The sequence below is a fragment of the Tamandua tetradactyla genome, chromosome 16 (assembly GCF_023851605.1).
Source record: "Tamandua tetradactyla isolate mTamTet1 chromosome 16, mTamTet1.pri, whole genome shotgun sequence".
Classification (NCBI taxonomy): Eukaryota; Metazoa; Chordata; class Mammalia; order Pilosa; family Myrmecophagidae; genus Tamandua; species Tamandua tetradactyla.
The window spans coordinates 15,486,458-15,555,154 of NC_135342.1; the positions used below are offsets into that span (position 1 = coordinate 15,486,458).

General features: G+C 51.9%; 4 protein-coding genes, 1 non-coding gene and 1 pseudogene across 10 annotated transcripts; 3 read left to right on the plus strand and 3 right to left on the minus strand.

The window, feature by feature from the left end:
• Positions 1-4,826: 4,826 nt before the first annotated feature.
• On the plus strand, positions 4,827-14,303 carry LOC143658963 (optic atrophy 3 protein homolog; annotated as a pseudogene).
• Positions 13,359-26,518, minus strand: VASP (vasodilator stimulated phosphoprotein). 4 transcript variants are annotated; one of them, XM_077131424.1, is made up of 13 exons: positions 26,163-26,518; positions 19,229-19,400; positions 18,982-19,147; positions 17,812-17,896; positions 17,231-17,286; positions 16,862-17,103; positions 16,650-16,747; positions 15,980-16,031; positions 15,784-15,820; positions 15,532-15,580; positions 15,300-15,390; positions 14,699-14,756; positions 13,359-14,576 (listed from the first exon to the last, which is right to left on the minus strand). In XM_077131424.1, exons 1-13 carry the CDS (start codon positions 26,165-26,167, stop codon positions 14,539-14,541), a joined length of 1,149 nt encoding a protein of 382 aa, XP_076987539.1. In that variant the 5' UTR covers positions 26,168-26,518; the 3' UTR covers positions 13,359-14,538. The 4 variants fall into 4 exon arrangements, with proteins under 4 accessions (XP_076987539.1, XP_076987540.1, XP_076987538.1 ...); XM_077131425.1 differs by having other exon boundaries at positions 15,784-15,817; positions 16,650-16,750; XM_077131423.1 differs by having other exon boundaries at positions 16,650-16,750; positions 26,163-26,517.
• A 2,535-nt stretch (positions 26,519-29,053) lies between these two features.
• PPM1N (protein phosphatase, Mg2+/Mn2+ dependent 1N (putative)) lies at positions 29,054-32,425 on the minus strand. The gene is given in 10 exon segments (XM_077133597.1): positions 29,054-29,388; positions 30,436-30,493; positions 30,579-30,604; positions 30,606-30,685; positions 30,764-30,881; positions 31,457-31,473; positions 31,476-31,522; positions 31,524-31,968; positions 31,971-32,066; positions 32,069-32,425. Coding segments are annotated over 10 exon segments (1,365 nt in total). The 5' UTR covers positions 32,331-32,425; the 3' UTR covers positions 29,054-29,172.
• Positions 32,426-33,687: 1,262 nt separating this feature from the next.
• RTN2 (reticulon 2) lies at positions 33,688-41,506 on the plus strand. Of its 2 annotated transcripts, XM_077133598.1 has the most exons (10): positions 33,688-33,762; positions 35,364-35,408; positions 35,531-36,001; positions 36,094-36,348; positions 38,507-38,714; positions 39,209-39,347; positions 39,483-39,552; positions 39,682-39,728; positions 40,698-40,756; positions 40,999-41,506. In XM_077133598.1, exons 1-10 carry the CDS (start codon positions 33,729-33,731, stop codon positions 41,081-41,083), a joined length of 1,413 nt encoding a protein of 470 aa, XP_076989713.1. In that variant the 5' UTR covers positions 33,688-33,728; the 3' UTR covers positions 41,084-41,506. The 2 variants fall into 2 exon arrangements, with proteins under 2 accessions (XP_076989713.1, XP_076989714.1); XM_077133599.1 differs by lacking the exons at positions 33,688-33,762; positions 35,364-35,408; positions 35,531-36,001; positions 36,094-36,348 and adding an exon at positions 36,859-36,957.
• Positions 41,507-49,080: 7,574 nt separating this feature from the next.
• On the plus strand, positions 49,081-49,167 carry TRNASTOP-UCA (transfer RNA opal suppressor (anticodon UCA)). The gene has a single exon. It is a non-coding gene; the product is annotated as a tRNA-Sec (tRNA).
• A 4,237-nt stretch (positions 49,168-53,404) lies between these two features.
• Positions 53,405-58,471, minus strand: FOSB (FosB proto-oncogene, AP-1 transcription factor subunit). Of its 2 annotated transcripts, XM_077131429.1 has the most exons (5): positions 57,762-58,470; positions 55,541-55,861; positions 55,205-55,312; positions 54,132-54,287; positions 53,878-53,991 (listed from the first exon to the last, which is right to left on the minus strand). In XM_077131429.1, the coding sequence occupies exons 1-5, from the start codon at positions 57,885-57,887 to the stop codon at positions 53,989-53,991; spliced, it is 714 nt and encodes a 237-aa protein (XP_076987544.1). In that variant the 5' UTR covers positions 57,888-58,470; the 3' UTR covers positions 53,878-53,988. The 2 variants fall into 2 exon arrangements, with proteins under 2 accessions (XP_076987543.1, XP_076987544.1); XM_077131428.1 differs by having other exon boundaries at positions 53,405-54,287; positions 57,762-58,471.
• Between the last annotated feature and the right edge of the window lie 10,226 nt (positions 58,472-68,697).

The window sequence follows — 68,697 nt, forward strand, 5'->3', positions numbered from 1 at the left end:
TGAGAGGATGGTATGGGAGCTCATGACAAACTCTGGGACCTGCCCTGTAACTACTTGTTGAAGAGTGCTTTGAAAATTTTGCTTTTTTCTTTCTTTGCTTTGTATATATGTTATATTACACAATTTAAAAAGTTAAAAGAAAAAAGATTAAATATATATATAATCAGCCAGTTGGAAAGGAATAAAGAAGAAAGCTCCCCAATTTTTAGCTTACTAATAATATGATTTTCTTTTCCTCGAAAAACAAATGATATTTTGCAGAAATGAAAAAACTGATCCTCAAATTCATATGCAATCACTAGAGGCCCCAAATAGCCAAAACAACCTAGAAAAAGAACAAAGTTGGAGAATTCACACTTCCTGCTTTTAAATCTTACTACAGAGCTACAGTGTGGCACTGGCATAAGGCCAGACTGTGCTGGTTTGAACCCCTTATGCACCCCAGAAAAGCCTATGCTCACTGAATCCAATTTTGTGGGGGGAGAGCTATTGTTGGTTGGCACCTTTTGATTAGGTTGTTTCCATGGAGATGTGACCCCGCCCATTCAAGGTGGGTCTTAATCCACTTGCTGGAGTCTTTTAAGGGGGAGACATTTCAGAGAGAGCTCAGAGCAGAGAGAAACTAAGAGAGTAAGAAAAGGCCCACAGCGACATTTTGGAGAGAAGGACCAGCAGACATTGCCATGTCCCTACCCCTGTGACAGAGAAACCCCAGTGCCAGCAGCCTTTCCTCTAAGAGGGTATCCTCTTGTTGGTGCCTTAATTTGGACGTTTTCATGGCCTTAGAATTCTAACTTGTAGTTTAATAATCCCCTTTGTAAAAGTCAATCTGTTTCTGGTATATTACATTCTGGCAGCTTTAGCAAACCAAAACATAGATATGTGGGCCAAAGAAACAGAATTGAGTGTCCAGAGATAAATCCAAACATACATGGCCAGTTGATTTGATTTTTGACAAAGGTGCCAAGTCCATTCAGTGGGGAAAGAATAGTCTCTTCAGCCAGTGGTGCTGGGACATCTGAAATCCACATGCAAAAGAGTGAAAGTGGACCCTTCCCTCTCATCAGACACAAAAATCAATTCAAAGTGGATCAAAGATGTAAATGTAATAGCTAATATTAGAAAACTCTTACAATAAACATAGGGCAATATTTTCAGGATCTTTAGTAGTCATTGGATCTTTAGATTTTATACCAAAAGCACAAGCAACAAAAGAAAAAATAGATAACTGGGACTTCATCTAAATGAGAAACTTTTGTGCATCAAAGGACATTATCAAAAAACAACCTATGCAATGGGAGAAAATATTTGGAAACCATTTATCGGATAAGGGTTTAATAGGAAATACTTAGAATAAGCAAATTCATAGAGACAGAAAGCAGAATAGTGGTTACCAGGGGTGAGGGGAAGGGGGAATGGGGAGTTATTACTAAAGGAGTGTGAGTTTTGGTTTGGGATGGTGAAAATAGTCTGGAAAGTGGTGAAGGTGACATCCACTTAAAATAGTTAAAATGATTTTTATGTTATATCTAGTTTACCACAACTAAAAATAAATAAATTATTTTTAAAAGAAACAGACCATGACATGCGCCCTTTAGTGGCTTATTCCATCAAGGACACGTGTGCATGTGAACTCACACAAGTCGGCACAATCCATTTTTGTTCTATTTATAATACGTAAAGAAGGGCGCCCAAACCCATGCAGACCAGAGCCTCTGTCACCAGCCCAGGCTCAGGGACAGGGCGTCGCCTGACCTTGGGAGTACCTTTGAGACCCTCTGAAGGCCAATGACCCTCAGATGATTTCCACGTGGTCGTGGTTTGAACAACCGTGAGATTAGCCTCCTTGCCGTCCCCCCCACCCCCGCCATGGATGTGCAGAGTCTGAGGTTCTTGTGGGACACCCAGGGAACTTTCCATCAAACCGTATGGGGTCTGGGACTTGCTCAGAAGCAGGGTAAGCTGATGACTTACAAACACAGAGTCACCCCCGCCTCCAAGATTTGACATTGTGGGAGCTGTGGGAAGGGACCCTGAGAGCCTCATCCCCTTCTCTTTGGAAGAGAAATTCCTCTGGCCAGCTCTCACCTGGTCACAGGTAGACTCAGCCCAGAGAGGGCAGGACATCTGTCCAGTGTCACACACTGGGAAGCCAGGTCCCAGCTCCTCTGAATCATTTGGACAGATGGAGCCATCACTGACTCCCCACCCCCACCCCACCCCCACTGCCAGATCCCATGTCCAGTAGCCAAGAGGACCCTCCATGGAGGGCAGCACCCTGAATTAGGAGGAGGAGAAGGAAGGGTCCCCGTGGGCCCAGAGGGCAGGGACCTTGGAAGGGAAGGCTGCCAGCTGTCTGGACCAGCCTGAAGTTCCCAGATCTCCATCCTGCAGTCTGCAGCCTCTGACTTCTTTGGGTGCTTGGGGATGACACTGGTCTTCCTCTGGGTTTGGCAGCACCTCTGCGAGGGGTGATGGGTGGGGTAGAGAGTTCTGCAGCAGCTCCAATGGAGGTCCCGGGTTCCAGGGCCATGGTGCCCCACAGTCGCCACCTCTCATTTCTGACCTCATTGAAAACAGCCAGAAACAGCTCAGCCTGCGGCAGGACTCCCAGGTTCAGGGCCTCTGCCCCTCCCCAACTCCTTATTTCTCTTGCATCCATTCATCTTCTCTTTTATTGTAACAGCTTTATTGAGATATAATTCTCATACGGTACAATTCACTCATTTGACGTGTACAACCCAGTGGTTTTCAGGGTATCCACAGAGTTGTGCAACCATCACCACAATTTTAGAACATTTTCTTCACCCCCAAAAGAAATCCTGCAGCCCTTAGCCATCGCCTCCTCACCCCACCCCCAGCCCTAAGCAACCAACCACTCATCTTCTTTTTGTCTCCATAGATTTGCCTCTCCTGGGATCATAGAATATGTAGCTTATGTGTTTGGCTTCCTTCATTTAGCCTCATGTTTTCAAGGTTCATCTTTGTCCTAGCATGCATCAGAACTGCATTCCTTTTCATGACCAAACACTCTTCCATTGTATGGATATGCTGCATTTTGTCCATTTGTTCACCCCTTGATGGGCATTTGGGTTGTCTCCATCTGTGGCTGCTAGGAATAATGCTGCTGTGATCGGTTGTGTACAAGTTTTTGTGTAAACAGGTGTTTTCATTTCTCTTGGGGAGAGATTCAGGAGTGGAGTGGCTTGGCCATGTGGCCACTCAATGTTTAACCTTTTGAGGGACCTGCTGGGCTGTTTTCCTAAGCGGCTGTCCCTAGGACTTCCCCACCAGCAGTGTATGAGGGTCCCGATGATTGCAGCCATCCTAGTGGGTGTGAGGTGATATCTCAGTGTGGTTTTGAGTTGCACTTCCTCGCACCCATTCATCTTATATCCAGCACCACGTCTCCTGTCTCCAGTGCAGTCTGGTCCCCTTTTCCTCTGGCTGCCTCCTCTCTCACCCTTCTTCTTCCTAAGGGGTGGGGCTCAATCTTTTGACTGAGCTGCGATCTTGGGCTCTCAGTGGACCCCTAGCCTCAGGGGCACAGCCTCTGACCCCTTGAGTGTATGCCCAGGTCACAGCAAAGGAAGTGCAAATAGCCAGCAGATGTACAAAGGACGCTCGACCTCCCTCAGATTCATGAAAATGGGGCAGCGAGGTGGCCCTGTCCACCCATGAGACAGTCCCCAAATGACCAAGTTGATGCCGGGCTTGGGAAACCAGCATTCCCAGTCACCGTTGGAGGGAGGGCCAGCAGGTGATGTCAGCAGCTCAGCAGGCAAAACCCATGGCCGCCTTGGGGCTGGCCAGCGAGCTCCAGGTGCAGGGGGAAGCTGGCCCCTGCCCCGCTCTCCCTTCCCCACACCCTATCCCCGGGAGGTTCGGCGTCATCCGGTCCCCACCCGAGAGTCCTGGGGTTTGGGGCTGGTTGCACCACCAATGGCTGCTGCAGCCGGGTGTCCCGAGGTCCGGCTGCCGCCCTCACCTCTCAGTTGTCTCCCACACATTCCTTCCGTCCCTCACCCCTCACTTCTAACAGGAGATCACTTTTAGTTTTTTTGTGCTTTTGTGACACCTGTTCACCCCCTCACTGCACAGACCTAGGACTGCTGTATGCGCAAGAAAGAGACTCTTTTCCTTTGGCACCATCACCCACTTGTGGTCTCCTGGTTACAGCGTAGGGCCCCCCAACTGTAGACCTTTGGCCATAAAGGGCTCACTCAGCGGGCTCTGGTTGCTCAACCCCTGCATGTCCCCAAGCTGGGGCTTCTTAGGAAAATGGTGCAAGAAGACCCGGCTGTGGCTGGGGGTCAGCCTCGCCAGAAGTCAGGCCCAGTTCTCCCCCTTCTTGCTGTGCGGCCTCATGCAATTGATGTCACCTCTCTGAGCCATATCTTTCCTATCTCTGATTTGGGTTTTTTGCCTCAAGGTGTGGCTCAGACTAAAAGTAGCTATGGGGCAGTGGGTGCCAGGAGGGGTTGAAATAAGCAAATTTTAGTAGAAAGGCTGTATCAGCTGGACATCCTCAGAAGCCCTCCCTGTCCCCACGACCCTGCTTCAGCAGGAAGGGTGGGAGATGGTCAGAGTCTGGCAGAGGCTGAATTTCCCCTGGGCATGGGGGTGGAGGTTCCACTCCCCCTGCTGGAAGGCACCCCTACCCTGCACCTTCCCTTTTTCGGCTCTGAACAGCTCTCCCCACACCTCACCCCTGCCACAATGCTGCAGCCCAGAACTCAGCCCAAACCCTCCAGGGTCAGCTGCCCTCACTGTACTGGCCCCAGGGGTGCCATCCCCAAAACATCAGCTCTCAGCTCTGCCCCAGGGACTCCCTGCCTTGGTGGTTTCTCTTTTAGGCATATGAAATCCCCTTGGGTCTAACCCTGTCACCTGCCATTCTGTGACTCCCACTGCTGGCATTTGCTGCCCTGAGAGCTTGCAAGCTTTGCTCACCGGGATTTTTATCTGTGGTGAGGGGGCCTCTGTGGGTCTGTCTTTCCTCTGGAGACGATGGCCTGTGCCTGTACTTCTGGCAGCCAGATCTGTCTGACCCCTTCCCAGGGTTCCCAGCTCCTGGGGAAATGACTCCATTGCACTGTAGGATGTGTGGCATTTGCCTCTCTGACTCTTATCCTCCACCTCTCACTGCTGCCCGGCCACCCCCACGCCCAAGGCTTACCTTTGTGCAGGGGAGAGGGATGTGAGGTGGAGCTGGGTCCCCGGGTGCAGGAGGGGGTCATGGGAGGCCCCTACCTGAGAAATTGAGGAGTCGGCGGGACCCCCAGCTGGTGCTGGTGCTGGTGCTGGCGCTGGTGCTGCACCGGCGCTGGCCCCCCGGCCTGCATCTATCTGCCCCTGGGAGTGCCCATTACCCCGTGCAAAGCTCAGGGTCTGTTTGGGGACACGTCACGGCGGCCACAGCAACTAAGGAAGCCCACTCTGTGCATGCTAAATGGTGCCTGCCCCTCCCGGGGCCCAGCCTACCAGACATAGGCGCCTTCCTTAGCACCTTGAGCCAGTTTGAATTTATCATGTACCCCAGGAAAGCCACGTCCTTTAATCCTCATTCAGTATTGGTGGGTGGGACCTTTTTGATTATTTCCATGGAGATTTGACCCACCCAATTGTGCGTGGTAACTTTTGATTAGATGGTTTCCATGGAGATGTGTCTCCACCCATTCAAGGTGGGGTTGCTTACTGTAGCCCTTTAAGAGGGAACCATTTTGCAAATGCAAATAGTTCTAAAGCTCTAGCTTTAGAGCCACCAGAGCAAAAAGAGCCAACAGATCTGACAGAGCCCTGGGGAGACCTTTGACAATTTCTGGAGAGAAGGTAGCAGACGTCACCATGTGCCTTTCCAGCTGAGAGAGAAACCCTGAACATCATCGACCATCTTGAACCAACCTGTCTTTCTCTGGATGCCTTAATTTGGACATTTTCACAGCCTTAGAACTGTAAACTTGCAACTTAATAAATTCCTGTTTTAAAAGCCATTTTGTTTCTGGTCTATCACATTCCGGCAGTTTGCAAACTAAAACACACATTAACTAATTTTTCTTGTTACCAGGTCACCTACCGTTGCTGCCAATACAGGCCCTGTCATCTTCAGAAGTCATTACAAAGAGAGCAAATTACTGCTATCTGTACTCTTTGGCCAGTATGTCTGTGTGTGGATTTCTTTTTTCTTTCAACTTTACATTTTGAGAGAATTTCAATCTCACAGGACAGTTGCAAAAATAATACAAACCCCATACAGGAAACTCCAACTACACCCCATCCAGATCCACCAACTTTGTGCATTTTGCCACATTTGCCATATCAATCTATTTGTCTGTTTAGCTGCGTCTGTTTATTAATCAATTTGAGAGAAGGTCGTACACAAGTTTCTCCTTGAATGTGTTTCCATGTACATTTCCTAAGGCCGACCACCCCAGAAACCCCATCGTACCCTTTCTTCCCTCTGTCATTCCCTTCCAAGGGTAAGTACCATCCTGACTTCTAATCCTATGGGTTGTGTTTTCTGTTTGGGGACTTTACATAAATGGAATCACACAGCATGCACTCTTTTATGTCTGGCTTCTTTCACTCAACATTATGTTGGTGAGATTAGTGAGATGTATACTAGTTGAGTGTAATTGTTGTTCATTTGTTCTCCTGGTTCTAGAGGGTTCCATTGTGTGCATCTTTATCCATCCTGCAATGGTGGGCATTGGTTTGCCTCCAGTCTTTAATGCATTTTATGGCTGTGAAGTTCTGGTGTGAGCCTTTAGGAGAACATATGTACATATTTCCGTTGGCTTTATACCTAGGAGTGGAATTGCTGGGTCATAGGGTGTTTCAATGTTGAGTTTGAGAAGATGCTGCCAACCAGTCTTCCAGAGTACAGTGGGTTCCAGGCTTGATTGCATATATCCCTGCTAGCACTTGGTATGTCTGGGTTTTTTCATTTTGGCCAGTCTGGTGGGTATATAGTACTTTCCATTCATGTTTTCCCGATGTGTGATAGAGTTCAGCATCTGGACATTGACCATTTATGTAGCCTTTTTTGTGTGATTCGAGCCCTACTGTATAAGATTGTCTGCCTTTCTCTTACTGATTTGTAGGAGATCTTTGCATCTCCTGAACCTGATTGGTCAGACAGGTTTTCTCCCAGTCTGTGACTTGCCTTTTCACTCTCTTAATGGTCAACCAAAGGACCATTTGAGGAACAGAAGTTCTTCATTTTAATGTAGTTCAGTGCATCTTTTTCTTCATCATCAGTGTTTTTAATGTCCTCTTTAACAAACAGTGACAAATTTTGCTCAACCCCAAGTTATGAAGATCATTTTCTATGGTTTTTCAAAAATATTGTTTCTGTGCCTTTCATGTTTTGATCTTCGATCCCTATGAAATTGGTTTTTATGTGTCCTGTGAGGTAAGTATCAAGAGTAATTTTTTCCTCTGTGGCTGTCCAGGTGACCCAACAGCATGTACTGAAAAGCCCAACCTCTTCCCCCTGCACTGGAGTGTCACCTTGCCACAAGCCGGGTGACTGTACATGTGCAAATCTGCTTCTGGGCTCCCCATTCTCTTCCATTGACCTGTCTATTCACGCACCGATGCCACCCTGTTTTGGTGATTCTAGCTTCAAAATAGCTTTATATTTGGTAGTGTAAGTTCTCCAGCAGTGTTTTTCTTCCATATTGCTATTCTTGGGCTTCTGCATTTCCATGTACATTTTAAATCAACCTGTTAATTTCCATAAAGGAACCTGCTTAGACTTTGATTAGGATTGCATTGACTGTATGGATGAATTTAGGGAGAGTTGATATTTTAAAAATATAATTGAATCCAATCTATAACAAACTCTTCCTGAAGGGCTACAATAAGTAGCACACTGGCCAGCCTGGTTTATGAAGCCAACTTCGCCTTGACGTGACAGAGTCTGCAAAATCAGAGAATTGCAGTCACACTCATTCATGAACACAGACACAAATACCTTCAGCAAAATATTAGCAAATCAAATCCAACAATATATAAAAAGGAACATATATCACAACAAGAGGGAAATCCAAGTGTGGTTTGACATTTAAAAAATTTGTCTATGTAATTTACTGTATTTAAAGGGTAAAAAGAAGAAAAAATAACTTATTTAGACAGGCACAGAAAAAGTGCTTGATGAAAACAGACAACTATTTATGATAAAACTCTCAGCAAACCAGGCCTAGAGGGGATTTCCTTAATCTGATAAAAGTCTGCAGCAAGTATCATTTTTTCACTGCTATGACAAAGGAGCCATCAAGTAAATTTAGGGCAAAAGAATAGGAAAAGAAGTAAATAAACAGTTCTTATTTGCAGATGAACTAACTTGTATGTGTACAATTAAAATAATTTACGGACAAACCATAAGAACTAATAAGAAAAATTTATTTCATAAGATCAGTGGTCAATACACAGAAATCAATTACTCCAAGTCAGTATCAGGAACAAAATAGAAAAAGAATTTTTTAAATGATGCCATTCAAAATAGCATAAAAAAATCTAATACTTAGAAATAAATTTAACTAAATATATACAAGACTCTGAAAACTCCAAAACATTATTGAGATAAATTTTAAAAGACCTAAATGAGGAGAGATACCATGTTCATGGATTGGAACATTTGATGTTGTAAAGATTTTCAAATCCTCCCAAACTTATTTATAGATTCAAGGCAATCTCAGTTAATGGTCCCAGAAACTGCTTGTGTGTGTGTGTATAAATTGATGATTCTAAGATTCACCCAATTTGAGTCCAATTTGTCATCAGGCCAAGGTCAGAGCAATCTGCGTGCTGTTTAATGGTGGTCATGATGTTTTCCTATTTTTTTAATTTTATGTTTTGTTTGTTTTATCTTTTTAAATTTATATATATATATATATATATATATATATATAAATCTATTTCATATTTTAACTTGTTATTTGGGAATTCAGAGATACACAAAAATAGAGGGAAGAGCGTACACAGGCTGCCATGTACCCATTACCCACATTCAGCAGTTACCAATTTGAGGCTGATATTTTTCATACACTCTCCCACCCACTCCTTCCTGGATTAGTTTGGAGCAAACATGATGCCTTCTTTCAGGGAGAAGCATGGACCCTTTTGGGACCATAGCACTGAGCTGCCTAATCGTGAAACCAGTCCCTGGATTTTTACCACGACCCTGTGCATCCTGGCAGCCAGCAGGGCCCCCACCAGCCACTGGAATGACGTCACACCCCTCATCCATGCTCAGTTATCTCACAGAAGCCCATCCTGGCCTGCCCTGGAATGCTGATTCATGTCTTCCCAAAGCTAACAGACTCTTCTGTATTAGGGTCCTGCTCAGGCTTCAGTACCTGGCCCTAAGGTGTAGGGAAAAAAAGACCACCCCAGATCTCTGTCACAAGGTGTTTGCTGAGTCATTTAAAAATAAATTGCAGACAATAAAACAGTCTGTTTGAAAACAGCAGAGGCTGGGGGCAGAGGGAGGTCTTTCCAAATATCAGCCTGGAGAAGTGTGCAGGGGCCTGCAAAATCATGCTAAAGACTTTGGCCGTCATCTGGAAGCCGCTGTGAGCCATGGCAGGTTCTGGGCAGGGGAAAGTCGGGGTCAGATTTGCGCTCTAGAAAGATCTCTCTGGTTGCCGTGCAGGAGCTGGATCAGAGCAGGCAAGACAGGCAGGGAGACCAGTGGGGCAGCTGGAGCAGGAGCAGGGTTTGGGAGGAGAGGCCGTACCCAGGAGTTTGCTGCAGGGAGGGAGAGGAGGGAGCAGCAGGCCCCAGGAGAGACACTTCCTGGGAGTTAGTCCTCAGTGTTGGTCCTGCCTGGATTTATGGCATTGGCCAGGTGGGGCCCGCTCCACAATCTTAAGTGCAGCTGCCAGAATGAAAGCTCCTGGAATGTGGAGCAAAGAGGAGAGGAAATTCAAGAAATGTCCTGGATTAGTGCAGGGCAGCAGCTGCTGACTGGGAAGTGTTCCAGAGTAGTGTAAAGAGAAAACAGAAAGAAGGAAATGCATTAAGACAAGAAAAATCCCAGGACTAAAGAGAGGAACAGAATTTAGCTAGAAGAGTGTCCTAGACCTATCCTGATGCAATGTCAGTGCCACGGGGATGAAGAAAAGTCCCTCTCCCATCACAAGTCATGGAACCAGGCCACCAAACTTCTGAGAGAATATGATTTTGGAACCGGTAGTTCTGGACCTGGAAATTGTCATCTGGTCTAGTGTGAAGGTGGGAAAAAAAGGGCATTTCAATCATGCAAGGATTCGAAATACTTACCCACAAAGCACCCTTTCTGAAAAAGGTACTTAGGGATATACTTCAATGAAACTAGAATAGAAGTCAACAAAGAGGAGGACAGAGGTTTCCAGAAAGAAGAGGAACAGTGGGACGGAGGGTAATGTGAGAAAGTTCTGGGAGGAAAGCCTACAGCAGTCCAGAGATGAGACAGTGTGTCCACAACTGACTGTTTAATAAACAGAATAAGAGCAAGACACAGAATAATTTTGATGACAGTGAGTGAGGCATTTAGGGGCACATCTGGCAGTCTGAGAACCACAGCTCTCTAGAAAACCGAAAGCTTCAGCCAGTAAAAATCAGTGTCTAACTATGAGAAAACTAAAATGTGTCATGATGTGAAGGAACAACTAGAGAATGCTTAGAGCCACCATTTAATGTTAAGGTTTCAAATGACACTGAATAGGTGAAATAAAAGCACATCTTCGATATGGAGCCACAGTAGTTAAGTATTTACATAATCTTAATATTATACACACTCTATTTTCATTTTCAGGCTCAGCCTATGGACTACACACTGAAGACTTATAATCTCAGAAATATACCACTTGATAATGTAAAAATAATAGTATAGCAGACAGAACATGGGAGATGAAGTGGAAGAAGAGAGCAGGAATAGGGCTGGGCAGTTAACATACTATGGAGGCAGGTGTCAGGAAGTAGAGGCCACCAATGTACTATTTAGAATGACAAAGTTACCAATAAACAGTAAAATAATTAAAACACTTGCAAAAATTGGGAAGGGGAAAGGAGATAAGGTACATGATAAATTCCATATTTTTCACAGTGTTGGGGAGGGGGATGGTAATGGAAAATCGAGTCAAATATTTTTAAAAAGCCAATTTAGTAAATCAAGAAATAGAGGTAGTAAGTAAGTACTAAGTTTATACTATTTGGCATCACAGGGTTGAGGTAAAATAAATAAATACAGAAAAGGTCAAAAGTGGTTCAGTTTCAACTCCTGTTTGAGTTGGAAGGATACAGAGGCTGAGCATCCTTGTTCATGGTGAATAAGGGATTGGATAAGGAAACGTTTTCCTTAGGATAGCTCCTTCCCAGGTAGGTGCAAAATGGTCACCTCCACCTCCAGGGAAGGCAGGCAGGCTCCTGGCGCAGTGGTGGGTTGTGGGACAAAGGTGATGAGCTTTACACCTTTCCTGGACTTTGCGCTGTCGGGGCTCCTTGGGACACCCTGCGCCGTGGCCTCCAGTCTGAGAACAGCCCCTCCAAGACAGGGTTTCTCTTCCCTAGCTGCTCGCCAGGATCCCCGGGGCACTTTGAAAAGATACCCTCCGGTTTATGGCCTTGGTGGAGAGAGGCTTGGCGCGGGGCTTTTGTTTAGATGCCGGCTGCCCCATACTCCTTGCTCCGACGGAGCCCCCGAGGCGCCGGGGCGGGGCTGGCAGGGGTTTGGTCTGACCCCTCTCTTCCCCCGCAGTGTACCACTGGGTGGAGATGCGGACCAAGATGCGCATCCTGGGCTTCCGGGGCACAGCCATCAAGCCGCTGAACGAGGAGGCGGCCGCCGAGCTGGGCGCGGAGCTGCTGGGCGAGGCCACCATCTTCGTGCTGGCGGGCGGCTGCCTGGTGCTCGAATACTCGCGCCAGCAGGCCAACCAGCGCCGCAAGGACGGGGAGCAGCGTGCTGCCTGGGACGAGATGCGGGACAAGGTGGGCCACCTGGCGCGGGCGCTAGAGACGCTGCAGGCGCAGGTGCAGGTGACGCCTTCGCAGGGCTCCCTGGAGGAGCTGCGGGCTCAGCTGCAGGAGGTCCGTGCTCAGCTCTGCGCCCCGGACTCGCTGCCCGCGCCCCAGGCGGGGCCCGCGGAATAGAGGGCTGCCGGGTCCTGGCCCTGGGCGTGATTGTTGCCCCGTACGCGACGTCTCTCTGCAATGCCCCAGCCTGGACCGGCTCAGCTGACACCACCCAGTCCCTTTGAGGGCAGAAGGGACCCTGGTGGGCTGGGGCTGATCCGACTCTGTATTTGTTCACCTCCTTACCCAGTGGTACCTTCCACTAGGAGCCAACCCCCTCGCTGATGGAACGTTCCTACAGCCACACGTACACACAGACACAAACACACACGGCAGTGGGTTCGCACGCTGGAATGGGAAGGCCGTGGCTGTCGAAAAATCCCAGCCACCTCCAGGTGGGCCCTCAGGACGGACTTCTTTTGTCAAAACGAAATTGGGATCCAGCAAATGGACTCTCATTGTGTCACACTTAACTCCAGTCCTCTAGGAGGCCCCACCCCCACCCCCGTCTATTTCTGCCGCCCGCCTCTTCCTCATTGGTCCAGAAACTTCCCAGGGACTTTCCCTACCCTGCTCTAATGGGTCTTTGGTGAGCTCCACGGAGTCATGCCATGACTCCGGTCTTTGGTGGCCCTTTACTGGGACCTCCGACTGGGCTACTCCCCCCTGAAGTGGATTGTTCCAAAGAAACCCTCATCCTTTAGTCTATGGCACAAAGCACCAGAAGCGCTGCTCCAGGTCTTCCCACCAATTCCCAGTGCCCCCCTTCAGTGGCTTGTTCCGGCAGAATTTATTTGGGGGTGGAAAAATTGATCCTGACTGGGGCTAAGCCAACCTTCCCATCTGAGCCCCCGAAGACCCTAGATCTACCACTGATGTGTCCTCGCTCCCCTTTCTCCCAGGCTGTCCTTGTGGTAGGCTCATAGGAACCCACCTGCCCCTCTACTCCTGGGCTGGCACTGTCACTTCCCCGCCTGCCATCCAGTTATTCATTCCTGCCTCCGACTCCTTCCTCCCACAGCCCACCCCTTCCCCTCCTTCACGTGACCCCCTTCTCCAGTGCTTGCCCCTCAGCCCAGGTCCCCACCCCCCCTCCAAATGGGATGTCCCCCCAGGCCCTTGTTCCCGACCTCACCCCAGCCCCTGCTGACCTACCCAGCCACTGAAAGGGGCGAGTATCTGAGCTCTGTGACTTCTGAATTCCACTTTTCTAGACTGAAGGTGCTTTATAATTAAAGGAGTGGTAAGGTGAAGAAGTCATCTTTAAGAATGTGTCTGAGAACCATGATGTGCGACTGCAAAATGGAAACAAGGCATGTTATGAGTGGGAGAGGAGCAGGGAGGGTTCAGGTGGAGTCCCCCTGGGAGCCCTTTCCCCAGTAGGGCAGCAAAGGGCCTTTGCCCGGGGGCCCCTCCTCCAGGGCGGTGCCGTGCTTGAGGCAGGGGAAGAAGTTGTCCAGGGAGGGGACAGTCCTGAGAAGGGAGGCCAGGAGGGGGCTTGGGTTATTCTGGAGCAGGTATAAATGGGGAAGGAGGAAGATGGGGGAAAGGGCAGCTTGCTGGGACAGGTAAGGGAGTCATGGAATAAAGCAGCACCAAGAGAGGGTACCCACCCCCCCATCACAGCAGCCCTTCAAGCCACACCAGACATCTTAGCATTTATAAAAACTGGCAGATTTATTCCGCAGGGGCCCATTTTTAAGAAGCTAAAGGTGAAGGTGGGAGAAGAGAGGTTTCCTCCCCTTTTCCTTTCTCCCTCATCTATTTTCTCCAGGGGGTAAAAATGGCCTGGACCCAAAAACCTACCTGCCCCATGGGAAAAAAAAAAATCTGAGGTTCCAAAAAAGTTATAGCATCTTAATTCCTCATAGAAAAGGGGAAGGAACCAGAGGAAAGGGCAGGTAGGGTCCCTGGGGTAGGGGGGGAGGAGCCCCTAGCCAGGTGGGACATCCCCTCCTTAAATAGCTGCCCCAAATGGGGTAAGCCTGGGATTATTTAAAAACTCCCCACACCCCGTTTTATCAAAAACCAAAGAGAAAAAAATTTTCCCTTCCCCCTTCCAAAAAACCCAAATATATATATATATTTATTTTCTTAAAAAAACAAAAATTCAAAGGCATTAAGCTTTAAAGTGAATCTAGAACCAGGGAATGTGAAATTCCTTCTTTCCTTCCCCCTTACTGTGGGGCTAACTGGTACATCCCCAAGCTGAGGAACCAGCCCCAAGGGGATGGTAGCAGGGAAGGACCAAAGGGGGCAAAGGGTGGGAGCCTCCCCAGCCAATCAGCAGCCGATATGGGTATGGGCCTGGTGCCAGGGAAGCCACACCGCCTTGGAATTTTCCAGGTGAGCTGGGGAGCAGGGAAGACGCATTCCTGTGTAGTCTTCAGCCAATTCCAAGTCAAGTCGAGGCAGGGAAAGCAGGGTGACAGGCGGGATGTGCAGAGAGGAGAAGCAGGATCTTCTGGGTCCTTGGCGTCAGGGAGAGCCCCGTTTCCTCAGCTCCTGGACAAAGGCTGGAAGGAAACAAGCACAGATCAAGAGCAAAGCCTCTTCCCCTTCCCTGCCCAGACAGGCTCTTTCCAAGGGATGTGTGTCTCCAAAACAGGTATTAAAGACAGAAAACAAAACACCTCACCTTCAATTATGTCCTCTTTCACTTTCTGCAGTTCCTTCCTCACCTCTTCGAGAAGCTCCTGGAAATAAGGGAGTAGAGACCATCAGGAGGGATGTGTGGAATTGCAGAAATGAATCCCCCCTTTCTTGTTGGCTGAGAGGCCACAGGAAGGAGGGTCAAAACCCACCCCACCCATGATATTGCTGACAAGGTCACACCATGACTGGAGAATTTTAGGGGAAAATTCTGGATCCTCGGAGCCAGAAGAAAAGTCCTGGAGAACATCCAGTCCCAAAGCTGACAAATAGGTTGCAGTCTCCTGCCAACTCCCCTTTGGCTGTCTAGGGCAGTATGCCATAAACGATTCTGGGTACTCGTGGAGAACTGGTACGGTGATGGATTAGTAAGGTCTGCCACAGGCACTGGAAAAGGGAACTGTGACATCTGTCATCCCTGACCTTGTCCAATCTCTCCATTTCTCAGACCAGAAAACTGAGGTTTCCAAGGACTTTATTCTAGAGGCACACAGCAGGTCAGCAGGCAAGGTCTGAACCAGATCTTCTCTGTTCTTATGGTTCCTTTTGTACCCCTGGCCTTACCCGCAGCCCCTTCCCCAAGATACCTGTTTCACCTTCTCCAAGTCTGACTCATCACTGGAGCTCGGTGCAGAGGGGTGGGGCTCGGAAGTGGTTATTGAAGATGAAGACTTCATCCTGGGAAAGATAGTCTGGTTTAGGACATGAGCCTAGAGGGCCTGCCTCCCACTCCAGGGGTCACATTTTGTTCCTCCCTATAAATTGGTCAAGTCCAAATTTGGGGGGGCAGGGGTGGGGTGGCTGGTATTGCTGGCCCACCTTGGCAAGGTTGTGCTGTTCTTCTCCCAGGGTCTTCTCACCACCGGTTCTGGGGGCCAGGTAACAATCAGAGCAAGGTCAAGGAATGCCCCTGCCTTCACTCTTCCTGAAATCCCCAGTCTCCCATATCAGTCCCCAAAGAACCCTCTCTTAGAAACCCTGGCGTTTGTAAACTTTCCCCCTGGTGGGAGAAATGTGAGAACAGGGGCCTCCTGGGATTTGTAGCTCCGGTGGCCAGAACTGGGCTCTTACCACTCTGGGCAGGGACTCTGGCCTCTGGTTCCTCCTGCTGGTGGGAAATAAAACTGTCATGAGCCGGCCCCAGTCCCATTTCTAATTCCTCTTCCAGGTTCAAAGCCAGCCCATCCCTATCACGAGCCCCTCCCCAGTAGCCCTCCCTTTAGAGTCCAGCCTAAGGTGTGCCGGACAGGAAGAGCCCCTCACTCACATTGGCAGATTCATCCTTGGGAGGTTTCTCCCCAACCTGTGTGGCTTTCCTTCTGCAAGACAAGGAAAAACAGATTCAGTCCTCCCTCAGCCACTCAACAATTCCCCTTTCCCAAGTTCTAGAAATGTGGATTCCAGTGTCTCATGTTCTGGCATTTGAAGGCTAAGGAGACGTTCAGCAGATTTAAAGTTTTAGAAATCAAAGAGAGAAAGTGCTGTTCTAGAATCAGGGGAGAGGGCTGCCTCTGATTCTCACATTTGCAAACCACAAAATCTAAGGTGGAGAGCTCTGCGTTAGAACGTTGGGATTCTAGGAGTCTGAGTGTCCAAGAGCCTGGGGCAGGATCTCTTAAGGTTCTAGAATTCTGGGTTTTAGAACATTCTAGAGCCTAATTCATTGGTTGCAAACCCGAGCCATCTCAGGAGACTATAACTCCCTGCTTTATATCCCAGACTTGGCTATCAAAGAGGAAACTTGAACAAAAAAAAACAAACAAAACAGGAACCTGGGCCCTCCCCAGACCTGGCCCTACTGCATGAGAATTTTCAGGAATGGGCTTCATCTCTGGGTGACTGCGGCGGAGTTGGTTTGGGAGCTGCTGGTAGATGGGGTTTTGGGAGGAGCTTTTCCCAGGGGGGCTCTGGGGTCTGGATTGGGTACTCAGGCTCACCTCCGGGCCAGCATGGCGTTCATCTCCTCCATGAGCCCCCCACCCGTGCTCCTCCCGCTCTCGGCTTTGGGGGCTGGGCCCCCCACTGTGGCCTCCTCCTGCTGAAGAAATTAAATAGCGAATGAGGCTTAATGGCCCCCACCCCCTGGCCTCACCCCACGACCCTGCCAGGGTCCCAGTCACCCCACATCCTGTTGCTCCTGACCCCTCACCTTGCTGACTTTCTTGAGTTTGGCTCCAGCAATGGCTGCGGCCAGGCCAGTGGCCCCGGCCCCTCCACCACTGGGGCCCTGTGCAGCAGGGAGAGGCGGGGGAGGCGGCGGGCCTCCTGCAGCTCCGTGTCCTGCAGCTGAGACCCCCGAGGGGGGCAGACCAGGGGGTGGTGGGGGACCTGGAGGCGGGGGTGGTCCTGGGGGCGGGGGCGGGCCCCCAGCTGGGGGAGCAGGCGGACCTCCTGAAACAACACACACCCACACAAAGGGGGTTGCTGAGAGAAGCCCCAGCTGTTGTTGTCAGGCTGGCCCACCCCCACCTTTTTGGGGGCAGGGTATCCCTGACTCCCAAGGACATTGAACAGTCACCTGCATTGGAGACCCTGCGCTCTCGCTCCACGTTTTCCTGCTGGCCCAGCTGCTGCCTGGGGGGAAGGGGGGAGGGAGCAGCCATCACTCAGGGCCCCCAGGATAGCCAGGGAAGGGGCTGGCAGCCTCCCCGCCTTCTCTGAGACTCCAGCCAGCCCAGGGTTACTGAAGCTGGCTCCCAATCCCCACTCATGCCTGCCTTCCCCAGCGGCCCTGGAAGGAGGTGCTAAGGGGAACGGGGTGGGGGGCAGAGACAGGAAGAGACCCAGTCATCTAGTCATCACTGTTTCGAGAACACCTAATGCCAAGATTCTCTGAACAATGAGATTCTGACTCTGGGAATCCGGGGGCCCTGGGAGGTCAGGCAACTCTGAGCCTCAAGGGTGTCTGGACCAGCAGAAGTCAAGATTTTGTGGAACTCCAAGAGGTGGAGGTATTCTAAAAACTGTGAATGTCTATTCCTCTGGGCGTTGGAACATTCTGGAAACTGGAAGCTGGAGGGCCCTGAACTCTAGGAGCCAGGGTTTCAACATCCTAGAACTCTGAGAATGGCGTATTTCTCCACCCAGACGCGGCCCCACCTTTTCTGCTGCTCCAGCTCCTCTGGGGAGGGGCCGTTCTGGACAGACCAGGTTGGAGGTGCTGCAGGGGGAGGAGGCCCACCTCCTGGAAGGGGAGAGGATAACGTCAGCCTGATGAGTCAGCACCGATCTCGATCTCTGCTTTGCCCCTTGGCACTCTTCCCTGAGCCCCCCCCCCCCTTCCCCCAGCCTCCCAGGAATCCTGTCCAGAGGGGCTGACTCCCTCCTTCCCCCAGGCCTGGGATGGGACACTCCGAGCCAAGGTGTGGGCACCTGAGCGCCCAGATGGGCTGAGGGTTGGCATTAGCTCCCGTGGAATCAACTGCTGTGAGCTGGGGCTGTTGCAATGTCAGGGTGACAGCGAGAGCAAAGGCCCAGAGGGGCAGACACGTGCCCAAAGCCTCACAGCAAGGAATTCACCAGAACAAGACTTGATTTGGGGCCGACTCAGGGGTCCAGGCTCTTAACCTCTACTACAGCCGCTCGCACACCCCCAGCCTGAGAGCCCAGGAGGACTTGAGAGCCCCTTCCCCACCCACGCTCAGGCCCTCTGGCCTCCAAGATCCAGATCCCTGGAATTTCCCTATGGCCCCAGACAAGCAGGCCCCGTGTGGCAAATCCCCTGCCATCTGGTCACTGCAGGTTCTCCAGGGGCAGCACCAGTCCCTGGACGCACAGCAGAGCCACCAAAAGCCTCGGTCCCCAAAGGATCCTCCACGGCCCTGCCCCAGCCCTACCGAACCAGACTCTGCATTTTCACCGGATCCCCAGGTGATTCGTTGGTGCATTAAAGCGTAAGAAACACCAGCTGAAGAGACTTAAAAATATACGCATCGATCCCTGAAAGCTAACTGATGGGGATGATGCTGTTAGGACAGTAGCGCCAGGGGGTGGCGGCTGGGAAGGGGCGCGGAGTCCATACCCCCCACCGCAGGTGCTGGGATGTTCTCTCAATCTGGGAGGCACCACCCAGCAGGGCGCATATGTAGCAGTTCATCGAGCTGTGGCCCCAGGAAACACGGGCCGTATACATGGGTGCAGCCAGGGCCCAGGAGAGGAGTGAGTTAGACCCATTCCAGGAGAGAAACTGAGGCCCAGGGTGGTGAAGCTGCAGCCCCAGGCCACACAGCAGGTCCCCCTCCACCCGCCCTGCGCCCGCCCATTTCTAACCTTCCAGGGCCTCTAGGGCACTGGCCATGCCCGTGGCGAACTGTGCTGCGTCCTCTTTGCTCCCAAAGTTGAGGCCCCAGACCTGGCGGGCATCGCGCCACTGATGGAAGTTGGGGGTGGCCTGGTTATACTTGACACCCCGGACGATGGCACAGTTGATGACCACCTGGTAGGAGGGGACGGCAGGGTGAGGGGTGGGGGTCGGGGGCAGGGGGCGGTGGCCCCAGGGGAGGGAAGGCGGCTTCACCTGCTGGTCAGGCTGCATCTTTCGGCCAACGACGCGGAAGGAATTGGCTGTGGGGTTGTGGTAGATCTGCACGCGGCTGAAGGCCTGGGGGCCCGTGCCGGCAGGCAGCCATCGCTTGTTGCTGTCATCGTAGAGCATCACGGTGGCCCGGCTGGAGCAGATGACCATCTCACTGCCGGGAAGGGGGCAGGGGGAGAAGGGCCAGGGGCCAGTTAGCCATGGGGCCACTCACCTTCTCCCTCTGGGTCTCCCTGCAAGACTGCAAGAGAAAGTGTAGGAGGAGGACACGGACACACACACACACAGGCAAGGGTAGAGGGGCAGATGGGGAGGCCCTCACACAGCCACAGAACAGACCAAGGGATAGACAGAGACTGGGAGAAGAAAACAGATGAAAAGAGAGAAATAAAGAGACAAAACGGAACAGGAAGGAGGGAGACAGATGGTGAGAAAGAGACAGGGAGAGGTAGAGACAGACAGACAAACAGGGAGAGAGGGGGGAGAGACAGACTGAAACATGGACAGGGGAGGGATGGGGGGAAACCAGATGAACAGGCAGGGGGTTGGAGAAAGAGCCAGACACACCGAGATAAAGATGGGGAGACAGAGATGGAGAAAGACAGGGAGATGAGCAGAGAGACCAAGACAGACACAGAGTTGGAGAGAGATGCAGATAATGGAACCCACAGGAAAAGGAGAGTGGTGTGGTTGGGGGCAGGAGCCCTGGGCAGCTCTTGGGACCTCAGTTTCCTTATCTGCTCTGGGGTGCCTGGCCCCTCCTTGGTCTCCACTCATCAGAGGAGGAAGCTGGGGCTGAGCAGGGCAAAGGGGGTGAGGTCCTTAGCAAGTCAGGGATGATCTCCCCCAGAGGAAGTCAGGTTCCCACTGCCTACCTCATTCAAAGGGCCCTCCAGCACCCTAAGAGCCATTCAGCAGATACTACCTGAGCCTCTTGTCCATGTCAGGCCCATGCTGGGGACAACATGGCAGTGAACACGACAGCCCTGCTCCCACCTTCTTGGGGCTCACAGTCCAGTGTGGGAGAAAGAGCCGTGCCCAGACACGGACAACTTGGGGGAGTCTGGAGAGCCCAGAGGAGGCGCTTGCCCCAATCTGGGAGTCAGGGAGGGCTTCCTGGACAAGGCGGTGTTTGACTCAGCCTTGCAGGGAGGGCACAGTAAACTGCCAGCGGTGCAGAGTTCAGGAGCTGATGTCCACTACATCTGAGTTCAAACCTCTACTGAGCCACCTCTTCCCTGTGACTCAGGCAAGCGCCCCTCCCACTCTGGAAGGCATCTCCCCTGCCTTGCACACTAGGGAGGTGACAGTCCTGCGACAGTCCCATTCCCAGGCACAGTGGGGGCGAGTCACTCCTGGCACATCCTGGACAGGCACCTGCATCCCTGGGACCCCCCACCAGTCTCTGCAGGGAAGTTCAATCCTCCCCTCCCCCCAGTGAGGAAACTCGCTGGGGAAGTGACTTGCCCAAAGTCACACACAGACCAAGGGGAAGCTCTGGCCCCCGCCCCACCCCCACAGGTTTTTTCCTGAAAAGAGGAAGTTGGTGGTTGGAGGTTTCAGGGGAGAAAAATTATACCCCTATAATGGCTCTGTTGAGGGAGGGTGCGTACAGGGTGCCCTGGGGTGCCATGGCTGTGAAAGGCCTCCCTCCCCAGCCCCAGCCCCCAGGAACAGGGCAGGGACAGACCCTCAATAGAACCAAAACCAGGTCATTTGGTCGGCAGCTGACCCCTCACACCAAGTTTACATAATTGTGGCAGTTCCCTCTTCTTAAGTGCTTCAGGCTTCTAAACCCTTTACCCAGAACCACTCATGTCATTCTCACTGAAGTGAGCACTATTATTCTGCCCTCATTTTGCAGGTGTGGACTGCAAACTGGGGCCCAGAGAGGCTGAGTGACTTGCCCAAACCACACAGCTAGTGAGTACAGAAGGATTTGAACCCAGGCTCCTGGGTTTCCAAGGCCACAGTGTATAAACTACCAGGAACTGCAGGATCCCTACCCCTCACCAGGTGCTGCTTCATGACAAGCACAGCCTCGGGGGCCATTTCTGCAATGCCCCTGGCAGGGCTATGGCCTCGCCCACACCTGCCACCCACGCCCAGGGCAGACTGGCCAGATGCCCAGGGCTGCTGGCATGGCCCCACCCTGACTGCACTTTGCTCTCCCAGGGGGCCCTGCTCTGCTGAGTCTCTGGCTTGGCCGGAGAGCTGGGCGCCTGCTGCGGGACCCGGGGACTGCTCCTGTCCTCGCCAAGTCAGTGTGTCCCCATCAGCACAGAGGGATCCTGTGAAAATACAAATCCCATTATATCCCTCCTCTTCTCAAAAGTACCCCTGACGGTCTCCTGGCTCCTGCAGAGGAACCACTGCCTGTGCACTCTGTTGCCTCCCTACCCCCATATCTTTTTGATCTGCCCCCCACACTGGCTTGCTCTAGGCCAGTCCCACTGGCCTCTGTGCTGCTCCTTCAACATGCCGGATACACTCCTGCCTCAGGGCCTATGGACTTGTTCTTCCTCAAGCCTAGATTTCCCTCTCCTTCGGGTTTCTGTTTAGATGCCGCCTCTTCTGAGAAGCCCCCCTGACTACCCTGTCTAGAATGGATACTCTCCTCTCTCACCCCAGCTGTACGTTTCTTCATAGTAGCCATCCTTATTTGATATGGTATTTCTGTTTACTAATTCCCTCTCCCACCAGAATGCCAGGTCCACATTTGTCCCTTTTGTCCACTGCTGTGCCCCAGGACCTAGAATAGCACACAGCACCTAGTAGTTACATAAACACGTCTGTTAAATAACTGGAAAAGTTCTTCACGTCAGCTGCCATTTTTCAGTTTGACTGGGTCCCAGACACTGTTCTAGACCCTAGGCTCTGATTTCCCTACTGAACCTCACAACCACCTCAGGAGCTCAGCTCTGACGTTATACCCTCTTGACAGATGAAGAAATGTGGGCACAGAGAGGTGAAGACACCTTCCCCAGGCCACAGAGCAAGTAAGCAGAGGGGCTAGGATTTGAATGCACATCCACCCAAGTTCTTAACCTCATTTATAGGTGAGAAAACAGCCAAGTTACAATTTCTAAAAGGCAAGATACAAAGTGGTGTGTATCAGAGGTTTAAAAAAAAGGTGGGGAGATATAAATACTTCTGCAGAGTGGTGATATACGCAGAGGCTGCTTCGCAGGAGATGAACTGTGGCTGCCTTCTGAGAAGGAGCTTGGGGCCCTGGGGAGGGAGGAAACAGGTATTTTGCACTCTTTACCCATTTGAACTGCTTGATGATTATGCTACCTTGGGCTGGTATTACCTGTTTAAAGTAAGTCGTTACTTAAGTGTAAAAAGCTAAAACTCTATATACTGGTTAAAGGCAAAACAGAAAATCGTACAGCCAGGAAGTGGGGGGCGGGGGGGCGGTAGTGGTGGCGAGATAAAAGCAGGCAGGATCCACCTGGCTCCAGTGGTCTCACACCCCTCGATGTGGCGACATGGAAGAGCCTTAACCCCTGGGGTGACCAGGACCTGCCCCCACCCCCCCACCCCCGCCAGAAGTCACATTTTGAAAAACTCTAGCACTGGGTGGATGCAGAAAGATTCAAGTTACCTCCCTGTTGTATGGCTTCACCTCTCGGAACCTCAGAAAATTATGGTTTCCAGTCCCGGAAACCATAATTCATTGTACTTGTAATGAGGATTAAAACAGGTCATGGGGGGCGGGCCATGGTAGCTCAGCATGCAGAGTTCTCACCTGCTATGCCAGAGACCATGTTCAATTCCCAGTGCCTGCCCATGTAAAAAAAGAAAAAGGTAATGGGCAAAAACCCTCCACACAGGGCCTAGAACACAGCACACCCTCCACACAAGAGAATTGGGAGTTGGAACGGGAGGGAAAGAGCTTCCTAATCATTGGAGGTAATCAAGCACAGAGACTCAGGTTTACTCAAACTTTCCAGACTAGAGTCCTGCTCTTCCCTTTATCCCCTGCCCAAGACTTACCCCATAGCCTCCTTATGTCATAAAACTTGTGACACCCCCTCCTCCTGCCCTCCCTCCCCCATACACAAAAGCTTCCCAAACCGCAAATCTTCCTGGAGTTGAGGCAACCTGGGGTAGGAAACCAGATCGGGAGTCCCAGCCCTGCCTGTGGGGCTTGTGTCTTCATTCTAGTCTCCCTTCCCCCATGGCCCTCAGTTTCCCACAAGTGAACAGGAAGGTAAAGTTTCCTGCCCATTTCTTTTTATTTATCTGTATTATCTTAAGTGTTCCTATAGTGAAAGTGGGTTATTTGTACTTAATAAATAAAGGTTTTATTTTCCCCTTTCTTTAATAACATGATAGTTGGGAGACAGACAGCCCTGGATTCAAACTCTGCTTGGCCACTTCCAAACAGTTTAACTTCCACAGGCAATTTGCTTAGCTTCTCAGTTTCTCAGTTTTCCCATCTATAAACTGGGGTGAGAGGGTCGTAAAAGTGCCAAGCTCTTAGGACTTTTGTGAGGATTAAGAAGAATCAGGCACCTAGTACAGTACCTAGCACAAAGCAGATGTGTGATCAAAGGCCCTTCTTTTTAATTCATAAAAATAATAATAATTACCACTATTGGAAAAGGAACAAAATGAATGCGATTTCTTCCTGAGTTCCTTCCACCCCAGATGCTCAGAACTCTGTTCCCCCTTTCTGGCCCTCCCAGAATCCCAGCTCAGAGTACGGTACACAGCAGACATTCGACAAATATTTGTCAAACTGGGAGAAAAAGCAATTTATCTTGTAATTTTCCATTTTAACATCCTCCCTTCCAGCTGCCCCCACAAGTGAACCCAGGCAAACAACCCAGAAATCTGAGGAATGGACCCCAGCACCCCACCCCACCCACCGCCCCACCCCTACCAATTGCCTAGGATTTGCAGAGTGACCTTGAGCCAGGCCTGTCTCTCTGTGCCTCAGTTTCCCCAGCTGGGGTTAGGGACCTGGGTCTGGAATCCCAGCTGTACCTGCAGAAGAGGTACAGCCCAAGAAGGTGGATTTAGTGGCCTGCAGAGGAGACCCCTCAGGAAGTAGGAGTGACCCTCTTCAACTTCGGCCTGCCACTCCACCCCACCCCCAGCAGGCGAGAGGTTTGGCCACAGCCCCAGCAGGAGGGGGCCCCTTTGGGAGGGCCAGGGGTGGGGTGGGGGGGGCAGAGGCCCGGCCCGGGCGCTGCTGCTGCTGCTCCTGCCCTTTTACGGTCTCGCAGCGAGTGAGGCAGCACTAACTCGGACATCCGCCATCCGCCTTCCTCGGTGCCTGGGACCGGAAACGCGCGGGTGGGGGTGGGGCTGGGGGCAGTGGGAGAGGGGAGTCCCGGGGGAAGAGGGTGAAGAGAGCCTAGCTACTGCACACCGTACCCTTCCCCCCATCCTGGGCAGACCTAGAGGGGACATGGATGTCACTGGGGGTGGGGGGTGGGGAAGGATAGGCAGGAAGCCTTGAGGGTGTCAATGGGTGCCCCCCCTGGCTCCAAACCATCCCTTTCCCATCAGAAGGCTCAAACCGGAGGGGGCGGCCCTAATGGTCATAAACAGGAATGCCACCCCGATGTCAGAGGGCAGGAGTGTGGGGGAAATGGGAGTGTGTGGGCACCCGGGGGTTAATCCCCAGCTGTCCCCAGGGGCCTCCCCCTCAGGCTGGGGGCTTTGGGGCAGGAAGTCTCTGAGAGCTTGGAGGAAGGGAGATAGTATTGTCAGGCTGCAGCCCCAAGGGAATTAGGATGGGGGGCCGGGGGCAGGGGGGGAGGTGGAGAGTATGGTGGGCTAGTCTGGGCAGCCCGCCCCAGTTCCCGGCGTCAGGTGAGTTCAGGACTTTTTTTGGGGGGGTGGGGGCTGGTAAAACAAAATCTCTGGATCCCTTGGGCCACCCCCATCCCAGGATTAAATTCCTAAGAAGACAGCTGGAACTATCTGGCAAGCCTGGGTCCCAGGGGGAGAGGGCTATGACCTTGAAGCTTTCTTGCACCCCCCCACCAACCTCATAGCTCCCGAGAGCCTGGCAGGAGGAGGGTTACGGGTGACGAGGGAGGGGTCGGGGTGGGGAAAGCAGCCGGCCCAGGGCGCTTCTAGCCCGCCCCCCACACCAGCTGTCTCGACAGGTGAGTCAGGAAGACAAAGGCCCCCGTCCCCCAGCTGCCGCGACGCCCCTCCTTCCCCAGAGCCGCGCAGGTGGGGGAGAGGGACCGCCCTTCTGGCCCCAAGCCCGGGAGCCGCCCTCGGCGCTCGCTCCGTCTAGGGCACGGAACGATTCTGGACCGAGAGGGACGGGAAAGGGGAGTCCCAACCAGACCCTCGAGGCTGCATCCGGGTCCGTCCATCCGCACCAACCTCCTCTCCACAGGAGGTTCTGAATGTCCTCCCGCCCCGCCCCCCCAAAATGCAAGGGATTAAGAAGTACCCTGAAGTTAGGGAGCGCGTTTCCACTTGGGGAGACTTTTTCCAGCACCAAGTAAAGAGGAACCCCAGTAACCGGGCTCTATGTCTTAGCCTCTCTTCCGAGACCCCGGATCCCCCAACCCAGCCCCCCACAATCCCTCCCAGACTTCAAGTTGAGGTTCGGGGGAGACTCTACGCCCTGCCTAAATTCTGGGTATCCGTGCAGGGAGAATCTGCCAACTTGGAGATCCCGGGAGGAAATCTAAAATTCGGAGAGCCCCCAAATCTGAGTGCTCCTAAGAGAGAACCTCACCGGCACCACACCGAGTCTTGGAAGTCATGGGGAACTGACCATAACTTGGAGCTCGTCCAAAGGGGTTCGGCTCCAAATCTGAGGCTCCCAGTGCCGGGTCCCCAAATTGCATCCCGGAGAGAGCTGGGGGAGGGGGGACAAAGGCGGGGCGGGGAGCCCGCGCAGGGCGGGGAAGGTCGGAGGCAGTTCACTGCTCACCTCATGGCTGCTCGGCTGGCGGGTGGCGCGCCCACCGGCTGGGGACTCCCGGGGCGCCCCTGGCTGGAGGTTCAGGGGTTCGGGGCTGGCTCCACGTTCTGCTCAGTCTCCCCCAGGGTCCCGCCCCATAGAGTCCGGCTTCCTGGGGGGAACGTGGACCGGGATGGGGCGGGTCCTCGGGCGCCTCCTTCCCTTGGGGGTTTGATGGGGGTCCCTGAAGCAGAAAGCGGGTGCGGCGTGCCCTCCCCGGCGCGCCCCCCGGGCGGGCAGCGGCTACAACGTTACTCTTACTACTGTACTTCTCTTCGCTACATTTCGTTCCAAAATTCCACTCCCCGCACCCACAATGCCCCGCGCCTTAAAGGGGCCGCGGCCACCGCGAGGCGGAGAGGGGAGGGGTGGAGGGCGCTTAAAAGGGCAACGTAGACCCTCCACTTCCGCTATTTCCCTCTGCCCCGAAGTTATTGCACAGGGATGCACTCTGGGGGTCACCCCCAAATTGGGGTGATGCTAGGTGGAGGGAAAGGGTCCTTCCTTGTTCCGTAGTTCTCCCCCAGGATAGGACTTCTTAGGGGGATCTAAATGGGGGCACGATTTCTTCCTTCTCACCCTCCCCCCATCGATCTCCCCATTTCTTTATCTTAGGCTCAATTTTGGGGGTGGGGGAGAAGGAAGCAGAACCCTCTGTTAAGGAAAATGTGACTTCCTCACATTTTCGTCCTGAAACGCCACCTTAGGACCCTCAGCATCTCTTGTCTTCACTGCCAAGCTATAAGGGGTTACTGAGGGGTGCCCCCCGATCCCCGCGCAGGAAGGGGACGGGTGGGCAGGGCCCCGCCCCTCTCACCGCCCCCCGCCCGCCTCGCCCGCGGGAGGAAGATGAGGAGGAAGTGGGCCGAGGGGGCGCGGCCGGTCGCTGACTCACAGCCGCAGGGTCGGGGGTGGGGGTAGAGTTGAGTGGTTGGCGAGGCGGGCGGGGGTGGGGTGGGGGCCGACGCCGGCCCTGGCTCGGGCTGGGACTCCGGCCTTTGGCCCTTTCCACAGGTACACCCCGCCCTGATTCAGTTTCGCTCGCAGAGGACAGACGGATCATCCCAGCAGCCGGGAGAGCCCAGAGGTCGGGAGATCCTCCCGGGTGCCGGTTCCTGAGACCTCCCTCTCCAATGCGCCGGCCCCGGGCTGAGCTCAAACACAGTCCTAGGCTTCCGCAGCGGGTCCCGCAGGCCCCGCCCCGAGTGACGTCACCGATGTGACCACACCCTCCAAAGAGCGCCCCCTGGCCCGCGTGAAGTGCCTTAGCCGGAGGGCTGGCGTCTGGCAAATCGGGAGTTCGACCTTAACAAACGGGTAAACTGAGGCCCGGAGGAAGGGACAAATTTGGATTATGGCCCGCTTGCAAAAGCCGAGGTGTGATTGTGAAACCAAAATTCTCGTGGCCCAACAGAGCAGGTGAGGAAATCAACCTTCCCAGCCCTTGTCCAAGCTAGGCTAGGATGCAGTCGGGTCCGTCACCTAGGGGCTCACCCTTCTAGACCAAGCTATTACTTTGATTCTTCTCTGGGGAATCGAGTAACCTCGTCCCCTCCTCCAGCTGCCCTGGGGACCTTGAGCCCTGAAGCACCTAGATTGTAATTGTGTGTAACTGTGTTTCCTGGGGCTGTGAGTTCTTTGGGGGCAGGGGTAGACTTGATCGACTTCTGGGCCTCACCCAGCCCAGCAAGGTCTGAGCTGGGGCAAACAAACATTTATCCAACTGAATGAGAACCCCAGTTCTGTGTGACTTTGGCAAGTCTTTTCTCTGGGTCTCAACTTTTCCATCTGTGAAATGGGAAGGGTGGCACTTCTGGGGTCAGCCAACTTTTTCTATAAAGGTCTAATATAGTAAATATTTGAGCTTTGTGGTTCACATGAGATCTCTTTTGCATATTATTATTATTTTTCAAACAACTGTGTAGAAATATAAAAAGCATTCTTAGCTCAAGTGTCATACAAAATGGGGAGCAAGACTCCTGCACTGGAGAAATCTTTGCTTATAAACACAAGGAGCCTGATCTTTGTGGCAGCAATGCTCTTAGGGCAAGGAATTGGAAATAGCCTAAATGTCCAGCAACAGGAAGAGAGATAGCTAAACCATTGCACATCTTCTCTGAAGCACTGTACAGCCGCTAAAAGAATGCGTGCAATAACATGGAAAAAGTCTCCAACATATTGTCAAGTGGGAAAAGTAAGTTGCCAAGTGATACAGTCTGAAACCAAGCAAGGAAACACCAAAGGTATCATATATTTGCTAGAGTACATGTACATATGTTTACAGGCAGAATGAAAAACCTGGAAAAGTTCACTCCTGACTCATGACTGTAGTTTACCCTTGGAAATACGGATGGGATTATGGGGTCCTTGGTAGTCACAGAGATCCCAAACCTTATCTCCAAAATGCCAGCCTCTGCATTGGCTGTTACCTGAACCTTGGAATACCATTCCCTGGGCTGTTCGCATATCTGGCTCCTTTTCCATCAGACTTCTCACACTATGCCATTTTGCACCTTCTGAATTTCAAACTAAGTGAATGTATTACCCATTGAGGAAATAGATGAATACCAATTTAAACAACCAAAGTAGCTCCCCTAGCCTTTTTATCACACCACCTTGTTTTATTTTCCCCATGACACTCATCAGTGTCTGAGATGACCTTATTTATTTGGCACGCCTGTTTGCTGTCCCACCTCCCCCTCCCCCCCAGGAGGTCCCCAGGAGTAGGGCTCGGTGGATCTACCTTCTTCATGGTGTGAGCAAGGACTCACAAATATGTATGGCCAATGCATATTTGCCAAGTGACTGCGTAAATGATGTTTGTTTTCTACAAGAAAAAAAATGCATTTTGAATTGCCTCTGTAATTAAAATTTAATAATAAAGAAAAAAAAAAACTGCCCTTCTACCCTCCCCTCAAAACCACAGGAAGAATGGGAAGGAAAGGGAAGGTTATTGAACTGACTTTTCATTGATGGGGAACTAGGAGAGAGGGAAATAAGCATTCTGGGGTTCTTCCATCAGCCTGTCTCTCTTCCGTTGGTCCATGTAGCTGGGGAAGGGAGCGGTTTTCTTCCTTAGTTCCGTTGAGGCCCCAGCTGGGTGGAGAGTCTCCAAAGGATGACAGCTGTCAGGCCTCCAGACCCAAGGCAGAGCCTGATGGGTGCTGGTCGGCTCCCCAGCCCTGCTCTGTCCCAGCTGTAACACAAAATGTGGGAGACAGTGAATAGGAACCCTTTCCTGCCTTCTCAGCCTCCACTTGCCTGTCTTCTGGAAGCAGCACCCTCTTTTCCTTTGAAGGGCCACCCTTTCCCATCTCTCAATCAATCAGGTTTGGGTGGAGAGGACCCCAATCCCCAGTGCTAGGTTGGGCACGTGACACAGTAAGAGGCATAGTAACCAGTCATGCATGTGGCCCAGTTTGGTCAATGAGAACCAGCTCTGGGAGGATTGCTAGAACTTCTGGGAAACAGGCCCACTCTCTCCACCACGAGTGTAAGCTGGTGGGATGTGCTGCAGCTCTCTACTACCTCAGAACAGAGAGCTAAGAGATGGGTCCCTGATGAGATCATCTGAGAAATGGCTCCAGCCACCTTAAGTTCCTGAGCTTTCCAGTTTTGTGTGTGACCCAGTAAATTTCCTGTTTGCTTTACCCTGGTTGCCTTGGGTTTCTATCATTCACAAATCAAACAATCGTGACCAATACCATCCTTGGCTACTGAAAACCCATCAACAATCCCCCTTTGTCTGAAGAACAAAAAACCAGATGCCCTCCCCCAATCATGCAAAGTCCTCTGGGATGTGATTTCCAGCTTCCCCCCCTTTCATTTCCTCCCTGATGCCCCACACACCCCACCGTGCCACCTCTCCTCTAGCCATTGGAGACCTGGGTCATCCATCCTCAGGATGTCATCTTGATAGTCTCTGCAGGGCACCCCAGGCCTTGGGGTCCTTGTTACCATTTCCAGAATTTATCTTATTCCTAGGGGATAAGACATTCCAGGGGGCTGTGCCTGGGATGATGGGGCTTTACAGAGCATTTCCAGGAGGTGTATTTTTTGGAAGGGAAGTTCTTTCTCTTCTGTAGCCCATTGTTATGCCACTTTGAGGCAAAGTGCTTCCGGGTCAGGGGTAGGAATTTACTAATAGAGCAGGCAAGTTGCTTTTCCTCTGTGGCCTCACTTTCCCCATCTCTAAAGGGGAGAGAGGGACTAAGAGAAACATTCAAGAACACAGGGGCCTTACCTCCCAGCACTCTTCTGAGTGACAGATCTGAGCATATGCTTCAGCGATCACAGTGGCCCTGGGGAGCAGGGGGAGGCCCTCAGGAGGGGACCCTCCACCTACTACCCCTCCCCCAAACCCCTCCCCAACCCACCTCCACTCACTTACAGTCCAGCCCTCCCCCTGGGGGGTAAATCCAGGATGTCCTCCGAGGCCAGAGTCCTGAAAATCGTGTTCAGGCTGGGGGTCTCCTGGGCAAGGGTGCACAGCTCTGAGAGGGAGATGAGAGTAATGGGGGAACCCCTGTTTGCCGACCTTCCCTCCCATTGGGCTCCCGGAGCTAACTCACCCGCGACCCTGTGTCCCAGGGCGGTGTACAGCGCTAGCTCCACCCGGATCGCCTCCTCACAAGGCCCGGACGCCCCCGGGAAGCAAACGAGGATGCAGGTCTTGTTATCCAGGCTGCCCTGGCGAAGGTAGAGAAGAAAAGGGAGCCCGGCGGGAGAGGGTTGAAAACCCCAGGCCGGGTCTCCGCCTTCCTTACAGTCCTGCTGTTCTGGGCCCTCCTCCCGAATCCGTGATCCCCATTTCGCTGAAGGCCCGGGTATCTGCGGGTCTCCTTCTACCAGAACCTTTCAGCACTGTCTAGCTGTCCTAGTCCCGCCCTGTAGCAGAGGGCCACGCCCTTTCCCCGGAGCTCCACCCACTTTGCAGTCCAACTGCTCTTCCTTCATCAGGTACCCATCATTTCTCAGGCCCCGCCCTCCATCCCTGCTTCTCCCCTTTCCAAAAGACCACGCTTTCTCTTAAATCTCTCTCACTAACCAATCTAAACCCCACTACTCTCCCATCCAAATTCAAGGCATCCCTCACGCTCTCTCCTCGGCGTAATTTGGCTCTGCCCCTTTCCAACAGGCCACGCCCTTTAGTGAAATTCCACCGCTCCTCTAGTTTTTCTCCTGCTTTCTAGAAAAACCCCTCCTCCCAGCGCCAAGCCCCATTTATCCCAAATGCCGTCCCCTCCACACTCTACCCCCAGGACCTTGCACAGACACGTGCCAACAGCTGCGCGCAGAGAAGCTCCGGCGCCAGGCCCAAGCGGAGGCGAGGCCACCAGTTCTGCCAGGGCTCTGACATATATAACGTCCCATACGCCGTCCTCTGTCTGGCGGGCCAAGGCGGCCACCTCGGGCTCCGCGGACACGAGTTGCAGTTCGGGGGGCCTCCCTGGAGCCTCCTTGTAGGCAAAGTCGCCCAGCGCTCGCGACACGGCAAGAAAGCCCTCTAGGCGCCGGCGGCAGACGGTGCAGCCCGCGTCGTGGATGCGCTCGCGCTCTCGGGGTTGGATGGGCTGATAGTCCTTGGTGCTGAAGACCAGGGCGCCGGCACGGTTCACTTCCGCGCGGGAGTCACCGCAGTGCGCCAGATACAGGAAGCGCCGGGAAACCAACAGCGCTTAGGCGGTGGAGCCGCCCGGCTCGCCGCGGGGCCAGAGCCCACGCAAGCGCGCGTCCGCGCTCAGGAAGGCGCGGCGCACCGCTGGGAGCACATCTCTGGCTCCCAGGGCGCCGGGCCCAGCGCTTCGTGCACGTGGCCCGACAGGCGGCGAGCGCCAAAAAGGGCGGCTCGCGCCCCGCGGTGGCGGTCCAGACCGCAAAGAAGGCCCAGCCAGGAGGCAGCTCGGGCAGTGCTAGCCAAGCGCACTGCGCATCCTCCATGAGCGCGCTCCAGCCCTGCTCAGCGCTCTCCTCGAAGCGCAGGCCCCACGCCGCCGCCACACCCCCATGTAGCCGCTGAGCGCAACGCGGCGCCGCCTAGAGGGACTGAGGCCCGCCCGGTGTGCTGCGCTCCGTCTCCTCCTCTTCCTTGGGAGCTGGCCAGAGGAGACCCTCCTGCAGGCGGGTGAGGGCCGCCATCCTTCTCTGGTGGGATCATCCTCTACAGCTGTCCCCACCTAACCGTCCCACCCCCGCCATTAATTCGCTCTGTTATGAGATTTTAAAGCACCTAAATTCCCTTCCTATGCCCCTGACCTGTACTTCAAGTCGAGTTGCTTGAAGGAACTCTGCTCTCCCGCATCTTCAAAGCGGGCTGGCTTTGGGATCTGGGTCAGGAAAGCCACAATAATAGAAAACGATGGTCTAACACTTACAATGTGCCACACACTATTTTACATCATTGTTTTCAATTTAGAGAAGAGACAAGAGTCATAAAGAAACACCAACTCATAGCCGATGACTTGGTGTCATCGGGAATCGAATTCTAGAATCCGTGCTGTTAACCACAACACGCTTTTGGCTTCTGATCCCCAGCCCTGTTCTATTCAAACTCCTCCCGCCTCAGCGATGCCGCCCCCAACTTCAAAAATCCCTGACTTTTTTGGTTAGATCCCTCCCTTCTGACCTCTTGTTTCTTTCCGGGTCTAGTCTGTCCATTCAATTCTAGGGCCTCAGACCCCCTCTAATTTTGCAATGCTAGCCCCGTCTCTACCCCCGCCTCTTAACCCCAGGCCCAGCCCCCATACTCTGGCTTGTCTCAGGGGGCCTCCTCTCTCCAGGTTAAGTCCACATTCGGGTCCCCTCCCTTCCGTTTTCTTTCCTATTCCCTCTCAGCCCGGCCTCTGCTCTGACTTCTCAGGCATGACCCCGCCCAATTATCTGAATATTCTAAATTGGCGTAGCTCCTCCCATCTTTTAGCTCCTCCTCTTTGTCTTTGCCTCGAAACTGAGTAGTTTCTTACCTCTTCCTTTCCCTGGCTCCACTCCCTCTGCTAATCTCGGTTCGGAGCCTACCTCCGATTATTAGAACCTTTCCATCAATTTATCGGTGTTGCCCCTAGCGCCCCAGCCCACTCTGAGGTGCACTCCTCCATTCTCTTTGCCTAGGCTCCTTCCTCTTTCTCTCTCCCAGCCCTCAACCTACCCCAGCTTCGGACCCCCAAAGGCACGCCCCCTAAAGTCAAGACACAGCCCTTCGTCCTTCCCCCTCCCGCGCTTTCCCCGCCCCCCACCACACCCTCAACCCTAACGCGCCTCGGTGCTTCCCCGCCCCCTCGCCCGCCCACCGGCTCCGCCCCTCCTGTTTCTCTGGCTCCGCCCACGGTCCCCGCGCTGCAGTGCCTTTCCCCACCGCTGCCCCGCCCGCCCCAGCCGCGCCGTACAGAGGGCGGCGGCGGCGGCGGCTGGAGCGGTCCAAGAAAAGGAAGAGGATGGAGGCTGCGGCGTGGGCGCGACGGAGATGAGCGCTCGCGGCCCTGGGCCCAGGGCGGCGCGGCCGGAGTGGGCGGGGGTCCCGATGCAGGCCCGAGGGGGGCCATGGGGCAGGTCCTGCCGGTCTTCGCCCACTGCAGTGAGTAGAGCGAGGCTCGGGCCTGGTGTGGGGCCCGGAGGCCCGGGTGGGGCCCTCCTTGGTATCCTCTCCGCGCGCGGCCCCGGGAGAGCTGGGATGGGGGAAGGAGACGAAGGAGACAAAGGAAGCGCTCCCCTCCCCCCGCGCTCTGGCGGCGGTGGGGGCGGCCTGACCCGGAGGACCTGGGTGAGACGGGGCGGAGGTGGGAACCTGAAAAGCTGGCGTGGGGCGCACTGGCGCTGGGATGTGCTTCCGGACCCTGCCGGGGCTTGAGGACCAGCGCGGGGAGCTGTCCCATCTCCCTGGTGCTGGCCGCAGCCGGAGGGAAGAAGGTGTGGAGTGGAGCGGTAGAGTCAGGATGGGGGTGAGGTGTCTATCCCCCACCTCCTGTCTTCGCATCCCACCTTCCTTTTGGGCCCAGACTTGGAGGCAACCTGGACCAAATTGTTCAAATCCTCCAACCGTCCAGCCCCTGTCCACGAGCGGCAACCATCCCTGCATTGGAGCCACTAGGTCCTTCCTTAGCAGGCTGTACCACTTATTAACGGTAACACTGCCGGAGGCCCACGCTGCTGCGAGCCTCTGATTCCCCCGCTGAGGAAGCGAAATAGGGGCGTGGGGGGCGCGAGATGTCCGATTTCAATATTGAGCATCTCCTGTATGCAAAATCCGGAGCCACTTCTGAGGGGCTGGATTCCAAAAGGAAAACGCCTTGTCTGATCCTCACGATCTGAGCCAATGGCTCTAACAATCCATGTGTAACATTCAGTGTCCCACGCCCTGTGGTTCTGATAGCTGGGGATTCCAACAGGCTCAGATCCAGCCACTCCTGTATCCTGAGAGTCCAGATGCCAAATTTCTAAAAATTGGCTCTTTCAATATTCTAGGTTGCCAATCCAACATTCTAACATCTGCACCCTTTCCCTTCTGCCTTCAGCTCCCTTTCTCTTCCTCTCAGTCACTCTTTCCAGTCACACCTCTCTTCCTCAAATGTGCCAAGAATAGTGCCTGCCTCAGGACCTTTGCACTACCTGTGCTAGCTACCTGGAATGCTCTTTCCTAGATATCTGCCTGGCTTCCTCATTTCATTCAGGTCTCTTCTCAAATGTCATCTTATCAGAGAAACCTCCCTACCTCTCATGTCTGAAATAGCCTCCCCTTCACTTTCTAACACCTTACTCTGCTGAATTTTTTCTATGCACATTTCAGCACCCCCATATCTTATGTCTACTTGTTTACTGTCTCCCCCATAGCATGTAAGCTTTATGAAAGCAGAAATTTGTGTCTGTTTTCTTCACGGCTGTACCCTCAGGGCCTCAGTAAATGCTCAATAAATGACTGTTGAGACAATGATGAGTTGAAACCTTCCAAGATCCCTAAATTGAAGACTCTAAGATTAAGATTTCTGGATTTGAACTCTTAAGACCCTGAGATACTAGTGAGGCTAGAATTTTAGTCTGTATGCAGAATGTTCTAAGGGTGCTTTGATTCAGACATTCTAAGATCCCTTAATTTGGACCATCCACAATTCCAGGACTGGCAGGCACTGTGATTTGGACAATCCCAGTTTCTAAGACTCTTTGATTCTTTCCTTTTCGTAGAAGAAGCTCCGTCTACAGCCTCCTCTACCCCTGATTCCACAGAAGGTAAGGGTGTGTGTGCGAGCACGCGTGGTGGGACTTGAAGGACGCTCATAGCTGGGTAGAGGCTTGGGGAGAGTCTGCCAGGGTTCAGGTGACAGAAGCTCACGGCCCCCCATCCACTGTAGGAGGGAACGACGACTCAGATTTTCGGGAGCTGCACACAGCCCGGGAATTCTCGGAGGACGACGAGGAGGAGACGACGTCGCAGGATTGGGGCACCCCTCGGGAGCTGACCTTCTCCTACATTGCTTTCGACAGCGCAGTGGGCTCTGGCGGCCGTCGGGACTCGGCTGCGCGTCGCCCTCGGCCCCAAGGTCGCTCCGTCTCGGAGCCGCGAGAGCCGCCCGCTCAGCCCGGCCTGGGCGACAGCTTGGAGAGCATCCCCAGCCTGAGCCAATCCCCGGAGCCAGGGCGCCGCGGAGCCCTGGACGCCGCCGTTCCTGCTGAGCACCCCCTGGAGGACCTGAGGCTCCGGCTGGACCAGCTGGGCTGGGCGGCCCGGGGAGCGGGATCAGGGGAGGACTCTGCCACCAGTAGCTCCACCCCGCTGGAAGACGAGGAACCCGACAGAACCGAGGCGAGAGAGTCTGTGGCAGGTGAGAAGTCCGGAGGTCATGAGGGGTTGGGTGGTCTCTCTTCTGGGCACCCTCGAAGAGAAAGCTCACCTCCTCTCTCCCTACTGCACCAGAACTGGACCTACAAATCCGTCTTGCTGAGTCCTCTCCGCCCGAGGTCTTGACTTCCCAGGCCAGCCCAGGCTCTGGGACCCCTGAGGCTGGTACCCCAGCCTCATCCCGATCCCGGGATTCAAACTCTTGGCCTGATGAGCCCCAGGACCAGAAGGAGGAAGAACCTTTGGGGCACCTGGAGCGAGAGCCAAACACGGGGCAGTGCCTCGATAGCATGGACCAATCAAGACTCACATTGCAACCACATCTTGTAGGTAAGAAGCGTGGGTGGAGACGCCCCATTGGGCCACCTGAGAAGGGAGGAGGTATTGCTATTGGCTAGACGTTATAAACTCCGCCCCTTCAGAAAATTTTCCCTTCATCTGAGGGTTTCCATTGGCTCTTTATATATTGTTATCTGCCCACTTGAGAAGTTAGCCCTTCTCCGAGCATTGGGATTGGCTGATTGTTCATAATAATAAAAATACGCCCTGTCTTGGAATGCTCCCCCTAGAGGCTGATTTGGGATAGCCAAATTCCTTGCAAAAATTAAACTCTCATCTGTATGTGGCACTGGCTATTTACAAGTACTCTCTATGCCTTTTAAAAACTCTCTTCTTCCTTGACCGCACCCCGCCTTTAAAGCATGCTCCCTTCCCGGAACTGCTATGGGTTGGTTACAACACATCACTGCCTTTGTCTGTTTACAAAGAGAACCCACCCCGTTTTGGAACTGTCCCCACCTCTGTGGACAGCCATTGGCTGGTCACAAAGGGGCCCCGCCCCTTACTCCCTCCTCGGGTTCCACCGAGGTGGGCAAAATCCCCGAGAAGCAGCAGCGTCCGCTGGCAGCCTCTCATTCGGAACGGAGATGGGGAGTAAAGGTGGGCTTGCAGTACGGGCAGGGAGGGGGGTTGAAGGACGGCGGAAAGGGGTCCAGGTGTCACCCTTATGTCCCCCAAATCTGGGGGAATGTTTCCTCTCGGTCCCTACATTCCCCAGAGCTGCAGGCTGGAGCTAGGGGGCTGGGGGCAGTGTCTGGGGAGGACGCGGATCGGCCATGGGGTCCCCACTCCCTGGAGCCGGAGCCCTAGGGCCCAGGAGCGGGGATACCCCCTCCCCCAGCCTTGGGCCCAGGCGGCGCTGTCACTCTGAGGCTGGACGAGCCAGCACAGCTGCGGGTGAGGCCCCCTCCCCCCAGCGTGCCTAAACTTAGCCCCCGCCTCAGGCGACCCGGCCCCTCCCCCACCCACTGGCGCGGGCCTCGGGGCGCTTGCAAGGGAGGGCCCTGCGTTCTGGGGGGAGGGTGGGCTCCCTTATTTAGAGGGAGTTGGAGGAATGTGAACAGGGAGCATACAAAAATGAGGGGGTCAGACTCAGGGGGGCCAGTGGGGATGGATTAGAGTTTGATTGGGTTGAGGATGGGAAGATTCGAGAGTCTGAAAGGGAGCCTAAGGGGACTGGGGGACCGGGCTCAGGATTCTAACGGGAGCAAATTAGACCATCTGTTAGAAGTTCTGATGAATGAGATAAACGGGTGGAGTCAAGAGGTCAGGTAGAGTTTGGGAGATGAGCTCAGGGTCTCAGAGAGGGATGGGGAATGTTGAGTTAAGGTTTAGGACCGATTGTGGTGTCATGAATACATTTAGGATGCAGAAAAGGGCGTTGGTACGGATATCAGTGAGATGTCACCTTTTATCTCTCAGGTGGGCAAAAATTAGAAAAAAACATTGACAGCCATTGCTGGGCAGGATGTTGGGGAAAGAGCACTCTCCTATGTGGCTTGGGGAAATGAGAATTGTTACCATCCGCTAGACAGCAACCTGGCAACATTTATAACATTTAGAAATATATAATCAGTCCACCCAGTGTTTCCACCCCTGAGATTCTATCTCAGAAATAGAAGCCCCAAAGGGTAAGAATATCTGTAGAAAGAAAGATATTGCTTGCTACACTGTTTGGTGGTGGCGCTGGAGGAAACAGAATGAATGACCCAGCAGTAGGTACGTGGTTGGTACAGCCACACCACGGAATATCACGTCTCCCTTAAAAGAATGAATTGGGAGCTATTCCAGTCGACTAGGTGGGATTTCTACAAGGAAAAGTGGACTGGGATGAGTATGATGCAGAAAGGTGTGTATGTGATACGCTTTTTCATAAACAATAACTAAAGAGTGTGTGTGTGTATATATGTGTCCACACACAAATGCATGGGCAGGGGCCTGGCTAGATGGTTAATGTGGGTTTTCTAGGGAGAGGAGAAGGTAGGCAAGCATAAAGAAAAAGAGGACACTAAGAATTTGGAAATTGGTTTAAGGCTCAGACAGGAGGTCTGAGTTGGTCCACCACTGGGACAGGAGAGGGGAGGTCTGTCAAGAGAGGTCAGCCAGGCCTGGGTCCGAGCCCTGCCCTGATGCCTGCCCCCCTCTACAGTGGCGGACCTGCTGTATTGGAAGGACACGAGGACGTCAGGAGTGGTCTTCACCGGTCTCATGGTCTCCCTGCTCTGCCTCCTGCACTTTAGCATCGTGTCCGTGGCAGCCCATGTGGCCCTTTTGCTGCTCTGTGGCACAATCTCTCTCAGGGTTTACCGCAAAGTGCTGCAGGCCGTGCACCGGGGGGACGGCGCCAACCCCTTCCAGTGAGCACCCTGATCCCTGACTCCAAACTCTTTTCGCACCCCAGCTGGGTCACCCTCGGTCATGACCCATGGGCTCAAATCAGGCACTAGCTCACACCCTGACCCTGGCCTGGCTTGATCCTTTTGCTGATCCTAAGCCGACCCTGAACCTGACAAACCAGGCTTGGACTCCTCAGACCCCAGCCCCAACATCTGATCCTTTAATCCTTGGTCCCTCTCCCTGACCCCAATCTTGTCCCCAGCCCTCCACACCTAGTTTCTCTGCCTTGTTTCCCAATCCTGACTCAGACTTGCACTGAACCCACTTCTTACTCTTGTCCTAGCTACACCCCCAAGCCTGAGCCCTGTCCACCCCCAGAAGGGCCCCATTCCCCCCCCCTTTTTTTTGCATGGGTAGGCACCAGGAATCAAACCCGGGTCTCCGGCATAGCAGGCAAGAATTCTGCCATAAGCCACCATCGCACCACCCCCACCCCATTCTCTTGTCCCCTCAGAGCCTATCTGGATGTGGACCTGACCTTGACCCGGGAGCAGACAGAACGTCTGTCCCAGCAGATTGCCTCCCGTGTGGTCTCTGCGGCCACACAGCTGCGGCATTTCTTCTTGGTTGAAGACCTTGTGGACTCCCTCAAGGTGCCCCAATGTCCCCTCACTCTCCTGGGTTCCCAACCCGTGCCTCCCTGCCCCGGGGGTGGGGGGGCCACTGCTGGGTAAGTTCACAGCCTGCACAGTGCCCTGTAGACTGGTGACCCTGACCCTCACCCCTAGCTGGCCTTCCTCTTCTACATCTTGACCTTCGTGGGCGCCGTCTTCAATGGTTTGACTCTTCTTATTCTGGGTGAGCTGGCAAGGCTGTGGCTGATGGGTGGGGAGGGGGGTCGTCATTGGCATTTGGTGGGGGCCAGGGGGCCTGGCTGGAACCATTAACCTCCCAGGAGAGACCTGACCCCCTCCTCTGTGCCCACAGGAGTCATCAGTCTATTCACGGTCCCTCTGCTGTACCGGCAGCACCAGGTGAGTGTGAGAGGACCGCAGGTGCCAGCACCCCAGCCAAACACTATGGGGTCTGACTGTCACTCTCCTGTCCCAGCCAGAGATGGGAGGGCCACTTGGCATTCCCACCCCTAGCAGAGCCAGGATGCGACTGATGTGTCCCAACCACCCCAAGGCAGGTGGACTAGAGGATGCTTCCACTCAGGGGATCCAAGGTCCGATTGTTGTCCTGGCCAGAACCAGAGAGCCTGGCATGTCTTCTCACCTTGACACCTCTGGAGACTGAACAACACTCATCTTAGCTGGAAACAGGCAAATCAATTCATGCCCTTTCCAGCTAAGGCCACCAGGAACCGACAAAAACATATCCACTTGGAGACAAACAGGCTGATGTCATCTCTCCCTAGATGTAGCCTGGGCCTGACTGACACTCATCCCAGCCAAAGACAGGCTGGATGACTGAGGCCCTCAGTGCCTGAAACAGCCAGGGGCTGACTCCCATCTCAGCCAGAATCAGGTAGGAATCAGGTGCCTCGAATGCTGACGGTCAGCCTCTCCAGAGCTGGGTAGATGGGCTGAGGCTCCCTTCTCCAGCAAGCTGAGAGCTGGCTGATACATGTCTCTGCCAGAGAAACAGTCCTAACCTACCAAAATCACCAAGCCTCACAAAGTAAGCCAACACCGTGAGTCCAGTGAGAATGCAGATCAATCCACGCTGGAACTCGCCATCCAACGCTGACACCTTCCACCCCTTCCACCTCTAAATACACAGGCACACAAATTTATAGTCGTGCCCAGGACAGACTGTCATGGAGCGAGTGCCTGATCAACTGACCCTACAGCTTGAATCCCTTGGAATTCCAAGGACAGTTTATTAGATTTAGGGTTGAAGGTAGTAATTTGGGGGTGGGAGGGATGCAGCTCCTGAATGAATTAGGGAGAACCACCCCCACCCCATCCCTTCCATCACTCCTTTTTTTTTTTCTCCAGGCCCAGATTGACCAGTATGTGGGGCTTGTAACCAATCAGTTGAGCCACATCAAGGCTAAGTAAGGGCATGGGGAGAGATGGATGGGAGGGGGGAGTTTGGTAACTTTTTCTTTCTATACTCCCTGTCCCCAAAGTCCCTGGGGCAGAATGTCCCCTTCTGAGAGAATGGTGAAAGGCAGTTCCAAGCAGGTCTTAGTTCCAAACAGAGCGTTGGGCTCCTCCCACCCCACCCTCCCCTGAGTTCTCGGATCCTTACCCTTTGTCTTACCCCACTTCATCACCCCATCTGTTTCTCCCTCAGGATCCGAGCTAAGATCCCAGGGACAGGAGCCCTTGCCTCGGCAGCAGCAGCGGCGGTCACCGGATCCAAAGCCAAAGCTGAATGAGAGGCTGTGTCTGCTCACCGGTCGCCTGTCCCCACCCTCAGCTACCCCACCCTCCTCCCATCCCTCTGCCGTCCCCACTCCGCCCGCCCCAGGCCCCAGAGCCATTTCCCTGTGGGTGTCAGGCTCGCTCACTCCAGGGAGTTTGCGCAAATTGCCTGAGCAGACTGGACTACATTTCCCAAGAGGCTCTGCTCTAGGAGTCCAGGAAAGGCGAGGCATCTTGGCCGCGAGGCCTGCCGGGACTTGTAGTTGCCTAGACAGGGCGCCCGTCCTGCACTTCCGTGACCCCGCCACTGGAGGCGCGGTGAGGGCTTGGTGTCTCTTGGACGCCATGGAGCCCCAGCGGCTGGGGCTTTGCATGGGGCCCAGAGGAGGCCTGAGCTTGGATTTACACTTTAATAAAGATTCCTGTGGAAAACCCAAGGCCTCCTGTGCTTCCCATCTTCTACAGCTTTCGCCTTCGTGCACTGAAAAGCACTTACATGATACTAAAAGAGGAACCTTCCCCGCCCGTCCGCGTGGGAAGCCTCTTCCGTCCTCTGTTTAGACTGAAAAGGTGGAGGGGTCGCTGCGAGACCACCCATCCCAGGGCTAACAGAGCATTGGTAGTCGCTTTCCGTGCTTGTGTTCCCCACAGACATCGCCAATCGATCCCCACACACAGTCCTCTTACGCAAGCCCCGGCCCAACACATTCAAAGGCCTTCTGGATGACTCCCCGCTGCCACATCCAAACCGCCACCTCATCTTCCCTGATCCCCAGGCCAAGGACGTCCCCACTACCCTCTGTCACTCTCACCTCCCACATTCAATCAGTCACCAAGCCCTGTCCATCCTACCTCCCACACGGGTCACGTCCATCCACTTCTCTCCATCCCAGTTGCCTCCAGACCAGGTACAGAGCCTCTGGCCTCTCTGGGACTCGATTTCTAAAGCTGTAAAGTCGGGGAGGAGGAGACAGGTCTAAAGTCCTTCAGACTGTTTTGAGTCCCAGCTCCACTACTGCTTGGCTCTGTGACCTTGAGCAAATGACTTCGTCTCTCAAAGCCACAGTTTCCTCAACTGGAAAGTGGTTGACACAACCATTGGTACATATAAAGTCCTTGGCAGAGAGCCTGGCACATATAAATGCCCAATGAAAAGAACCTGCTGTCGGGCTGTTGGGCTGTGGGACAGTGGCTCGGTGGCAGAGTTCTCCCTTGCTGTGCCAGAGACATGAGTTCGACTCCTGGTGCCTACCCATGCAAAGAAGAAAAAAAAAAGATGAAGCTGCTGTCATTAGCTATGATATTGTTTCCCAAAGTTCAGTCATTCCCTCACCACTCTTGTGATATTTACCCAATCTGCTATTTTCCTAAATCTTTTCTTTGAATTGATCTATTTAAAAAAATAAAACTGTCTTTTAAAAAAAGGAAATAGTAATTCACCACCTTAAAAGGAAACCAGTATTGCTTGCCAGAAATAGAAAATAACAATAAAAATAAATGCAAAGCGATTAACATTTAAAATGTTTGTTCGCGCATCACCTAAAATCATCTCATTGGCCCGCGCAACGCATGGCACACTTCAGCAATAGGTAATGCTGTTGCACTGAATTTGTGTCTAGCAGGGCCTAGCAGCAGCCATCTAACTAAAAGAAAAGGGCTGAATGGGCTTCTCTTGCATTTGAATTTACAAAGCAGATAGACTACTTTAAATTTCCGAACAGAAAATGCAAAATTTCTTAAAGATGGTTTTACCTACACTATATTGTTAGATAGAGAAAATGTCCATTGATCCATTTCAGAGAATGGGGAAAGGGACTGTTTGAGATTATGGGGCCAGGAATGGCTAAAGCCCCAGACCCATCCTTGGCAACTTCGTTGGAAACAGGAAACAACTTGGAGGTTGAAGCAAACTTTGTTGAATGCCTTCCAGTTGCCTGGCCTTGTAGCTGACTTTTAAATTCATCGTTTTATTATGATCCATTATACTAGTCCCATTTTGCATATGGGGAGACTGCATCCCAGGAAAGGATAGGGATGTTTTTAATTTTTCCCACTAATATTTATTGAACATCTGCTATGTGCTAAGCAGTCTGTAGGCACTAGGGATATAATAGTCAACAAACCTAAGTCTGGTTTCACGGCACTGACATTTTATCAGGAGCAGACCCACAAAAAGCAATCGGGTCAGGTGGTGATCAGTGATAGAGGAAGATTCAGCAGCATAAGGAGATAGGGTGATGGGACTTGCTCTTTTAAATCTGGTGGTCAAGGAAGGCTCCATGGAGTGGTGATATTTGAGTAAGGGCCTCTGCCAGTATGAAATTATTATGTACCCCCAGAAAAGCCAGGTTTTAATCCTGATCCAATATTGTGGGGCCAGACCTGTTTAGGGTGGAACGCTTTGATTAGATTGTTTCCATGGAGATGTGAGGCACCCACCTGTGGGTGTGGTCTTTTGATTAGATGGAGATCTGATTCCACCTATTTAAGGTGTGTCTTGATTAGTTTACTCGAGTCCTTCAAAAGGGGAAGCATTTTGAAGAGTTCAGAGCTAACAAGAGACCAGGATGTTTGGAGTTGCAGAAAGAAAATGCCCCCAGGGAAGCTGTTTGAAACCAGAAGCCAAAGGACCCGCAGACACCAGCCACATACCTTCCCAGCTGAGTCAGAGATGTTTTGGAACCATCAGCCCTTCTTGAGTCAAGGTATCTTTGCTTGGATGGCCTAGTTTGGACATTGTTATGGCCTTAGAACTGTAAACTTGTGATGTAATAAATTCTCTTTTTAAAAGCCGTTCTATTTCTGGTATATTGCATTCTGATAGTATTAACAAACCGATACAAGGCCAGAGCTAATCATGTGAAGATGTTGGGGAAAGGACATCCAGGAAGGGGGACCTTCAAGGGAGGAGGGAACATGCCTGGTGTCTTCAACAGACCTGTGGGCTGGAAGCAGGGCATGTGAAGGGAGATGAGGAGGCGGTGATATCAGAGGCATGAATGGGGCTAGATATAGGAATTTGTGGACCATGTGAGAACTTTTTTTTTGCAGCGATGGTAGTTGTGTGTTTCTAAGAATTTGCCCATTCCATCTAGGTAATCTAGTTTGTAACATTGTTCATAATATCCTGTTATAATATTTTTTATTTCTTTGTGGTCAGTAGCAATGTGCCCCATTTCATTTCTGATTTTAGTTATTTCTGTGCTTTCTCTTTTATCTTTGTCAGCATAAAATTTGATCGCTACTGTTGATCTTTTCAAAGATTGGAAACTTTTGATTCCATCAATACTCTATTTTTTCTTAATTCTCTATTTTACTTGTCTAGAATCTAAAATATAATATTTCCTTCCTTCTGCTCTTCTGCTTGTTTCGGGCTTACTTTACTCTTCTTTTGGTAGATTCTTCAGTTGTGAAGTTGGGTCTCTGATTTGGAATCTTTCTTCTTTTTTAGTATAAGCATTTAGAGCTATCGATTTTCCTCTCAGTACTACATTTGCTGCACGCCATTGGTTTTGATATGCTGTGTTTTCATTTCCATTTGCCTTAAGATATTCCCTAATTTCTATTGTGAGTTCTTCTTTGATCCATTGGTTGTTTAGCAGTGGGGACAACCAAAGCAATAGGCTGAGCCCCCAATCTTGGTTTTGTTCATATGAAACTTATCCCTGCAAAGGATAGGCTAAGCCTACTTAAAATTAGACCTAAGAGTCACCCCCAGAGAATGTCTTTGGTCGCTCAGATGTGGCCTCTCTCTCTCAGCCAACACGACAAGCAAACTCACTGCCCTCCCCCTCTCTACGTGGGACATGACTCCCAGGGGTGTGGACCTTCCTGGCAAAGTGGGACAGAAATTCTAAAATGAGCTGGGACTCAGCATCAAGGGATTGAGAAAAGCTTCTCGACCAAAAAGGGGAAGAGAGAAATGAGACAAAGTAAAGTGTCAATGGCTGAGAGATTTCAAACAGAGTCGAGAGGTTATCCTGGAGGTTATTCTTACCCATTATATAGATATCACCTTTTTAGTTAAGGTATATTGGAGAGGCTGGAGGGAAGTGCCTGAAAATGTAGAGCTGTTATCCAGTAGCCATGTTTCTTGAAGACAATTGTATAATGATATAGCATTTGCAATGTGACTGTGTGATTGTGAAAACCTTGTGTCTGGTACTCCTTTTATCTATGGTATGGACAGATGAGTAAAACATATGAATTAAAAATAGATAAATACCAGCCAACATGATGAGCAGTCTCACCACCCTCCCCCTCTCTGCATAGGACATGGCTCCCAGGGGTGTGGACCTTCCTGGCAACGTGGGACAGAGATCCTGGAATGAGCTGAGACTCAGCATCAAGGGACTGAGAAAAACCCTAGAATGAGCTGAGAATTAACATCAAGGGATTGAGAAAACCTTCTCGACCAAAGGGGGAAGAGTGAAATGAGACTAAGTGTAAATGGCTGAGAGATTCCAAACAGAGTTGAGAGGTTATCCTGGAGGTTATTCTTATGCATTAAGTAGATATCACCTTGTTGTTCAAGATGTAGCGGAGAGGCTGGAGGGAACTGCCTGAAAATGTAGAGCTGTGTTCCAGTAGCCATGTTTCTTGATGATGATTGTATAATGATATAGCCTTCACAATGAGACTCTGTGAATGTGAAAACCTTGTGTCTGATGCTCCTTTTAGCTACTATATCAACAGAGGAGTAGAACATATGGAATAAAAATAAATAATAGGGGAAACAAATGTTAAAATAAATTTAGTTTGAAATGCAAGTGGTAAATGAAAGCGAGGGGTAAGGGGTATGGTATGTATAATCTTTTTTTTTCTCTGTTACGTTTTATTTCTTTTTCTGTTGTCTTTTTCTGAATTGATGCAAATGTTCTAAGAAATGATGAAAATGCAACTATGTGATGATATTAAGAATTACTGATTGTATATGTAGAATGGAATGATATCTTAATGTTTTGTTTGTTAATTTTTTTAATTAATAAAAAAGTTAAAAAATAGATAAATAATAGGGGGAAAATGGTAAAATAAATATAGTAGATTGAAATGCTAGTGATCAATAAAAGGGAGTGATAAGGGGTATAGGAAAAAATAGGGGAAACAAAGGCTAAAATATATTGGGTAGATGGAAATACTAGCAGTCAATGAGAGGGAGAGGTAAGGAGGAGGTAGATATGAGGTTTTTTCTTTTTTCTTTATATTTCTTTTTCTGAATTTATGCAAATGTTCTAAGAAATGGTCACAGTGATGAATATACAACTATGTGATGATATGTGAGTTATTGATTGTATACCAAGAATGGAATGATCATATGATAAGAATGTTCGTGTTTGTGTTTAAAAAAAGCTTTTTTAATTAAAAAAAAAGAGTGTGTTGTTTAATTTCCACATATTGGTAAAATTTCAAATTCTCTTTCTGTTATTGATTTCTAGCTTCATTCCATTGTGGTCAGAAAGATACATTGTATGATTTTAGTATTTTTTAATGAACTGAGATTTGATTTGTGACCTAAGTGTGGTCTATCCCGGAGAATGATCCATGTGCACTAGAGAAAAATGTTTATTCTACTGCTGTTGGGTGAAACGTTTTATTTGTCTGTGCTTTGTCTTCCTGAATGCTAAACCAAATATCATGCAATAAGTTGACTTAAAAAATGGGAATTTCTGGCCCCCATGGCTTTGAAGCTAAAAGACTAAGATCAAGGTGTCATCAAGGTGATGCTTTCGCCCAGATGGTTGCTCTCTGGCACTGACTGCCAGCAATCTTTGGCCCTTGGCTTTTCTGTCGCATGGCAATGCACGTGGCATGGTGGCCTCTCCTGGCTTCTGTAGGATTCATTGACTCCTGGCTACTTCCAATGGCTTTCTTTCTGTTTATCTGAACTTTATTCTGTTTATAAAAGACGACAGTAACAAGATTAGGACCTACCCAATTCAACTGGGCCAAACATTTAACTGAAGTAACCTCATCAAAAGGTCCTATTTGCAGGACCTACAGGAATGTATTAAATTGAATGACATGTTTTTCTGGGGTACATAGCGCCAAGCCAACACAATCTATTATTTCTATTTGGTTTACAGTATCATATAAGTCTTCTATTTCCTTATTGATAGCCTGTCTAGGTGGTCTACCCATTATTGAAAGTAGTGTATCGAAGTCTCTTACTATTAATGTAGGGCCATCTATTTCTCCCTTCAAATCTGTCAATATTTGCTTCATATATTTTGGGGCTCTGCTGTCAACTGCATGTGTATTTATAATAGTTATATCTTCTTGATGAATTGACCCCTTTATCTTCTTCTTCCTTTGTAACAGTTTTTGTCTAAAAGTCTATTTTATCTGAGATTAGTTTAGCTACTCTGGCTTACTTTATGTTACTGTTATCATGGTACATATTTTTTTATCCATCCTTTCACTTTCAATTTACTTTTCTTTGAATTTAAGGTGAGCCTTTTGTATATAGCTTATAGTTGGCCTATGCTTTTTATCCATTCTACCAGTTTCTGCTTTTTGACTGGAGAGTTTAATCCACTTACATTAAAATAACTACCAACAATGTGGGACTTTCTTCTGCCATTTTGCTACTTGGTCCTTATAAATCCTATACGTGGTGAGAACTTTTGCATCTATTCTGAGATGGGAGCCACGGATAGTTTCATACGGATGACTTCGTCTTCCAAGGATCACTGACTTAAGTTATAAAAGGACCCTTGTTTGGGTCAAAATAACATTGATGGCGATTGTCGATGCTCCAGGTTCTATTCCAGGAGGTGGAGGAGCTATGTGAACTAGGGTAGTGTACTGTCCCTTTCTGAGCCTCATTCTCCCTGGCCATAAAATATCGGTGTACTTGTTGTTCAAGATGTAGTGGAGAGGCTGGAGGGAACTGCCTGAAAATGTAGAGCTGTGTTCCAGTAGCCATGTTTCTTCATGATGATTGAACAATGATATAGCTTTCACAATGTGACTGTGTGATTGTGAAAACTTTGTGTCTGATGCCCCTTTTATCTACCATGTCAACAGACGAGTAGAACATATGGAATAAAAATAGGAATAGGGGGAACAAATGTTAAAATAAATTTAGTTTGAAATGCTAGTGACAAATGAAAGCGAGGGGTAAGGGGTATGGTATGTATAATCTTTTTTATCTGTTATGGTTTTATTTATTTTTCGGTTATCTTTTTATTTCTTTTTCTGAATTGATGCAAATGTTCTAAGAAATGATGAATATGAAACTATGTGATAATATTGAGAATTGCTGATTTATATATGTAGAACGGAATGATACGTTAATGTTTTTGTTTGTTCTTAATTTTTTTAAATTAATAAATAAATTTTTAAAAATATCGGTGTAGACATTGATGAGCTGGAGTTCGTCCCTCTCAGGAGGAACAAGGATTTCTGTCGTTTGGGCCACTTCTTACTCCCAGCACCTAGGACAGCGTCTGGGACGCAGTAGGCGCTCAATAAACGTTTGAACGCACACCGGGCTCCGTAGATTGCTGTAGTTCCAAATAAGGCCGGCAGGTGGCGCGCCAGTCACATCGCTCCCTGCTCACTCTCCCGAGAAGTCGTTTGGCCCTGGGCTGGGCTAAATCAGAACTGGATACTCTACAGGAACCCGTTCACTACTCAGCAGAACTCAGATTGTTCAAGGAGGGGGATTCTGAGTGCCAAATTACGAGTCTTTCCTCTAAAAAACCCTGCTATCCCACTTTGGAAAACGGGGCTTCTGGCCTTTAAAACAACTACAGGCAAGTGGGCCAAGACCTGGGGAGTCGCTTCCCAGAATGCTTAGCGCTATGCAAATGAAGTAATTTTTGAGCAGGGATGATTCATGTCTTATAAGCCGAAACAACATTTGGGGAGGATATAGGCTGTAGAACATAGGTAAAAAGAATTTCTAGATAGTAAAGATGACTAGTTAACGTTACCAAAGTGCGTGACCATAACTGTAAAAAGTAGTATTTTCTGGAATTTATTTAGCTTTGGAGCCAGCGTTGTTTTCGCCCGGATGATCCTCAGTGGTCTGGGGTGCAGGCTTCAAACCTGTAGCTGTCTAGCGACAGAGTGGTTCAATTCCACCTTTCGGGCGGCAAATAGGCGTCACTTTCTTTTTTAATTCTCTTCTTTTTCTCAGCTCGTTCTTCTAGAGCTGATATTCCCAGCGCCGGAAGAGGTCGCTGCAAACCCGACATTCTGAGAAAAGTGTCTACGAACTTTCTTTTTGAGGGTCTCCGGGAAATCTCGGAAGAGAAGATTGTATTTCTTTTCGAAGATCTTCGGAGACGACTCTTAAGAGGCGAAGAAAAACTCACCTACACTGTTCTGTTCCGAGGTCTGGAAATTATCCTGACTTTCTCCTCCTCACTTGCTTATTCACTTGCTCAGTCACTTGCTCACTCATGCATTAATCACGCGTGCATGTATTAATCAGCCAAACGTTTATTTCATCTGTTCGTCCACTCCTTCAACAAGTATTCCCTGAGCTCCTGAGCAGCTGCTCTGTGCCTGGTCCTGCCCTGCGAGGTACTGGTGACACCCCGACCCTGGCCTCGTGGGGCCCCCATTCAGGTGAGTAATTACACATCTAATTAACAACCGCTGCGAAAGAAAAGTACCGCGCATTTCAGACCATCTGATAAGGAGACCTGATCACGGTGACTTTGAGTAGAGAACTGGAAGGCTGAAAGGGGATTAGCCAGTAGAAGGGAGAAATGGTGCCCCGGTAAGTGCGGTGGGGTGGGTGGTAGCTGCGCGGACCTACACGAGCTCACGGACTCCTCACAGCAGCCCTATTCTGCGGGTGAAGAAACTGAGGCTCAGGGAGGTGAGATCGCTTGCCCAAGGTCACTCAGCCTTGGTAGACCCTCAACCCCGGGGCTCTCAAACCACCCAGCCCCATGCTCTTTACCACTGACCTATACTGTCCTTCCCAAGCTAGCTACTCACCGAGGCCAGTCTGTTTTTCCTCCTGAATCTCTCTTGAATCCTTTCCCTCCTTTCCATCTCCAAACTCAGTCCAGGCTCTTTCCACACCGGGGTCTCCTGCCCGGTCTCTTCCCCTCTCCCTCCCTGCCACCATCAACCGGGAAACTAAAGAGGTCTCCCTAAAGCACAAACCTACCCCTGCCCCTTTGCTGTTTAGAACCTGCTGTGGCTCCCCAGTGTGTTCAAGAAAAGAGCCAAACTCCTTAGCCTAGAGTGTCTGGAGAATCTGGTCCCCGCTGACCTCTCTCCTCACCCTTTGTTCCAGCGTTCATGAGCCTCCGGCTCCCCCGATGTAGCCAGCCCTCTCCCCCCAACAGAGCTTTGCGCTCGCTATTTCCTCGACCTTGAATCCTTTTCACACTCTTCTTCTAATCCCCCCTGTTCCCTCTGTGCATCCTCTAGGGACTCAGCTCAGCTATTCCTCTTCTCTGGGAAGTCCTCTGGTTCCCAGACCAGATCATGTGCTGCAGCTGGGCTCCCTTAAATGGGCTCTGTCCTCCTTGGGTGGTTCCAGACTGAGCGGGGTCCATTTCCCCCAGCAGGTCTGTGAGCCCCAGGAAGACGGGGCCAGGGCTGTCGCACTTCCTGCGGTGTCCCCAACACAAAGGGCTGGGCACACTGTAGGTGCTTAGTAAATTTTGTTGGATTAATTAATGAATTAAATGATTTCACCACGACAGCTCCCCCTGCTTATTCATTTATTCATTATTCGTTAAGGTGTCTGCGTGACCTCTGGCTCCTCACTTCAATTCTCAGTGTGCTCGCTACTATGCAAATAAGAGAGGGCTTGGATTCGTGCATGGGGGTGGCTCAGCTGTATTTTTGGAAAGACGAAATGGCAATATTTTTGGGTTAGAGTCAGCCTTGGATCTGCCCCTGTATGTTCATAGCCCAGAAGTGGCCAGATGAAAAGAAAAAGGAAATTTATCTTCATTGAAAAGTGATCCCTGTTTCTGTGGTTCGTATAACCCCAAGGACCCCCCAAGTTGTTGCCTTAGTGGCCTGCAGTGGTCTGGTGGCTTCTAACCTGCTACTGGGCAGCATGACACTATTTTCCTGGCAGCCCTTTTCCACTTAAGTGGGGAATTTTCTCTCTACTTTAAACTTAACTACCATTGTTCCTTTTATCTCTCTTCTCCCATAGTTGGAGCTGAGGGAAGGGAGCAAACATCTCTTGACTATAAACCTGTCTAATAATGAGTTTCCAACTTCCACACTTTTTGCTCAAGTCGTTACCCCAGAGCATACAGAATCCATCCTCAACCCTTCACATCTGTGTCACCCACCTCACAGCTATCCTTCTGCCTCCTTACTTCTTCTGGTAGGAGGCACAACCTGTGTGCATGGGAAGTCCTCCTGGCTGTCTAGCCTCCCTCCGTCCTGCTGTCGGCTGATTCCCGAGTAGGAGCTCCGGCGTGTGTGTGTGTCTATAGTCTCCCCAGAAACCTACCCTCACTCCCTCATTCTGAAAGGAAGCCAAGTGGTGGGTGTTGGGAGAAAAAGAGACACTGAGGCACGATGGTTGCATTTTCAAGGGCATTTTATTGGAGGGTTGAAACATGGCGACAGTGCAGAACCATGGGGGGGGAGGGGAGCGGCGCAGCGCCGGCCTGCCCCGGCCCCCCGGGGTCAGGTGCAAAATACAAGTAGAACCACAAATAGCATGGAAGGGAGCAGGGTTAGAGATTCAATAAACTGTGGTCAGCAGGGGCAGGCCCTGCTCATGGTCTCACACTCGTACCCAGAATCCTCAGAGATACAGATTGTACTCATCTACGATTCCTCAGGTTTCCTCAAGAAAACAAAATCTCGTGTTCCCCAACCAACCCAAAGTCAGAAGACAGTTGGACAGTCAGGGACAGTCCGAAAGGAGACAAGCAGAAATGGTCAGGTTAAAAACTGGCAGAGAAAAGACAAGTGGGGAGAGAAACTCAGAAAAGAGACAGCCAGAAACTGCTGAAACAACCAGCCGGCAAGACAACCCGAAAAGGGATTGCTAGACCCAGTCAGTTAGAGACAGCCAGAAAAAAAAAGACCACCAGAGACAGGCTGACTTAGAGTTTCCGGGAGCCGTGTTTCCAATTCAACAGCCCACTTTTAAGGACCCACGTGACCGAGGCTGAGGTTGCAGAAGCGTTCACACACACGCGCGCACAGCACACACGCACATACACACCCATATATAATATATTTATTTATACATAATAGATATAAGTGCCTTTCGGAAATCAGGAAGGGGATAAATAGCCATGGGAGGGGGCTGGGTTCAGGTGGGGAGCACGGAACGGGGCACGTGGAATGTTTCCATGCAGCGCAGAGGGTGGCATGGCTCACCCTCAATATTAAAAAATATAAATTTGCCTCATGATAAAATTCTCATAAGGTGAAGCACAAGGAAAGACAGGGCAGAAGAGCCAAAACCAAAATCTGGGGCTGGGGAGAGCTGGGGGAGCCGAGGGCTGGGAAGCTGGGATCAAGGGAGCCCAGCCCCTTTGAGCTTTGCCAGTCCAAAAATACTGGGGCTTGGGGACTAAAGCCTCAGCCCATAAATCTTCTCCAGAAGAAAAAAAATATATATATGGCGCCTCCTTGCAACCTTCCCTTGTTCCCTTTCTCAAGGGGATGTGGGGGTGCAAGGAGAGGGAGAAGGTGGCGTCCTAGGCCGGGGAAGGATGATAGGCCTTTAAGAAAAAGACCAGGACTTGGGGTCGGGTCGGGGGGTCCTGAGGCGAGAGAGGCCATATGGAAACTGTCACCCCCTCTCGATCCTGTCACCCCCTTGACTCTAACCCACTGTGGCAGAAAGGGGGCAGATGGGGAGAGGGGAGACCAAAAAAGGTTTTGTGGGGTGGGGGATGGGGATGGGAAGGCCACGATGCCTCCTGAAGGGTCTGTCCCACCGGTACCCCACCCCATATTCTGGTCAACTCATTTCACAGTAGAAAACACTCCAGCAGGGCCGGCTTCACAGCGCCCCCTGCTGCCTGAAATCAGAGAGGCCCAACGAGGAAGGCCAGGGGGAGGCAGGAAGTGGCGGGAGGCTTGGACTAACACTGTCATCAGAAAGGCTGAGCTGGGGGTGGGGGTGGCGGATCTTTAGGACGCCATAAATTCAGCTCAGAGCCCGTTTTTCTGGGAGGGAGCGGCCGCATAGCCGAAAGGGAGGTTCACATTTCAGAATAAGTCGGATGGGGAAAAGGAGATTATCAGAGGGAGCAGCGGCTTCCCTCTAAACTGGGTGGGTGGGTGGTGGCTCAAGCCTACCACTCGGGACAAACGAGGACTAACCACTTGGAAAAGATGGATAAATAAGGGAAGAGTGGGGGTGGGAGACGGCTGGGGGGATGGGGGGTGGGGGTGGCATTTCCTTGTTGGGCCTGTCTGCAGACACCTCCAGCCCACCGCCCGCGCCCCTGCCCCACAGCCCCACACAGCACAGTCCAAGGGCTGACATCACCCCCACCCCCCCAGCCGCAGAGGCTGGGTTGAGGTGAAAGGGCCAACAGGCAGCTGGGGGGTGTCCCTCCCCTCCCCACCCCCTGCCCCCAAAGTCACCCGCTGTCCGGCATCGCCGGGGCACAGAAACAAGTGGCAGCACAAAACCCAAGAAGGTGCTCCTGTCCGATGGCAGCAGTGGCAGAGGGTCCGACAGGGGAGGCAGGGAGGCCACACACCCACTTTTGTCTCTTCCCCTCTCTCCTCCTCCTCCTCTTCCAAATCGCTCTCCTTTGTGTGTTTGTTTGTTTTGTGTGTCTAAAGAGTTCACAGAGCAAGAAGGGAGGGCGAGTTCAGGGGGTCGGAAGGCTGGTCGCTGCCGCTGGGGCGTTGGGCGCCGGCGAACGCGGAGACCTCCGGGCAGGTGAGGACAAACGAGGAAGTGTACGAAGGGTTAACAACGGGGAAGGGGTCACCGAGGACTTGAACTTCACTGTGTGTAAAGAGAGAAGCTGTCAGGTTGGGGGCTGCGTCTTGGCTGGTCTGGAAGGGCAGGGGCGGTGGTGGCGGGGGCGGCAGCAGCCAGCCGAAACTGTCTTCCTTAGCGGATGCTGACCCCGGCAAATCTCTCACCTCCGCCAGCGGGCCCGGCCCGGGCCCCTCTTCGAAGGGGATCTTGCAGCCCGGTTTGTGGGCCACCAGCACAAACTCCAGACGCTCCTTCTCCTTTTGGAGCTCTGCGATCTCCGACTCCAGTTCTGCCTTTTCTTCCTCCAGCTGATCTGTTTCCTGCCGTCCAGGAGGCCGGTCATGAAGGAGGGGAGGAAAGAGAAAAAATGCTGTCAGCAACTAGAAAAGGTGGGACCCTGCTGGAACCCTCTCCCCTGGAGGCCCAGGGCCTGGAAGGCAGCTCCAGGACTGACAGGAGTTCTGGTATGCTGTGGGACTTGAGATGAGGATCTTGCCTTCTCAGAACCTCAGTTTCCCCATCTGTGTAATGGGCATGTGGGAAGGGGCCAGGCACACATGGAAGTCTGGTTTGCTGGAGGCACTCAGAAGTTTGTGGAATGAATGAATAATTATATGTGGTTTTCATACCACCTGTTCCCTCTGCTTCCCACCCCCTCTGCCTCCTGGGAAGAGGCCAAGTAGAGGGGGAAGGCAGGGAATTTTCCTGGCTTCCCTGAGGGGTAACAGGTCACCTGTGGCAATTGCCACCAACCGGTGATCTGAAAACTATGGTTGGTTGGGACAGGGAATTGAAACAGGGGAGAGAATTTGGTTTCACAGACTCTCCAGAATATCAAAAGTAGAAAGAACCTGGGAGATTTGATGAGGGATTAAAAAGATGAAGAAACCAAGGCAGCAATGGGTTCTTGCTTGTCCAAGACCAAATGGGAGAAAGGATTAGCTTTCCCCTCTACTAAGGTCTCCCATATGCCCCCTGAGGATGAAGTGAAGGCCAAGAGAGTGGGGGTGGTGGGGGTGGTCATAGGTCAGGACAAGGAGTAGCCAGGAGTCCTCATGAGTTTGTAGGGGTCTGTGTGTGTACACATGGTCCCCCTATCTGGTCACCCCTGTGGCTAATTCCACACATGGAATCTCTGGTACTCAGCCCAGGGTGAGGGAATAGTGGGGGCATGGAGCCTGGGGACAGAGCCCCCCTTCAGCTCTCCCTCACCCCACCCCAAGGGCTCCATCCTCACCGCCTGGAGTCGGTCGGTCAGTTCCCGCCGCCGATTCCTACACTTCGCTGCTGCCAGTTTGTTCCGCTCCCGGCGAACCCTTCGCTTCTCCTCCTCCTCTGGGGTAAGCTGAGTCAGGGAGATAAAGGCCATGAGGCTCATGGACAAGCCACACCTCTTCCATCTATCCCCAGGAGCCAGCTAAGAACCCTCTAGTCCTCACTGATGGCAGCAAGGATGAAAGGGCTTCTGTAGCTTGGAGCTCTTAGTGTCCTCCCACCCCGACTGTGAAAAGTCTCGGCCTCTCTTCCTTCCTCCTTCCCACCCCCAGACCAGATTCTGATGCCCCTGACTCACCGTCTCCTCTCGGGGTCTCCTGGGCCGGGCTCGGGCCGGGCGGGAGGGCCCAGGTCCGCTGGCGGTTCCACTGGTGGAAGGCCCGCCACTGCCACCAGCTCCGCCACTGCTGTAGCCACTCATGCCTGGCGTGGAGTAGCTGGTCCCCGGCATGTCATAGGGGTCAACAGTTGGGGGTTGGGAGGCCAATGGCTGCCCCTGGGACTGGGCCATGGAAGAGATGAGGGTGGGTTGCACGAGCCACTGGAGGTCCTGGCTGGTTGTGATGGCGGTGACCGTGGGCACGAAGGAACCGGGCATTTCCCCGAGACCGGCGCACTCCTACGGGGTGACACATACACACACAGGCGTAGACACACAAACAGAGACACCGACACACACACCCCCAACACACATACACACACCGACCCTGTGAGTGAGCACAGGGCGAGCGGGTGTGGATGTGTGTGTCACAGGCAAAAAGCCACAACACCCACCCTTCCACTACACCGTGACGCAGTGGTTAATGAGAGGATTTCTGCTCAACTGGCTTCTACCTCCTCCTCCTTCCTCGGGGAAAGGTTGCATGGTTCCAGCGGGTGGTGAATCACACCCCGGGTTGGTGACTCTTAGGTTTGGGGGGTGGGGAGGAGGCTGGACACAGCCGGGTGACAGAATCCCCGGGACGGAGCCACAGCCACACACAGCCCAACACCCCACCCCCACCCCAGAGGCAAGGGGAGGGAGGGGGAGAGGCCTTAGGCCAAGCCTCCCTCTACACTCACACAGAGACACCCCTCTGTGCGAGGGGACGAGGGGTGGGGAGGGTCCAGGAGAGCCTCGTTCAGGGGCGGGGGTCCCACTTAAACGGGTGTTGGGGAAGGGTCTAGGAGTTTAGAACAACGTTTCGAGTAACTGTCTCTGCCCAGAGTGAGACTGACAAGTGACAGGTTAGGGTGGACGGACAGGTAGAAGAAAATGACGGCCCGGGCTCTCGTAGACTGTCGCGGAGGGGGGAGTGGCTGTAGGTCCAGGGCCCCCAGCCCCAGTCGGCGTTCATCTCCCCTCACCCGCGGATGGAGTCCTAGAACTGCTCGGAAGGCTCCACTACTCTTCTAGGGGGCGTGGTGAGGGAAGGGCTGGCTCGCCGACCAATCAGCGCCCTGGGAACCCAGAAAGGGCGGGGCTTCTGGAGACCACCTGGCCGGGTCTTCTCGGATTACCGGTTCTAGCCCTGTCTTCGGACCCACCGGAGGGACGGGGTGTCCGGAGCGGAGGGAGTGGGAGTGCGTCTGTGTGTGTGTCGGAAGAAGAGGGTGACGGTCACCATGTCTTCCGAAGAAACCCGGCACACACACAGCTCCTGCCCCTGAGCGCCGAGAGGACAGAGTCCCCGCAATGTCCTCTCGGAGACCCATTGGGCCCCAGAGGATGGCTCCTGTCGCGACAGGAAGGCCTTCGCCCTAACTGGAAAGCCTCGTAAGAGAGACCCAAGCGCCGAGGAAGAACCGGGCCCGGAGAAAGTGAAGGGGGAAGGGAACTGCGCCCTACAAATAGGAAGGGACAGCTGATTGGCCCAAGCCCGCGCCGCGGCCACCAATCGGAACACCGGGCTGCACCCTCCCTTAGCAACGTGGCCCCGGCGTTCCAAAATAGAACGCTCCCGGGACGTCAGGGGCGGGGCGGACGAAGGGGGCGCCGCGCGCCGTGCGTGCCCCGCGTCAGACGGAGGATTCCAGCGCGTCAGCCGTTACGCACGGGTACCCCGTTACGTCTCCGCGCAGGAGGCGGAGGCAGCGCGGCCGAGGGTTCGAGGCCCGCTTTCCCGCTGGGTAGAAGATGACCTGGCGCCGGGACTCGGCGCTTTGAAGGATGAGGAAAGAGGAGGAGGCTACTGGAAGCTTCCGCGGGATTTCCCCCACCTGCTTAACCGCGCCAGCTTTGCGTTGGGGACCTGAGCTGGGGGCGATCCCAGAGCCACCTAAAAGTTCTCAGCTCTGCTACCGCACACACGTTGCACCCAGCGGCGCATCTTTTCCCCCACAACGCTGTATTCCCTCCCCGCGTTCCACGCACACAACCAATCGCAAATATCTCCTGACTCTTCGGAGTTTGCAAAGCGCGCTGCGATTCTATTTCCTTTCAGATCCTGAGTTTTGGCGCGTTACTTAGGAAGCGGGGTTGGCTCGCTATCCCCTTGACTTAAAAAATAAAACCCATAGAGCAGCCCCCTAGAGCTTACCTGGGAGGCGGCGGCGGTGGGTGGACTGCCGAAGGAGTCCACCGAAGACAGATACTGAGACTCGGCGGAGGGCGAGGAGCTGCACCGAGAGCCGGAGTCGTAGTCCCCGGGGAAAGCCTGAAACATTTCCCTGGGCACAGGGGGGCCCCTGTGACCACGCTGGGGTCGCCGGGAAGCCAAGGCTATGGCCGGGTGGGGGAAGAAAGGTGCGAGTCCGGGGTGAGCCGAGCGCGTCCCCAAAGTGCGCTGTCCGGGCAAGCTCGGGGAGCGGGTAGCTTCCCACTCCAACAGAGGCAAAGTTTCTGTGCAGCTCCTTCTCGGTGTGCAGAACCCCACCGAATGCCTCTTTGCCTCTCTCAAGTCCAGGCTCCGGAGGACCCAGGGGCGTGGGGGCCCGCTCCCCCTGGGGCGGAAAGCGCTTTCCCGCTTTACAGAATCAGCTTCAAGTGCGGTCTCCTCCACGCGTCAGGCCGGTCCCACGGGGAAAAGGGGACAGTAAAGAAGAAAGAAAAAGTAATTCGCTCTTCCAAAATAAAATGAAGAATTATCTAGAAGACTCCTTCCAAAAACTTTCTCTCCGGAAAAAAAAAATTAATAAGGTGGACTTCACAGCTCCCAAGAAGAAGAACCACAACAATCAAGTCCCCACTCCCGGCTCCGCGTGTCCCTGCCGTGGCCGTGGCTCTCAATCTTATGAATGAGGCTCAGAGCCGCGAGCCTGTATTTATATGCCCGGGACCCGCCCCCCTGCTTACGTCACTCCACAAACTTCCCAAAATCTCCGGCCCCGCTGTACAGAGAATCTAGCCGTCCGGCCAGAGGTCGACCCTCGCCTCCATCTGGTCACTTGAACGACCTTTGCAACTCCGAGGGTCTTGGGGGCTGCGTTCCGGGGCTCCGGTCGAGAGGGGATTCCGACCCCGCCTCCCCGAGTTCCTGTGACGCAATTAGCCATATAAGGAGCTCGGCCGGCGCGGCCGACTGTTTGTTTGGTATCCTAGCAATGACGTCAGAGGGAATCCCTCGCTCGCTAGCGCACCCCGCGAGCCTGCGGAACCCGCCCGCGCCTGCGCAGTGCCGCGCCGCCCGGGAGGCTGGTATTAATAGGCTTTTAAACTAGCCCAGGGATAGCCAGTTCTGACCCCTATCGGGAAGACCCCAGCTTGCGGGTCCCCCTTGCCTCTGGCGAGTTCCTCCCTTCGCTTTCTCCGTCGGTGCAGCGCCCCCTCTTGTGAGGCCGGGCAGGCCTCCGCAAGGCTGATGTTGGGTGTAGTCACGTAGGCGGGGAAACTGAGTCCCGAGTTGGGTAGGAGGGGCTGCAATGCTCTAGGTGAAAGTGGATGTAGGGGTGGAGTCCGCAGGCTCGCCCGGCTTCTGCCCTGACTCGCTGTGCGAGGCCTGGGAAATGTTTCCCCTTCCTGAGCTTCAGTTTTCCCAGCTGGACAAAGAGTTAGTGTCCGGTACTCTGGCGGCCTCCCACGACCGGGGCTTGGGGTATGGGGGAAACCTAGGGCGAAGTCTCCCTTCTGATGGTGTTGGGAACGTCTGCTTCCCGCTTTTTAATCCATCCCGGAGACGGAAAGAATGTGTGTGGGGGGGGACAATAATTAATTAGTTAGTTAATTAATTATTAGTGTCATGTATATGGCAATTACCAACTACAAGCTCTTGTGCTAAGCCTTTCAGTACAGAATTTGGAATCCTTAAAACAGCTTTGGAAGATTAAGGGTGAAAAATCCCCATTTTATAAAAAAGGAAAATGATTCTTGGAAAGGTGAAGTGATTTGCCCGAGATCCCAGGGCAAGAAATTCAGATCCAGAATTGTACAATTCCGGAGCTCTAACTTTTTCAATCTCCTTGCTGATCTCTGAGACCTGCCTTCTTCAGTGAAATTCCCTGAGAAACCTGGATCTTGGGATTTTTTTAGTTGATAGTGACAATGGCAGCTTCCATTTGCAGGATGCAATGAGCCTTACAAACCCATTCCTCACAGAGGGGCAAAGCTACCTTCCTGAGGCCACTCACTTAGGAAAAACAGATGAAGAGTCTAACTCAAGTGTTTCTAATGCCATAGCCCCGAATTCTTAACCAGCCCCCACCCCCACCCTCATTCTGGAGAGGATACATCCAGCTCCTTCACGAACCTCAGAAGCCTTCATAGTTCCCTCGGGGTGCAGAGCCTGGTATGACCCTGGCACAGCAGGAGAAACACTTCGAAACTATTGAATCCTATAAGTCCAGAGAGGGTAAAGGCCTGGTTCAGGGTCACACAGCAGGTCTGAGGCAGTGCAAGAGGAGGGGGTGGTTGCTGATTCCCAGGAGCCCTAATTCCCAGCACAAATAATAGGGAGTGGCGAGGGGGAGGTGGGAGGCTGGGGGTGGGGAGGTGCATGATAAGGGGAGGTTGAGGTTTCCAGGTGAAAGTCCAACCTCAAACCTGCCCTCTGTCTCTTCCCCACCCCCGACCAACCTCCTCTGTCTGCCACCAGCCAGGAGGAAGGGACAGGGACAAGGAGATGACACAGCAGTCACCTGTGGGCCGTGACTCGGACCCAGCACCAGACAGGGAGTGACCCCTTATTCCTCTGTCCCGTCCAAGCCCCTCATCTCCTCTCCCACTCTGCCGTGGGAGGCAGATCCAGAGAAACACAAATACCTGCCCTGCACGCCCCAACACAGTCGGTTCACCCACCCAGCCTCCGACAAAGTCACGCACACTGGCACTCAGACATTCACCACTGGCAGCAAGACACACAGTGAAACAAGGAAACAGCTGCACAGAAACATACCACACACACTGCACATTGAAACACACCTGTCATGGTAACCAACACACCTGACACACAGACACACACAAAGAGACGTTTCTAGAAGAATGTCTGTACAGACCCCAAGACACATGGGGAGCCTTGAAACCTTCACTAGAGATGCCCACGAAGACACAAGTCCATACACACAAGAAGTTCACACACACACACCTAGACATGCATTCAGATGTACAGCTTGACAGGGACATCTGTGCAGACAGCAGAACCTACGGGGACCCCCAGAACCTCATTACAGATGCACACACACACACACGTGTCTGCCACACCTGGAGATGGAGACAGTCACAGAGACACACACCCAGGCCAAAAATCACACATCCATCTATCCTTTTTCATACAAGAAAGCTGAGGCACAGAGAGGCCACGTCACTGGCCCAGAGCCACACAGCAAGTAAAGAGCAGAGCTAGGATAAGAAGGCAGGGTGTCACGCTTGCTAGCCTTGGCTTTTTTTCAATAATAAAATTTATTTTTAAGGCCATTTTAGGTTTACAGAAAAACTGCACAGAGAGTACAGAGTTTCCATATTAACCCCCACACACACCCACACACGCACACAAGCACATGGCCTCCCCCGTTATTAATATCTTGCATTAGTGTGGTACATTTGTTACAATTGATGAACCAATATTGATGGTATATATATATATATATACTTTTTTTTATTAGAGAAACTGTAGGTTTATAGAAGAATCATGCAGGAAATACAGAGTTCCCACATACTCCCCTCTCACACACTTCTCCCTATTATTAACACTATGCAATGGTGGGTTACCATTGTTACAACCCATGAAAGAATATTATTATCATTGTACTGTTAATTATAGTCCATAGGTTACATTAGGGATCACTGTGCTGTACAGCCTTACTTTTTTTTTTTAGTGCATTCTAGTAACATACTTACAACCTAAAATTTCCCCTTTTAACCACATTCAAATTTGTAATTCAGTGGCATTAATTACCTTCACAATGTTTTGTTACTATCACCACCATCCACTGCCCAAACTTTTCCATCTCTCCCAGATATGTTTTTAGTAACTAAAATCCATGGTTGATATTAGGGTTCACTTTTTGTGTGTATGTGTCTTTGAATTTTGACAAATATCAGGTTTCTGCTGATACAGAATCATTCAGAATAGCTTCACTGCCCTAAAACTGCCCTGTCTAGCCTGTGCCTTTGACTGCTGCTTGAATGAGTTTTTTAATTTAACCTAATTTATTTTTTTCCATAAATGAGTTTATAGATGCCTATCTATTCCCATAGGATGGCTCCTGTCTTGCGGACAGGGCCAGTGCCATCTCTAGGCTGCCTGGCCTGGCGTTCTGGCCCCACCAGAAGCAGCATGTCCTTGAACTAAGGGTGCCTGGAGTCTGTTCCCCTGCCTGGAACAGTCGGCCAGGAATAGCGCCCAGCTCTTTGGGCTGCAGGGAAGATATCATGGCATTAATATGGATACAGCTCTGAATGGATGGTTGGGACTTTTCAGGTGTTTGTTGTTGTTGTGTTTAATTGAAACAAAGCCACCCTGACCTTTGCAGACACAAACCTGTCTGGAGACATCACTGAGAGGCAGAGAACATGCCACTGCCTTCTGGGGCCTCTTCTTCCATAAAAACATCTTAAAAAATGACATTTTTCTGACTGTATTGGCACAAAGATGAAGATATTAATATTATATGCCAAAACATTTTCTTTGACCTAAAAGTTCTGCTTTTACTTTACTTTAAAAAGTATTTAAAAATAAATACTTTTATTTGGGGGGCCCTCTAAAAGTATTGGGGGTGCGGGGAGAAGTCGGCTTAGAAGACACACGCATGCATTGTCTTGCTCGATGTGCAAGCAAATGCATATATGTGCACACACGTGCATACCTGCCCACAGACCATGGGGTGAACAAACGAGTCCTTTTCTGTGGGGCTCGATCATGGGGACCTTCCAGGAGGAGGAGGACTTGAGCATGTGAAGGGGCGTACCCCAGCCTCTGGCTCCCAAGGGCTTGGCCGGCATGGGGTGAGGGGGTGGAACTCAGCCTTCTGCCCCAATGGGCTGGGGGAGTGGGATGGCAGTGCCCGCCTTTGGCTCGCCCAGAATGACCTGTAAACCGCCCCTGGGACATGCTGCTGAAGTCAGGCCTCTGTACGTGCTTCTGCCCTCCCCTCAGCAAAGTCCCTGCAGCTCTCCTCCTTAGTTTCCCCATCTGTAGAATAAGATGACTGGATGACGGGGTCTTTGGAAATCCTTTGAGCCTCTGAAATTTAATAATAAAAAATAATGATGAGGAGGAAGGCAAATTCTTTTATTTTTTTCCTTGAAGTTTTTATTTTTAAATAATTTCAAACCAACAGGACAGTGGCAGAAACAATGCAAAACCCAGACAGAGAATTCCAGCATAACCCCCCACCCCCACCCAGATACCCAGATCCACCAATTTTAACATTTTGCCACATTTCACATTTCTCATATATTCTATCTACCAACCCTTCTATCGCTATCTTATCACATCTCTCTCCCTCCTGAACATTTGAGGGTTGATTGTGTATATCATGCTGCCTGAACACTTAATACTTCCATATACATTTCCTAAGAACAGGGATACTCACTCATGTAACCACCGTAAGTGCATTTGTCAAATTCAAGAAATTTAACATTGATTTAAAGCGTAGAGTCTATATTCTAATTTTTCATGTCTCAGTATGAACTTTTGAGCCTTTTCTCCTCCATCATTAATACCATGTGGGATCACATACTGTATTTAACTGTCATTGTCTCTTTAGTTGTTCTCTTTTTAAATTTTAATGTGTTGACATGTACACATAAACTTTCCCATTGACACAGTGTGCAAAGGCAAATTCTTATTAAGCGTTGGCTGTGTGCCTTGCACTCGGTTTAGCACTTTTGTACAGATTATCTGTTAATCCTCACACCAGCCCCTTAAGTAAGTCTGCTACTATCCTCATTGTACAGATGAGGAAACTGAGGCACCCAGGGAGGTTAAACTTGACAGCAGTGCTTCTCAACTGTTAGTGTACACACCTGCTACCCAACTATCTGGTAAACGCAGATTTGTCTGCAGCCCTCTGGTCTCCCAGGAGGTCCCAGGGGATGCTGAGGCCTGGGCGTCCCAGACCACCCTGGGAGAAGCAAAATCTGTGAGCATTTCTGAGGCTCAAGAGGAGGGAAGCATGGATGCATATACGTGTCCTGTTGTTGTGACTCGGACTGTCATGAGGACATGGCCAGGTTGGTGTAGCAACCCCTGCCTCCTCTGTGCCCAGCATTGAATTGTAAGTGTTACTGGCTGGCTGGGGAGATGGGCCAGCTCCCCACTGGGCAATCCTGCAGGCCTTCTGGAGGGGGTGTTCATGGAGTTTCAGAGAAGCAGCATGGTCCGGATTGGAGGCTGGTAGCTTGATTCTCCCATTACCCCGGCATTCTGCATGTAAACTCCTCATTATGGCCCATAAGGCCCGGCACAGCCCCAGATGTCCCAGTTGCCGCTCATGCCCTTTTATGTTTTGGTGCACAGTGACCTTTCTCTCCTGACTTTGGGAGAGTGCATGTCTTCTTCTTCCCTCTGCCTGGAACACGCTGCCCTTTGCTTCCTCTAGCTCACACTATCTTCCTTCGGGACTCAGCTCCTGCATTCCCTCTCCCAGGTTCTACCACCTCCCTGACCCCTAGGCTGAGTCCGTTCCCTGCTCCCCCGGCATTGCCACTCCCAATGATGTCCATTTAGCTCATCATCATCTGAGCACAGGTGTGTATCCCCGACTGGACTGTGAGCCCAGTGAGGGCTCGGCTGGGACTGTTGTGGTCACTGCTGTGTCCCCAGCTCACTGCTGAGCCCACAGTTGATGCTCAAGAAAAAATTTGTTGAATAATTGAATCCTAAACACCAAGAGACTATCTCAGAGAGAAACATACTGTTCCTCTGCCATTGCATTTGTTGAGAGGGGAAGATGTCACAGATGGGACAGTCGCCGGGCAGTGAGGTTGTACATAGTGACAGGGCCTGACTCTGGCTGTCAATCTGTTTGCCTGTCATTCCTGCTTGTTTCCCAAGGACGCCTGGGGGCAAAGGCCAAGCTGGCATCAGTGGGCCTTTTTGAGGCAGCACACAGATTGCCAGGGATGGGAGGAAGGAGGTATGGTTTATATAACCCAAATCATAGAGACAGGCAAACCTAGGTGTACACACAAAAAAATTTATAGGTTGCACACACAAAAGGCTATGAGCACAGAGTACAGAATGACACAAACAGTTGTACATACACAACACAGAGGTATACAAATCACACACCAAATCACACAGAGGTATACAAATCACACCTTTGTCTGACTGCCCAGACATATAAATCCACACACACAAACTGGCAGGGGCACCCCATTAACCCAGAGCTGTGGACTCCGAGGATTTCTTGGAGATCCACACGGACATTTGTGCACAGGTCCAACCACACTCACACAAACACAAGGAACCTCTAAAGACACACAGACTTGCTCAAAGGTGCATAAAAAACCTACAGACCAGGACATCCCAAGGCACGCAGACACAAGGAATTACAACACCCAGTTCAAATCTCTCTGCAGTTCCTCTCCCACACACATTCAGAACTTCATATACACACATGTGCAGTGTCACGTATCAAGAAGGCACACCCAGTTGCACACACAGAAGCGGACCTGTGCCTGCCGGACACTCCCTTCCCAGACCCCTCCGCTCCTTTTGCAGTGATGTTGTGTCACCAGCTACAACCACTTCAGGCGAGCCAGAAGGACTTCCTAATGGAGGTGGTCTGGGCAGCTATCATCAAGGCCTGAAAAGACCGGACAAGGCTAGAGCCCCCCGAGCACTCTCTCCCGATTTGGGACATGCAGGATGAAAGAAGTGGAAACAGGAAGGACCGCGGGGAGCTGAGAGGAAGGAACAGTCCAGGGCTATGCAAGTGACCGTTGCAGAGAATTTTCCAGCTGGACTAAGGATGAAACTCATGTCAGGAGTAGAAGTTAGACCAGCTGACAGGCCTTTGAGAACTAAGCCGTAGTGACAGACACCACCTGACACAAAACAACCGTACCTTCTTATTTATTTAACCCTCCTAATAACACTGGAGGAAGGGCATTAGCTGTGTGACGCTGGGCCTCAGTTTCCTCAGCTGTAAAGTGAGGGTAATAGCAGCACCTCCCTGCCAGGGTTCTGTAGAGGAAATGCCTAGAAAAGTGTCCGGTAAGTGTAAGTAATGACGATTATTCACCCCACGCAACAGATGAGGAAACTGACAAGCCCTTAGGCAACTTGCACAAACTGTAGGTTGCTGCAGAGTGAGGCCTGGGTGCCACCCCAGGCAGTGTGGCTAGGGAGCCCCGGCACTCGTCGATGGGGGCAGGGCCTCCCCACCCAGACGCGGGGGTTCCGCCCGTGCGCCGCCTGTGCGGGTGAGCATGCGCGCGGGTTGGGGAGCGCATTGTTTGACGACTCCATTGTTCTCTGTACCCCTGTGTTTTGCGACTCCCGGTGTCTCTGCGCAAACACCCAGCCCCCACCCCTCGGCCAGGAACCCGTCACCCAGCCGCTGCCCACAATCCGCAGCCTCCCTGTCCCACCCACCCAGGCTTCCTCTTCCCTGGTCTGCGGCCTTCCCACCGGTTCCCTTCCCCACACTTTCTCCTTCCTGCACCACGAGGTTGTCGGCGGTGGGTGGTCCCCAGCTCTGGCCTCCCCGGTCCCTGACTCAAGCCCTGTGCCCCTTCGCTAACCCCCCGCCAGGCCTGCCCGGCCCCTGCAGCCAGACGGCCACGCGGGGGTGTCCCGGGGGTGACAGCAGGCTATGTGCCCGCGCCCTTGGTAGCTGACTTCCGTCTGTGATTCAGTACGCTTGTCTGGGCCGCCGGGGGTGCCCTGGTGGGGTGATGTCAGCGGCCAGGTATGCGGCCCGGGGTTTCTCCAGGGTGACTCAGGCGCCTGAGTTCCCCGCCCCCCTCCGGCAGAGCTCGGGCATCTGTCCAGGGCAGGCAGCCCCAACGCGCCTGGCACGCCCTTCCCGGCCCCCTCCACGCCCTCTGCAGAGGGAGCTGTGGGAACAGCAGGGTTGGGGACTGGGGGACAGGCTTGAGGAGGGTCCCAGAGGCTCCCCCACCGCCCCCCCCATCTCCTAAGACAGGACTCACAGGTTGTTGTGGGATGGAATTCATTCATTCATGAATTCATTCATTCAGACATTCAAAAATATTTGCTCAGCTCCCCCTTATGCCAGGCACTCTGGACACTGGGGACAGAGCAGGAAACTAGACAGAACTTCTTCCCAAAGCATGGTTCAGAGTCTGCCTATTGTGCTCTAGTTTTATTACTGTTGTTAACTGCTCTCCAAAGCCTACTAGCCCACGAGGCTCAGACTGGTTTCTCTTCCTCCAGGCAGTCCTCCAAAGAGCACCAGCTTCTTTCAATTCCCAGCTCCCAAAACAGTCCTTAGGGAAAGGCATTTCTGGAGTCTCACCTGCAGCCAGCCTGCTTCAGCAGGAACTTTTTCTTCCCAATTTGACTTTAGGCATTACTAGTTCTAGTTGAGTGATTTGAACAACACTAAACCTTCACTGCTCCCTCCTTCCCAAACTCCTACAGCAATAATCATGTTTGTGCCTGCTAGACATTGAGCGCCCACTCTGTGCTTAGACTGAGCTCAGGATTTACAGATGCAGCTTCATTGGAGCATGGCCACCCTTGGAGGAGGTCTGTTATCATACCAATTTTTTAGGGGGGAATCTGAGGTTCAGAAGGAGGAGGCCAGAGCTCAGGACCACGAAGCTAAAGGCTGAGCCCGACACCAGGATTCCAGACCCAAGCATACAGGGGCATGCAGAGGAAGTACCAGTACTGATGTCCCTCCAAATTACTATTTTGTAAACGCATATTTTGTGTTCTCAACGTTCTGTGTATGAACTCATTTTCTCCCTCCCAACAACCTCAGGTTATTCTCCCCATTTTACAGATGAGAATATTGAGGTCCAGAGCTCCTCACGTGAATAGAGAAAGCCTCACAAAATCCATCATAATGACTGAGGCCCTGCTACGTGCCATGCACTGGGGTAGGCACAGAACATTATAGCTGTGCAGCCGGCCAAGCTACCAGACCCTCCTGTGTTCTGATTGCCCCACAAAGCTTCAAGGCACCCATGGGTGACGACCACCCAGAATAAGCACCGAACCGTTTGCCCAGTTCTGCAAGTGTATGCACTTGACATGGATACAGATAAAATCCATTAATTAATTCATGCAACAAAAAATTACCAAGCATCTACTGTGTGCTGGAAGGTACTGTGAACCCAGTGACAACCACAACAGCCCTGGGCTCAAAGTCCAGTGGGGGAGATAGTAAGTAAACAACCAAATATATAATTAGAAATTGTGCTAAAGGCTGTGAGGGAATCTTCAGAGATAATCTAAACAAGTACTTGCATAGTTACATATGGAGGACCATACACAGATTTCTAGAACTCTCCACACACACACACACAATCACACATACTGCATTACTGCATAGTCAAATGTAAAACTATACACATACACAGGTACTCATAGCCTCAAAGTTTCATATAAGTGACCACACGTAGAGACCCAGAGCTGTACGCACACACACACACTCACACACATACACACACAGCCTGGAGATGCACAGCTAGATGCAAAAACCATCCACATCCATAGGTACTTACACAAATGCATTGTTTCACATAGACAACCACATACAAAGACTCACAACCATACACACACACAGAGAAACACATCTGCACAGTCAGCAGGGCAAAAAGCCACACGCAGGTACACATTTGCAAACTTCTGAAACCACTCAGTTGGTAGACTTGCTCTCCACCAGGCAAGGAAAGCCCTCACCGTTACTCTCTCACGCAGGAAATTGCAGATGTGCCTATTGTCACAGGTCACCTACAATCACATGCATTCACACTGCCACAAAGCCAGTTTCATCTCCCTGCACTGAGATTCGTCCCAGCCCTGGTCACATGAAGCTGCTGGATGAGGGGTGTTGGGGGTGTGTGTTGGGGATGAGTTATTAGAACCTCCCATCAGTGGACAGTTTCCCGGTCACAGGACG

Coding starts and splice junctions, on each gene's coding strand:
- VASP (XM_077131423.1), bottom strand. Junction 19,148..19,228: donor AGATGCAGCCTGACCAGCAG/GTGAAGCCGCCT, acceptor CCCTCCTACCAG/GTGGTCATCAACTGTGCCAT. Junction 15,821..15,979: donor CCAAGGATGAATCTGCCAAT/GTGAGTGAGGGG, acceptor ATTTCCCACCAG/CAGGAGGAACCAGAGGCCAG.
- RTN2 (XM_077133598.1), top strand. CDS start 33,729: ATGGGGCAGGTCCTGCCGGTCTTCGCCCACTGCA. Junction 33,763..35,363: donor GCCGGTCTTCGCCCACTGCA/GTGAGTAGAGCG, acceptor TCCTTTTCGTAG/AAGAAGCTCCGTCTACAGCC. Junction 38,715..39,208: donor GACGGCGCCAACCCCTTCCA/GTGAGCACCCTG, acceptor TTGTCCCCTCAG/AGCCTATCTGGATGTGGACC.
- FOSB (XM_077131428.1), bottom strand. CDS start 57,887: ATGTTTCAGGCTTTCCCCGGGGACTACGACTCCGGCTCTCGGTGCAGC. Junction 55,313..55,540: donor GGAGACCCCGAGAGGAGACG/GTGAGTCAGGGG, acceptor TCCCTGACTCAG/CTTACCCCAGAGGAGGAGGA. Junction 54,288..55,204: donor TGACCGACCGACTCCAGGCG/GTGAGGATGGAG, acceptor CCTGGACGGCAG/GAAACAGATCAGCTGGAGGA.